This window comes from Sorex fumeus, unplaced genomic scaffold (assembly GCF_029834395.1).
Source record: "Sorex fumeus unplaced genomic scaffold, SorFum_2.1 ptg000077l, whole genome shotgun sequence".
NCBI lineage: Eukaryota > Metazoa > Chordata > Mammalia > Eulipotyphla > Soricidae > Sorex > Sorex fumeus.
In genome coordinates this window covers 3,328,481-3,400,569 of record NW_026606134.1, presented here as the reverse complement: position 1 = coordinate 3,400,569, position 72,089 = coordinate 3,328,481, and positions in this window count along the sequence as shown.

Sequence of the window (72,089 nt, the reverse complement as noted above, 5' to 3'; positions counted from 1 at the left end):
GCAAGTCAATGACCCATATTTAACCCATGTGGTCCCCTGAGCAGCCCCCAGGAGTGATCCTGAACACAGAGCCAGGAATAAGCCTGATCTCCTCTAAGTGTGGCTTAACTGCCACCGCCCTTCAGTAGAACAGGAAGACTTTAAAAATCACTCTATAGTCTCTTGGAATGACCAAGCAATGCCTAATAATACAGTAACATCTATGGTACACTGGAAGGGTCAGACTATGAAAGTTCTTTCCACTTGATACTTGAGAATGTTTATGTGCATATTAGAAGTTCTGAGTTCTGCAAGAAACTAGGCATGAGATACTTTGGGGCCAGATCAGCTGACTTTGGGGGGGGGGGAATATTTATCAGTAAAGTTCTCATTTGCAATCCTTTACAGTATGTGAAACTGTTTACGTATCCCAAGTATATTTCAACTTTTGGGAGGGTGGTAGCAGAGATCACTCTCGATAGTATTATTTTACTTGAACTGGATAGTTCAAAGTCTAGCATGTGATGCTGGTCAGGCCCAGAGTCACACACAGCAATTCTCAGGAAACAATGCATGCCTGGGACACCCAGACACGGTGCAGTGCTTGGCATCCTGGCTAGTATGGAACTTTTCCTTACACAGGCCTTGCACTGTCTCTCGATCTGAGACATAGGTTCCATCCTTAAGTAGTATCTGGTGTTATGAAAAGAATGCAGACACATCACTGGATAATATTTCCTAGCATTTCCTAATAATTGGAATAACAAGGAATTTAGGAAAAACCCTGACACTGAAAGAGAAAATGACAAATTCTTTAAAGGATGCAAATGTTTCCATTTTAGTCACCAATGTATCTGTAGAACTAAAAGAAGTTTCTGGGACTTATTAAACAGGAGTGTTTTTCTTTTGGGAATGACATCTACAAAATAGAAAGGAAGTCACTGCAAGGATTGTTACTTTTCTCACAATATTTTTAAATTTAGATTTTAGAAGTCAATACATAACTTGAAAGTGTCCTCAGCAAAAAGCAGAAAAAGCAAACAAATGGCTTAAAGTAAATTAAGAAGATTTTTTACTAAACAAAGAAATATACCTAAAATTAAAAAAAACCTAAAAACTGGGAGAAAATATTGCTCTCCATTCATCTGACAACAGAGTCATATACCATTTACATAAAGTATTTATAAAATTTAACAGAAACAACCTAAACAAAAGAAGTACCTATTTAGCTCTTCTCTCTGTCAAAAAATAAATAGATACTTAATCAAGTAGACATTTAGATGGTCACTATGTGTATGAGTACGTTTTTCTCATTACTTGTCATCAGGGATATGGAAATTAAAACAACAATGAGATCACCTTGTACCAGTGAAATTGGCACATTTCAAAAAGAGTAGAAATGTTGGTGTAGGGAACTGGGCAAATGTTGGAGGGAAGTAGGTGTTTATATGGGGGATGTGATGTTGGAACACATATCCATGATGCTGTTAGTAATAATATTATAAATCACAGCATTTCAATTGATACAACCAAAAAAGAATAGAAACTACCAGAGCTAGTTCAGACACGGAGAGATGGAAACCCTCATCTTCTCTTGGAGGGATTGACTGGTTCAGACCCCGTTGAAAGCAATATGAAGACTTCTAAAAAAATTTAGAAGGGACTGGAGAGCTAGTATAAGGGTTAAGGTGCTTTTGCTGCAGATGATTGACCTCAGTTTGATGGCTAGCAACACGGACTCCCTGCCAGAACTGATTGCTGAACACAGAACCAGAAGTAACACATGAGCATTTCCTGGTTCCTCTTCCCTACAAAAATAATGGAGCTTCCTTGTGACCCAGCAATTCCATGTCTTGGATTCTACTGCAAAGTTCACTATATATATATAGTAAAGGCCCTCCCGTTGATCGTCGATTTGCTCGAGCGGGCCCAGTAACGTCTCCATTGGAGACTTTGTTGTTACTGTGTCTGGCATATCGAATACTCTCGGTAGCTTGCCGGGCTCTCCGAGAGGGGCGGAGGAATCGAACTCAGGTCGGCCATGTTGGCTGCGTGCAAGGCAAACGCTCTACCGCTGTGCTATCGCTCCAGCCCTAAAGGTAAAGGCCCTCCCGTTGATCGTCGATTTGCTCTAGCGGGCCCAGTAATGTCTCCATTGGAGACTTTGTTGTTACTGTGTTTGGCATATCGAATACTCTCGGTAGCTTGCCGGGCTCTCTGAGAGGGGCGGAGGAATCGAACTCGGGTCGGCCATGTTGGCCGCTTGTAAGGCGAACGCCCTACCACTATATATATATATATATATGTATATATATATATATATTCTTAAAAAGAGCATTGTCTCCTGTGTTCATTGTAGCACTATTCAAAATAGAAGAGATCAGAAAAAATCCCATGTACAAGAATATATGAGTAAATTAAGAAACTGTGGTTTATAGAGGCTGGAGAAATAGTACAGTGGGTAGGGAAGTTGCCTTGCATACAGCTAACCTGGGTCTAATCCCTGGCACCGTATTTGGTCCCCCAGATCTTGCCAAAAATAATACCTGAGAGCAGACCCAGGAATAATTTCTGAATGCTTCCAGATGTGGCCAAAAACAAACAAAACAATCGTGGCATATATACACTATATAAATACTCAGCCATAAGAAACAATGAAGCCATACAATTTATCATTACATGGATGGAAGTGGAGAGTATTACGGTAAGTGCAGTCCGTCAGAAAGAGAGGGACATACGAAATGATCTCTCTATTACATGGGATATAATAAACATAGTGAGAGTAACAAATGGCCAAAGGTAACAGAGCCTGAGAACTGAACCCCATAACTGAGCTTACAAAGGGGGAGTGTGTATTTTGTGGTGTTGTCTGAGAGGGGTTGAGAGTCAAGGGAGAAAGCTATAGAACATTGGTGGAGAGAAGTTGATACCCTGGTGGGTATGATGTCAGGACACTTTATACATGAAACTCTATCACTAGTAGTATTGAAAACATGGAACTTCAACAAAAACTTCAGGGAGGGGGGTGGATGTTTCCTTGAGAAACTGATTTTCATGTCAAAGTGCAATGAAATTAATAATGCCTTAAATTTTGTAATTTAAGGCACAGCAGGCGGAGATAATTTCTCATGCCACACACTTAGAATAATGCCACATACTATAGAATGATGCCAGATTAATATTAATGATAGAGCTCCCCAGTTCAAGCTGGATCGACCCAGGATACCTGTCCTTTCTTCTGTACAGATGTGTTCACTGAATAAGATGCATACATTTTTTTCCCTCACTCATGCACTGTACATCATTTATTCTAAGCTTGTATGCTGGTAACTTCTGGCTTAAATATCTGAAGACCCAGAGATGTTCATCGTAAGATGGATGGTTTCAATGAGAATCTCCCCAGTCCTGCAAAATTCTGACCATTTAAGACATTCAGATAGCCTGCTTATGTTTAGAACACAATTTCTTCTTACCCATTACAGATTTCTTACTCACTGAAAGATTGTTTCATTTGATTGATGATTCCTATAGGAAATCATAGTGCCTTAAAGAATTTGCTCCCTCAAATATTTGTAAAATATCCACTTGCTTTCTGACAACCATTTTTATTAAATATTTTAAGGGAGAAAACAATATATGGGGGAGTAATGGAGGGATGGTAGAGAGATAGCTTCATGACCAACAGATTGTAAATTATGTATACTAAGTCTGTTCTAGGAATTTAAAATAAACACAAATAGAGAAATCATAAAGAAGAACAGAAAATAGATTATCTGCTAATTTTATTGAAACATATTTCTTCAACTTTTCATATAGCAACAATTCCTAGAGTATCTGTTGGGAAAAAATGCTCTCAACAAATGACCCTCAAGCAGTGTTTGTTTTGAGGAATCTTTCAGATTTGAAACTATTTTTATATAAACATAACCTTGCCCATTCTATTCTCTCAGACTTTTTCCAGAGTTTATATGACATATGATGTTGTAATAGAATGTAGAGGTAGCTACGATAATCCTGCTATTCAGGATTATGCCCTGTAGCTACATATAAAAAATATTTCCACATGTGTAAAATAATGCTCCTATCACTATCATTTTGGTTTAAATAATAGAGTTGTTTTAAATAAAAATGTGCAAAATAAAATTATATTTTACTGAGTTCATCACTGAATTATTAATGTTTCAATACGTATCACTCTGTATCAGTAGTTATTTGACAAATGCAATTTTGGGGAGTCTAAAGCAATTTTTGATAGAACCCAGAAACCTGAGCCCTCCAAATTTGAGAACTGCTGTGCCAGGTTACCTTGCATTTTGAATGCTGAAAAATCATCCTGACAAAAGAAGCAGAATATTATAAAAAAATAAAAGGTCAGGATGTAGAGTATAAAGGTATAGCAGTAGCTCACTAATACAGTCACAAAAATTGAAACAAAAAGTCCAGGTTTAAGACCTACTTCTGTCTTTTATTTTGTTTATTTATGAAGATATAAATGAAGGCCTTTAGTCATTAACTTGATTTAATCTCACATGCTTTAGTTTTCTCATCTTGGGGGAAAAATATAGTAATCATAACTAAAAATAAATACTACTACTACTACTAATAATAATAAAACAAAAATCAATTTGGGGACTAGGGAAGCAAATGTAAAAGGATTCTGGCTCATAAGTATTAGCCCTTGTCTACACAGCCCTTGTGACCATTAGACTACACAGATTTAGAAAAAAAAACAATACTCATTACTCAACATCTCACTTTCCCCATTTGCAAGATACTTATAATGCTAGATCTCATTTCTCTTACAAAATTAACTGATGGTTGATTGGTTTTTTGTCATATAGAATACTCCATTTATTGATAATCAAGATAAGTTTTCTTAACAACAATAATATAATAATAATAATAATAATAAACATACCATCCTGATGGACCACAGGTGAGTAAATAAACTAGCCCCAAGCATAGAAGTTTAAAACTATGACCATCCCCTTAAGCCTCACAATCCCATCAGTCAGCAAGGACTCAGCTGAATAATTTCCCTCATGGCCTCCCTGGAATTCTCTTGGGGGTGTCAGTAAAAATGGTGGTACTCACTGAGATAGGATGTCTGGTCCCATTTATTTCTCTCTTTCCATGGTGGTCACCCTCTGTGATCTTTTCATGTAGCCATACTGCCTAACACCCTAGTCTGGGCTGTTTTATGATTGGTCAGGATTTCAAGAGGAAGAGAAAAAATAAATAAGAGTTCTGAAGTCCCAGAAAGCCACAGTCTCACATTCTGTTGGTTCAAGAAGTTATAGACCAGAGGGAGAAGACATACATTGCTCCTCTTGATGGAAACTGAACACTACCATATGATCCATTTAAATTACAAATGCTATAAAAAATTATTGTTTTCCAGTTAGAGTGCCTCATATTTCACAGAACTTTGCTATCCAGAGAACATCCTGTGACTCTGTGGCAATAGAAACTTGTTATATATGCAGAAGAGCGGAGTCATGAGCCTACAATGGAAATAAAACCTCTTGGTTAACTCAGTGTCATGAAAAGGACAGTGACTTTGATGTAAAGATATGCGGGCTTTGGCACTTCAGTAGCTATGACTGGGTAACCAATCAGCCCTGAACTGAATAAACTTAAAACTCAAATAGCATAGCTGGATTAGAGATATGCATTTTAGACAGGGCTCTGTGGAAAAGTGTTTCTATTTCTGTCTTTCTCAACATCAGCAGGGGTGGCTGAAAAGTTTAGGCTTGGAAGATTTGAAGTTTGACTCACTTCCGTCTTGTGCAGCTGTGGAAAGGAGGAGCTCAGGCTCATAGGTTAAAGAATAAGGTTGAGCTCCAGGACACAGAAGCTGTTCTACAGAGGTGGAGGGTTCCAAAGATAGTGATGGGTGGAAGAGAAAGAGAGAGAGAAAGAAAGAAAGAGAAATTTAGAAACTATAGAATTTACACTGAATTTTTATTCATTCAGAATGAGTCATTCAATGTCAATGAAATTCAAGGGTTGGGGATTAGATTTCCCTTTTTGTGGAAAGAGTGTCAAAGAATTTGCAGACATGCTTGAAATTGTAACAGCTAAGATAGGATGTTATCTACCTTAGTCAGCTGCTGACTCTAAGTCAGTAGACGCTCGCTCACCATGTACACATTCCCACTCCCCCCACACCTGACCCACATCTTCCCACTCAATCCCCACTTCAACTTCCTCAAACAATCATGTGAAAAGATTCATTTAGAAAGTTATTTCATGATCCTTCTACTGCTGATCTCTCCAGAAACTTCCAGTGTGCCAAGCAGATTCTTCTGTCCTGGTTTAGGTAGCTGCCATGTATTCACCGTCTCAGAAGGGTAAAATACTATTTCAGAAGGAAGGGTTTGAGGTAGGATAAATCAGCCACCAGCTCTCAAACTGTCCAGCCCATTTCTGCCCTGCTTCCTTGAAGGATTTCATCATGCTATGACTCCAGGTGGTACCAGTAGTGACCAGGGAAGTTCTCAAAGTCCCTGGTGAGATGCATCTTCACAAGATGAGTGAAACGCGATTTAAGACAATCTTAGCTATTCAAGGAGGCAGGGAAGTTCACAGAGGGCTTCAATTTTAATTCTGTTTCCAGTTTACTCTTCCTGTGAAAGCAGATAACCATTGTATTTCAGAATTCGGGCTGTTTTGTTCTTCCAGAAATCTACTATCTTGGATTCCTGCTTAGCAGACTGTATTTTAAGATTCAGATAAACTATTGTCACATTTATTTTCCTTTGAGTCTCTCAAGAATAATATTCTTCTCTTTGTGTGTCCACAAGATATGTATACATTTCCATTACAAAAATGACTATACTGTAACACTTCCTCTTTACTTTCTAATCTGCTTTCCCCTACTCCACTCTAAATCTCTTATATAGAAAATAAACATCATTCTATGGCCAATACTCAGCTCATACCTTCTCATGTAGTATATGCTACATAAATAGTCATTGAATGGAACGGCAAGTACAATGTAGCTGTGGTTAACACCAATTGTGTGTTCTACCCTTTATCATTCTAGTATGACCAAGTAGGAAAATGTACATCAAAATGCTTTTAAAGTAGGAATTCATCTCCCCAAGTGGTTGTAGCTTTAGTATAATTCATCTTATAAACTACATGTCAAGAAAAAATATAGTGAAATCATCAGGCAAAAATGGGAAAAAAATATAAATGATTGTGCATTTCCACTCTTCGCTTGAAATAACTATGAAGAGGATGCAGTTCCTCAGACAGCATTTAGCACACCATTGTTTCATTATTTATCGTGGATTAAAAAAGGAAAGTCAGGCCTATGTGAACATTGCAATTCTTCACATCAGGTTTTATTTTCTGGGTACTCTGGCGTCTTCACACATATCAGATATACATGTGAGGTTCATAGGTTTGTCTCATTCAATGATAGTGAATAAGTGAGTAAGTGAGTGTGTGTGTGTGTGTGTGTGTGTGTGTGTGTGTGTGTGTGTGTGTGTGCGCTCTGTTTTGAATGGGCATCCTGCTCTGTGCTGAGTCCTACTTGGTGTCCTGAGCTGCCAAAAGAGGACACAAACATAAAGGACCTTGAATGGAAATGAGTGGGTTGAAAAGTGAAAAGACAAATTTAGATGATCATTAACTATTAAAGGTGATTTGGCTTTCTCTTTTTCTTTTTTTTTCTTGTTTGGAAGATAGGGAATGTTTCATGACCATACAAAATTCCTAAGTACACCATAGGAAATTAATTCATGTTGATATCAATTAGCATGGGGTAAAATGAGCTATATTCTATACAACTTCACCTATGACCTCAGTTTCTATCAAACAAGGATATTAGTGAGAACCAGTAGAGCTGAATTTTTGAGTTCCCTATTTTTAGTGGAGCCAGACAAAAAGGTTAAGGGGTGAGTGACAGGATTTGAAATGATGCCTGATGTATAAGTACAAAGATCCTGAGGAATTTTTGCCTGTCTTTGTTTTGTCATTGTGTTTTGCTTCCCAGATAAATGAAGACTTGATATTCAAACATCCCATGATAAGTTGTTTGAGCTTTGCTGAGGATTGTCCAATGAAAGATAATTCAGGATCTTCTTTCAACCTAAAGGGAGAACTCTGGTCAATGGATAGAAGTTGAAAGGAGACATTGAAAGTATGGATTCTGGCAATGAACAGAGAAGTTAAATACTCAGCTCTGTCACTTAATAGTTTGAGATGAGTGATCTTGGTTTAATCATTCTGAACATCATTTTCCTGATTTCTGTAATTAAAATAATAATAGCATGTATATCATAAAGACAGTTGAAAAATGAAGCCAGACCTGTGTAATGTTTAACCGAGTGTCAGGATCATGGTAAAAATTTAATCAAGGAAAGGCTGAATTTGATGGCATTTCTAATTACTTCTAATTCTTATCTTTTGAATCTGAAAATGCTAAATATGTGGGGTAAAAAAATTCCAGAGTTCTCAGGTTAGCTATGCATTTTATGTAATAGAGAAGATATTTGATTACATTGGCAGAATGCAGAATCTTCTCAGAATGCAAAAGGTATAGTCCATGTAAAGTAGAAACCAGGAACCATATCTAGGAAAAGAGGAAGCCATCTTCTCAGAAATAAAACCCAAATATCAGAATCTTTACTTATGATTTTGTTATCATTTGTTGTTCCGGGATCCCTGTAATTGATGATATAATTTTTTTAAAGTTCAATGTAAGTGTGACTGGGAGTTAGTAAATAAATAGCTTTTTCATAGATATGAATACCTTCTAGAAAAGAAATTTATTTTTTTTATAATTTATACAGTTCCCAAATTCGTAAAATAATTTTGTGGTGACCAATGACAGCTATGTAACTCTAACAGCTATTTTCTTCTCAGACACAGAGGATCTGTAGCCAAAATCAAGCCAAAAGCAAGCCACAGAATCACAGAATATTCCTGAAAACAGGGTAAGACTAGCAGAAAGAGAATGCCACAGGTTCTGTGAAATAATTTTATGATAGAATATCAGTATTGTTCAAGGACTCCTGAAAAGACACCGAGGTAAAGGAAAATTCTTTATCTGCTGGCAGTTTTAAAATAATATAGTAGCTGCTATGTAATATATTCAAATAAGTAAACTTGGTACTTCCCCCTGCCCCATCTCTAAAATGAAAAACTGAGAAAATGTTGAATATACTTTTCATCTGGAAAATGGTGCTATGTTTTTTACTGAAATAGCATAATTCAAGCCAATGTATGGGAATTGAGTCATGCATTTTTTTTTCCTACAAATGTGGGTGCTTAAGAACCTCAGACAATGAAAATATCAACAACAAACAGAAACATTTGAAATTCTCATGTGGATCCAGTTAAAACTCTTCCAGTACATTACCTTTGGTGATAGTTTAAACTAATTATTACATTTTTATCAGGGCTGATTATTTTGATAAGAATTGTAAAATCAAATATAATAATTTGGATTATTTTAGAATTTGAAGCAAGTGGTACTATATTTCTATATGTCAAAAATAAATATACTTACTTTGGCACCATTTGTTTAAGAAATTAACTTTAACCTAAGAATGTTATTCAACTGCTACCAGCAAATATGTTCAACTGCACCAGCAAAGTTTCCCATTGGGGTTATGTAAAATAAATTCAGGCTTAACAATATTCAAAATGAAAATTATTTTAAAGTATGCTTCTTTTAAATGCAAATGGAATACAAAGTTGTACACTGGCACTTTCTATCCCAGTGGAATTTTCTAACCACATATTTCATCATTTCTCTTCTACACCAGGTAAACAGAACACCCAGGCAGCCAAGGGACTTGCTTTGTTCCTCTTTATTTTTCAAAGTCTAAGGCATGGCAGTCTTTTTGTAGAAGATAAGGCAAAGCACTGTAGAAATGCAGTTTTGAAAGTCATTCTGGGTTCTTGATGTTTACAGGTGAAAAGATTTTGACAATGAAGTGCTTGATTGTCTATTAAAGTGCTCCCTCATTGCCGTCATGAACATTTCATCAGAAAAAAGTTTAGGTGGAATTTCAGAAAGCTTGTAGGTCTTTTCATTTTTATATCACTCCAGTTGTAACTCATTTGCAATAAGACTTTAGAAATTTCTTCTAAGTCACGTAACAGTTGGCTAATTTAAGAAAGCTACCTGACAGAACATTCTGAACAATCAAACAATCTCGGTTTCCTAATTTGTAATAAGTGACATATTAGAACTGTGGGCATGAGTCAATATTTTATAACTTATAAAACTAATTCTAGATTTAAGTATGTTGTTATATCATGTTGGACTGATAAGGGCAGGGATTTGCATCTAAATTCATACAGTGGTTATTCAATAATTGTGACTTAAGCAAAAGAATAAAATAGATGAGACAGAGTTCGGGAAAAAAAATGAGCACTAGTACCTGCTCTATAATAGAGCCATGAGAATGAAGAAAAGAAACATGACAGTCTTTTAAGGAAGAGTTGGCTGTAGATCAGTAAAAGAGAGGTGGACAGACTTTGATGAAAACAGTCCGGGATAGGAGTATCAAAACCAGAGATTTGTAAGGAATGATAATAGTTTAACCTGATGCCAAATCATTTAAGTCAAATATTTTCAAAATCCTGTTTGGCTCAGACACAGCATAATGGTCTCATTGTTCTGGTTTCCCCTCTATCATTCCAAAAGCTTCTTCTATGACTGAACCAAAAATAAAATTCCAGTGCATTTAATATAATATTCCTAATAAACACACACACTCATACATACATATATAAACACATTTTCTCTCACACATGTTTAGCACCTTCACAAACTATGCTGGTATCCAGTATTCCCTTGATTTATTTTCTGTTAATTTTTTAAGCTTTGTCTTTTATGCCAGCATTAACTTTTATGATGAGGAAATATTTTCAGCCTTACACAGTTGTTGCATTTCAAAAAATCTTACATGAAGTATATATTTTGCATGCAGGATACCCTAGTGCTATCTCCATAACCACTAGGAGTCAACCCCATGCTTCCAGCCAGAGTATTCCCAGAGTGACCAACCCCCAAATCAAAACATATAGAATACAGGGACGCAAAATAGTAAATAAACTACAACATTTTTGAGGGTCAAATGGAATAATGTCCATAGCGAATGTTGTGTAAATTTTAAGCCAGTAATAAAGACAACAAACTGAAATTGTGTCCAAGTGAACTCATAGGCACATCTGAATTAATACACAACAAAATGGAGCAACTATAAGGTAACTAACTACCTTAAGTCTAATTATTGACATCTTGACTCTGAAGAATCAAGTAAGTTCTATGCAAGCAAAATAAAAGAGATAAAATTATCGAGAAAGAGAGAGAATAGAAATTACACAAGATATGTCTATAAAAACACATGTAAAGTGATTATTCCCACAAGCACTCTAAACAGTATTGTCCTGACTTAAAATTCACATCTTCTGTAACTCATTACTGAAAGTTGGTTAAACATTTTCCAATCCTACCCTGTATGGTACATGATCAGAGGCAAGACTTATCATCAGTTGGGGCTATATTGACCTGCTTAAATGACTAAATATTAATTAGAGTGAATCTTTATCAAAAGCAAGTTATGAGAATGAAAAATGCTATTTTTCATTTAAAATAACCAAAGAGATGCAAATGACTATGTATATGGTTCAGAAAATAGCTCCAAATGAATTTTAAATGATGTTAAGGAACAAATAGAACTGAATAAGCTACATTACCTTTACTGTTACGAATATAGAACATATCTGGATCCATAAAGAATGTCAGATTGTTTTTTTTTTAAATATGGGTCACACATTTTCATTTCACACAAAGACCCCAACTAGGAAAAACTATCTGCCAAGTCTCCCAGATAAGATACACAAAATACTTACATACACATTCTCAGGATCATACTTTCTTTAATGTTTCTAAAATGTACTTTTTGTTCTTCTTTTTATTACCAAATAATGCATTTTTACTACAACTGGGGAGATGATGTTAAAGAAGGTAAGAGAAAAAAAGCAGTCAACATTCACTGTTGGTCTTATACTACGATACAAATCAGTTTGAACAATCTTTCATTTTAATAAATCTTTAAAATGGTGTTTCTGGTTCCAGGTACTGTTGTACAGACATTCAGTCTGCAGGGCACAGACCTGCCTGCAAATTGTCACCTTGGATTATGCAACTGGATTTTCCTGTCTCCTTGGTAAGACTTGTCTAGCTGGTTATCACTCCCAAGATCCATACATTGCTATCTGTTTATTGCACATGAGCTGAGGCTTTTCCAGGCTCTGCAATGCCTGAATCTGGTAGATTTCCAGATAGTCTCCTAAGAAAATCTACTCACTCTCTGAGATGTTCTCAATGTTTGAGTCTACGTATTTACAATCTGGATATAATTTTTACCTTTATCTTCAGTCTCCTGTCTTTCAGGATTAATATCTGATCCCAACATAGATTACATCTCTCTAAATTCAGTACCATCCATGTCCTCTGTTCCTATATGTAATTGAACCCCAAGAGGTATTTTTTTACCATGCCAAAAGCCCCAAATTCTTATGCTTTATGATGTATAAGTATAAATTCCTAAAGATATTTATAAAGTAAATGAAAATAAAGTAAGTATCTTATAATGAAGGATATCTGTGATGAAGCACATTAACAGTTATAGCTATGAATACTTTTATAGAGGTTAAATTTATCTATGAGTCTAGATTATGTTTATGCGCTATAGGTGTACAATGTAACTACATCATACCCAAATCAGTATGACAATATGTTCAGACACTTAATCCTCAAAATTACCCTCCCAAATTTACAGATCCAATGAGTATTTCTTAAATGAATGAATGAATGTTGGTTTGTAGCATTTGTATTATTTTTATTAGCCAATTCTGGAGTCTATAGCAGATATTTTTTAATTTTAGAGAAAACACAATCTTTCAGGAAATGGAAGGAGTTTGGCATACCCATAAATATGGGATAGATGTTTATTCAGGCCACAACATTCAATGACACGCAAAAAAATATGGGATGGCAAAACCTTTTCTGGTCTATCTCAATACTTCAAAAGAGAAGATGGAGTTGGATAAAAATGTCACCCATCAGTCAAACTCCACTCAAGCTGCATCCTAAGCTCATTTGCAACAGTGGCAGGCTAATATGTACAAAATATGGTTAATTTTGTACTCTTTAATTGTAGGTTCCATTTCTGGATAGCGCTTACAGAAGATAGAATCTGAGTTCATCTTCTTGGAGGGGAATGTGGAAAGGGGATTCCCAGTGATGCTCAGCCCATACTTCTGGCTCTGCTCTTGGATCCCTCCTGGCAGTGCTTGCAGGACTATATACGGCACCAGGGTCCGAACTCTGTTCTGCTATGTGCAGAGCCAGCAGTATCTTAACTGCACTATTGCTGCGACCAAAAAGACTCTCTTAAAATCTGTTAAATGCATAGAGACTAGAATGTGTGTTCTAGTGTTTCTGAAAATTAGCTATTTTGATCACTCCTTTTGATAAAGGAGTTTTGTCTGACATCAAGTTTGATGATTCTGAGGTTCTACTCCAAGCATAAAATTTTGTAGTTCTAAATCACTTAAATTTGCTGTTAATTTATTCTTGCCACAATATCAAGATATCCCCTCTAGTTCTAGTAATTTGTTTCCAGCTATAACTGAGACAGTCTCTAGAAATCCAGTCAACAAAATCAGGTGAAATTTTATATTTGAGGATTTTACTCTGGAAGGATTAAGATTCTGTGGGGCCTCTGGGTTTTATTTTTCATCTCTTAGGTGAAACTTAAGTAGTTTTCACTGCTCTGTAGTTACTTTTGACACTAACATTTCATATTTCTTTCTCCACTGATGTGTACAGTAAGGAAGCATCTTTCTCTGGAATCTAGAATTAAAGGGCTCATCATAAATTGACCATAAGTTGAACAGAAGCCAAACAGCTATTGGTGATCATTATATGACAACGTAAGATCCCAAACTGACATGGTTTATGTCACTGCAGGGGATTACTCAGCAGTTCAAAGCCTGCAGCTTTAAGGAATGTTGTCTGTGGAGTGCTCTTGGTAAAGGTAAAGGTAAAGGCCCTCCCATTGTGCGTCGATTTGCTCCAGCGGGCCCAGTAAAGTCTCCATTGGAGACTTTGTTGTTACTGTGTTTGGCATATGGAATACTTCACGGGAGCTTGCCAGGCTCTGCCGTGCGGGCGACATACACTCGGTAGCTTGCCGGGCTCTCCGAGAGGGGCGGAGGAATTGAACTCGGGGTGGCCATGTTGGCTGCATGCAAGGCAAACACCCTAGCCGTGAGGATAGGGACCGTTGTTCCCCGGGTGCGTGTGGGATGATCGGGGCCTGTCTTGAGGACTTCCTCCCTGGCTTCCCACCACTTGAGCCGCCAGCCTGGCCCCTGTGCGCCGGCTCTCCCGTGCACCTGGGGGCAGTGTCCCAGTCTTGGCTGTCACCCTCCGGCCTAAGGCGCCGGAGTCCAGCCCGGCGTCTGTGGCCCCGATGTGAATGGACCCCCCACTCCCGCGGGCCCCCATGCCCGCTGCATGTCAGGCAGTCTCACTCTCGTTGGGGAGGGTGTCCGGTCGGGGTCCGGAATCACCCCGAGGTCAGAAGGGTGGGCAAAGACTGAAACGGGCCTCTCCCCTCTCTGGAGGGTTGCTGTCCTTTGCCCGCTCTCCTTCGGGGTCCGGTCCCCTCCTCGTCAGGGGGGACCGGTGGCCGCTCGCTTCTTGCGTCCTTTCCTTGCTGATCAATGTAGTGTGGTGGAGTGCTCTTTAAAAAAAAAAATTCTATCAGGAGAGGAAAGCCTGACCTTTCAAACCACGCATGCCCAAGAACTGAGAAAGGGGGCAACAAAATAGAAGTGGAATCTATGTAGCTCTTTTAATTAGGAAGCTTCATTTCTGTAATATTTAGTCTGCAACGGTTCTGCAAGGTGCTATTATCCCCATCTGACAGAGGAGAACCTTAAAACTTAAAGAATGGCACAAATGGTGGGAGATTGGCTAGATCTCTTGGGAAGGAAAACCTCAGTTTCTTCCCATGCATGTCCTTTTCCTCAGTACTGAGGGAAGTCATATTGGTTCAGGGGATTCCTTTGGACCATGGAGGTAATGCTGAGCTGAATTTGTTTGTTTGTTTTCTATTTCTTTTATTGGGAGTGCAGAGGCACACCTGGCAGTGCTCAGGACATTAGGCACAGCCTCAAACACATTCCCCATGTAACTATTCAACATTCTATTTTTGCCCTATTGTTAGAATGATTAAAATCAATATGGTCAAATCTGCTACAGTCATCTACACATAGTTTATGCATGTGTATGCCTTATTGTTATGTGTAAGGTAACCAAAATTTCAGCACCATTTCTTTAGCATCACTAATATTCTCTTAGAGTAGCAGACACTATAGAAAGAAACCCCTAAACCTAACTCCCTCCCTCCACTCCTATATTTCATAATTTATAAGGAGCAGAGACAGCCTTGGAACTGTTCAGAATAGTCTGAGTCCAGATCTATCACGCATCCATGGTTTGTCATTCTTCTATATGAGACACATTGGTTAGACAGACAGCGACCATTTGGCAGACTTAGCTAAGCCACTTTTAAAATTTGTGTGAAATAAGTTCACTTGAAGATACCAAGTGTAGTTATTTTAACATACTATTACATCTTGATCTCCAGAACAGTCTCTCAGTGTTTTTGGTTTCTCAACCATTGAATCTTTACCTTTAAACCTTTACTTAGGTTATATGCCATTTCCTTGATCCATCCAAGTTGCTATTGACAATAAATATTGAGCTCCCTGACTCCCTTTTGCTTTATTTCAGGTCAAATCACCTCCCATCACTGCAGTGCCCCAGAAAGCAGAGTCTGCCCCACAGCAGGGCAGAAAACATGTTTCCTGACAATCAGGGGGCCTGGATTCTGTTAATGGATCTTCTGTGAAACATCAAAATGAGCTTGAAAGGCATTTGCCATTGCTAAAACTCAGATACCTTGTCTGCAGAGTGAGTGTTTTGAAACAGACACTCTTTAAATGCCCTTGTTCATCTGTGGGTCAATAAACACTCTACCCGCCAGCCCCTCCCAGAGGGCTAGTGGACATATTTTGCAGGCATGATGTCCATGTTCAGTCTCCAGTAGTGTATGGTCCTCTGAGCATCTCCAAGGGTGAACCCCAAATATACAAAGCTAAGAGTAATCCTGGAGTAATCTCTGAGTAATCTCTGAGTAATCCCTGAGCACTTTTGAACGTGGCTCCAAAACAAATGGACAAAAAATGATTGTGAGATATTAGGAAGAAAAATGGTCCTGTATCATTCATCTCTATTTACAAAGATCATACATAAATAGCTCTGGACCTACAAGAGATGCTTACTAAACATTTCTAAATGCGTAAAGACTTCAATTTGCATAAATACATGCAAACGTGTACAAAGCTCCGATGCCTTTCATTGACACTAAATAGGATCCAAATGTCTTCCTAGCAATGACAGGCTTTCCTTGATCATGCCCCTCCTTTCCTACTTCCTCCCACTGGTGACCAACCAGTCACCCTGGCTTTCTTTTTGTTCTTTAAACATTTCAGTCAAAAAGCCTAGGACCTCTGCATGAGGTGGTTTTCCCTGAAGTGCATTTGCGCAGGAGCAGGCCATGGAGAATTCCTCCCTGCAACTCTCAACTCACACTCTCAAGAGCTCAGTAGCCACCCACTCTGAGGCTTGTTCTGGCCACACTAAGTAATTTTCCTCTGATGAATTTTGCTCCAAAATTTTTTATTATGGAAAATAATCTAGCTGTGTCTAATTTAATATTCCATGACCTCTCTAGCCTTTTAGCTTAAATGACAAATCTAAAAAGTTATACACGATGATTTTTCTCTCTTCCTGAGAATTCTGAAATCCTATCACCTTTGGTTAAAGCATCCAGGAGCGAAAATAAACAGGACTGGGGACCCGAGATGTGCCTCTACAGTACAGCACCTGTCCTGTATTAAAGGGTGGGTCCCTATCCCCCCGCCCCAACAACACTACAATCAAGCATGTGTGAGTCCTGGGCATCATAATAACAACAAAAGCGAAGAGGAGAGGGGAAAAAAGAACACTATCATGCTCAAATTTGATTGATTATTTTTTGTAAATAGCATATTTTGTATACTGATTACCTGAAAGTCTGTGATGATTATTATGGTGGTATATTCAAGAAGAATCAGTCACTATGTTTATAGTAAAAGTCATTATTTACTTAGTTATTATTTACAATAAATAACACTAAAGTGTTAGTCAGTAATCTTGTTCCTCATTGTTTTCATGTGGATATAGCACTCACCTTTCTGTGTTTACATAGTAATTTCTTCTAACTAGTCTGCTTTTCCCCCCCTTTTATTAACGTTTCATTACATTTTTGACGTGCATATAATGCATGCAGTGAAAGAGGTATAATACATTTTTCTAAAATAAAAAAAAATGTAAAAATACTGTCTACTAGAAATATCCATGACCACAAGATAGAGATAGAGAACAACACTTTTAGTGCTTAAGTTATGACAACATCTTAACAACTGTAGCTTTTTCTCTTTTTTAGTGAGGTGTAGGCATATCCACTGATGCTTGGAGTGTGTCTCTTTTCAAAAAGTGCTTGAGGGACTATGTAGTACCAGGGATAGTACCCATCCCCTCACATTCACCAGTCCTTTGAATTATCTCCCCAATAAAAATAGTTTCCTTATTCTCTTAAAGTAAGAGAGTTCTTGCTTTATGTAAAATTTGAGACATCTAACTTGGTTATGCATTTGAAGCAGGTGATAAAAATGATTTCTTTCAGTGCCCAAGTCAAGAAAAAAAATGTCTTCCTTTTACAGTGAAGAAAGGAAAATATAACAGTAACAAAAAATGTAAATCATGTCAATTTTTAAAATGGATAATTTAAAATGGCTAGAACACCTAAGTGTGGACCAGTTAGATGAGTGTAGTCTCCTTACTCCTCCATATTGAGCACTTAAAAAGGAACAGGAAGTAGAGGAAGAACATGAGAAACAGGTTATATTTGGAATCTCACTTGACAACAGGGGTAGTATTTGAGATGGTGTAATGCCTTAAACTTTGGAGATAACCTAATGATTTAAGATGGTTTCATGAGTTGAGATGAACTTTGCAGTTAATGATGATTTAAGATTGAACACACTTAGGAGTCAGAGAGATAGCACGGGGGCTCCTACTCCTTGAACAGCAAGTGCTCCCACACAGTGCTGAGAATGACCCTACAGGTGCCAAAATCAAGATGCCTGGATAGCAAGCATCATCAGAAACCCACCTTGAGTCACCATGTATGGAGTCAAGAAGTGATCTCTGCCCCGAGTTCACAAATCCCATTTGAGAGACACCCCAAGATAAGAAGATACACTAATACTAATAGTATTCTCCTTGTATACTCCAGGAAATATTTTGAGAGATTTTTAAATTATGGATCATATATCTGAAAAAAAAATTTATTTGCCCCACAGCAACCACCCAAACCAATTAATATAATTGACACATGTAGCTTTTATTTAGATAATGTCAATTAGTTAGGAGAAAATAGTGAATGCTGGACAGTGAGAATCACAATCACGATCATGACCATCCTGTTATTCATCGATTGCCTCGAGCAGGCCCCTTCGTCCTAGCCCTGAGATTTTTAAAAAAGTGCCCTATTCAAGGCTCTTTCAGAGTCAGGAGAATGAGACCCTTCATTGTTACTGGTATTTGGTATATTGGGTATGCCATGGGGAGTTTGCCAGACTCTGTCGTGTGGGCAGGTTACATTCTGTAGCTTGCCAGTTTGTCCAAAGTAGGAATGAGATGATAAGATGTCGCACGGCTGTAAATGTGGCTGCGTGCTTCCGGAAGCTAGGTTTTATAGACTCTGAGTCTTGGTCGTTGATGGGATTACACAGTGCCAGGGGGCCAGTTGGTGGGTGTGACCCCCTGGACAGTGAGAATAGTAGCATAAAAATATGGTAACAATATTTTTATTTTTCTTATACTTGCTAAAATATAAATTCTGTAAACAATGTTTGGATGACTTGCAATATATAAAAGAAGAAAAATATGCCCCACTTAGGCAGAGATTGCTCCGTTTGGTGTCAAATCAAAGCTAGTAGCCTTAATGCTTTGAATAGTATTGCCACCTAGTTTTATAGATTTAATTGTCATCTTTTTGTTCATAAAACACAGATATACTGTATAATCCTTGAGACAGCAAAATAAATTCATCTAAAATCCATGATAATCTCCTCGTCTTTTTCTGTTGAAGCAAGAGCAGTTGTAAGGGATCTTTGGAACATTTCAATTCAAATCAAATCAAACCTCTATAGAGTTTTGCTTTCTACAGCCAGTATCCCAGCACTAGTTATCCAATTCCAAAAATGATATAAAACCATGATTGTGGAAAAGTTCAGATACTTCTTATTTTATATTTCCTTTTTAGAAGGGAAATTCCGAGTCATACAGATTTAAAAACTTACTTTTAATTACCAGCTGCTCAAACCCAAAGTGAAAGATCTCTTAACTATTTTCTTATGTATTTTTACACATTTTAAATAGAAGTAGATGGGATCTGAGAGCTAATACAGTGGGGAAGGCATTTTGCCTTGAACATAGCATACCTGGGTTTGATCCCCAGCATCCCATATGCTACCCTGAGCACCACCAAGTAATTACTTGGTGCAGAGTCAGAAGTAATCCCTGAGCACTGCCCTTGTAGTCCAAGAACCAAAAATAAAAAGGTGTAAACTAAAAGAAGTTCCCATGAATACCATAAAATGCTTTCATATATGCACATGCACAGATGCATATGTATAACAATAGAACATGATTCTTATAATTGAGCATGCCTATATCTTGGTTATATAAAAATGAATAGTAGCCAATATTAGGCAATTATAAAAGTATATAACCAGATGAAGATGAAACTTGGAAGTTTTTCTTTTATGCTCTTGCTTTCTGCCACATCAATGGGAAATAGTGTTTAAAATTTGCAAATATATGCTCACACACACACACATATATGTCAGTATGCATATGTAGATGTTTGTTGATATATGTGTACATATATAGTGATATACATATAACTATATGTCTCCCATATAAAACATGCTTTTCTAAAACAACAGTCATGCCATAAGAAAAGACTGTATCTATGGTGAATTATATTACGAAATAATTTTTGACAGAGATGCATCAACCCAAAAAACTCAAAAGTATCTGAATTAAATGGTTAGGGGCTTTGAAGAAAGCAGAAGACTAGATAAGTACTAAAATCACCAAGGTTAACTGAATAAACATTACTAAAACAAAATTTAGCCCAGGGAATAGAAGGGAAGTAGCAAAAATACTTCAAAGTAGGCCTTATTTTCTTGAAAAACAATGATATGATTAGCATCAGTTTTCTACCCTAGAGGTACTATTTTTTTTTTAGAATTCTTTTGTACTCTATTCATATTCTAAACAAAAAGAGCTTAGCTGCTACAAGCTGATTGGTAGTTGTGAGGCAACCATGTTGTTTAGATGCTGTTTTTATGTTCCTTTCAATACAGTTGCCTTAAAAGGAACATGAATAGCCAATGTAAAAAAGAAACAGAAATAAAAATACTGAGATGAACACTGTTCATCCTCAACAGCAATCAGATGTGGGAATTAAAACAGTATAATGCTATTATTTTAAACATAAAGAAAAGATTTTAAAAATAAAAATGTTAAAAATTGTCAAGTGTATTTGTCTAAGGAAGGTGGATAGACTATCGATAGAAGTAAAAATAGACCCAGATTTTCTGAAAAGTTTTTATATGTATATGTATATATATATGTATATATATAATCCTAAAACAGTTCTCAGTTTGTGATTCAACATTTTTGTAGGGATCTAATCAAAAGAAATAATCAAAAAAAGTTTATACACATGCATGATTTGTGCTACAATTATTTAATATATGATATACCTGGAAACAACCTAAGAAATATTCAGACTGGGACTGTTTCAATAAAGTTTACCATGAGAACCCAGAGGCACATTATGATGTTTCTATGAGAGTATAGCCAATGAAACACCCCACAAAATAATGTTAACTCAAAAAAGTGGACAGAATCAAAATCCTCCTGTGCAGTGATATTCCAGTTTTAAGACATGCTGGTGTGCATGAGAGGAGTGGGGTTGTGCTTTTGAACCTACCCATCAGTTTTCCACATTAATAATTGGCATTTCAAGAAATTCTGCATAAAATATACTAAATACCACAATGCTTTTGTGATCTTGCAACTAGAAAACAAAATTATATTTTTATAAAAATTATCTATTTTTCAAAATTTTCTATGTTGAGACTATAGCCATCACAATGAAATGTATTTTAAATAGGTCTCATTACCAGAATGATACTCTACTTTTATGGTAGAAACACCTATCTATATCTGCTCAATGAAAACAAAATCTTTCATTTTTATCTTTTTTTTTAATTAGTGAAACACCATGAGGTACAGTTATAGACTTACAAATTTTTGTGCTTGGGTTTCAGTTATACAATGATCAAGTACCCATCCCTCCACCAGTGCCCATCCTCCACCACCACGGGTCCCAGCATCCCTCCCCTTCCCCCCATCCCAACCTGCCTCTGTGGCAGGGCATTCCCTTTTGTTCTCTCTCTCTCCTTTTGGGTCCTGTGGTTTGCAAGAGAGTCATTGAGTGGCAATAATATTTGGTCTATAGTCTACTTTCAGCATGCTTCTCCCATCCTGGGAGGATCCTCCCAACACCCTTTATTTGGTGCTCTCTTCTCTATCTGAGCTTCCTTTTCCCCTAGCACATGTGGCTGGCCTTCAAGTCATGGAGCAAAATTCCTGGTACTAATCTCCACCACTCCTGGGTGTTAGTCTCCCATTTTGTTACTTTATGTTCCCCAGATGAATGCAATCTTTCTGTGTCTATCCTGTTCTTTCTGACTCATTTTGCTTAACATGATACTTTCCATATAGTACCACTTGTATATAAATTTCATGACTTCATCTTTTCTAACAGCTACATAGTACTTCATTGTGTAAATGTACCAGAGTTTCTTTAACCAGTCATCTGTTCTCGGGCACTCAAGTTTCTTCCACTTTCTGGCTATTGTAAAGAGTGCTGCAATGAACAAACAAGTGCAGATGTCACTTCGACTATACTTTTTTGCCTCTCTGGGATATATTCCCAGGAGTGGTATTGCTGGGTCAAATGGGAGATCTAATTCTAATTTTTTGAGAATCGTCCATACTGTTTTCCAAAAGGGCTGGACCAGTCGGCATTCCCACCAGCAGTGAAGGAGGGTCCCTTTCTCGCCACATCCGCGCCAGCAGCAGTTGCTTTTGTTCTTTTGGATGTGGGTCAGTCTCTGTGGTGTGAAATGATATCTCATTGTTGTTTTGATCTGCATCTCTCTGATGATTAGTGATGTAGAGCATTTTCTCATGTGCCTTTTTGCCATTCGGATTTCTTCTTTGCGAAAGTTTTTGTTCATTTCCTCGCCCCATTTTTTGATGGGGTTGGGTGTTTTCTTCTTGTGGAGTTCAACTAGTACCTTGTATATCCTTGTTATCAATCCCTTGTCGGATGTGTATTTGGCGAATATCCTTTCCCATTCTGTAGACTGTCTTTGTGTTTTGGTCACTGTTTCTTTGTAGGTGCAGAAGCTTCTTAGTTTAAGATAATGCTGAAAACAAAATCTTATTATATGTAAATGATAACTCACCTGGGACATGAAAAATTTCGGACAATTGAGTAGGATTGCTCTCTTCCTCATTCTATCTTCTACTACCAAAAAATAAATAAATAAAAGCCCACATTAGCAATTTTTTTCATAATTTTATGGGGATTTCATTTGTATAATAGTCTCCTAATTTAAATATAAGTATGAATACATAATTAAAGTTCTGAAATAGTAATGTTTTTTAAAATGAGTTTCTCATCTTCTTCTAGAAATTAAGGTTCAAAATGTACAAAATGTACATTTTGTACAAAATGTACATTTTGTACAAAATGTACATTTTGTAAAAACTCGAGCAATTTCTTATCATGTGGTTCAAGAATCACAGGTACAAGAGCTATATTTTTTACAAGTTGCATTGAATTTAAAACTTATTTTTTTATGTTTTCAGAAAACAAATTTATTCCTGTTTTTATTTTTTGGGAAATTCTTTCAATTACTTGTCTCTAAAAATAATGAAAATTAAATCTTTTTTAGTATGTCTGAGTTTTATTTGCAAAAAATCAAGGTCAAGCCAATCTAAAACAGTAATTAAAACAACCATAAAATAAACTGAGTAATATTAATTGACTTTTCTAAACTAACAAAGTCAAAAATATCAAGAATTTTCTTTGAATATTAGACCTTAACATTTTGTAAATAATTTGGTTCCCATCTGCAAGTCAAACCATTTTCATCATGTGCAATTAACTCGATGCTATTGTTTAAATCTCAAAATTGTGCACTTCACAATGAAGTAGTTTGTAATAAACATCTGTACAGTAAAATAGCTAAAATCTCATTCAACTCAAACTAACATAAAATTGAAATTAAAAATCCAATTCTCTTATTTATATCTTTAAAGAACCCTAATTCTATGTTTGTTTGTTTAATTTCTTCAGCTTCTTAAAACTTACTTTTTTCATCAATAAATCGAGACCAAAAATGTAATTACCTTACTAAGTTGTAGAAAACTATAATGACAGACTCGATATCAAGATTTTAGTGTACTATAACACTGTACACTGTGCTGTGAACTTTAATAAGCACTCAATAACATCAAATATGCACATATGTATTCCTATTTAAATATATATATATATATATATATATATATATATATATATAACGGCCATCGCTAGAAAAAATAGTACTTAGTATGCAGGTGGAAGAAATTGTGACTGAGTTTCTTTCCAAGATCCCTACCTGCTCATTGGTCCTCGTGTTCTATGGCAACCTTCACCCTCCTAAGTCAATATTTGCCAACTGAGAAACATATCCGAGTGGCCAATGAATCCCAGCTGTAAAACAAGAGGAAAACATTGACTCATCTTCCTGTCTCTCTCTCTTTTGGCCCTCATGTTTTTTTAAACTTTATCTCTGAAATAATGAAAACAAGCAAACCAAAGAAAAATGAACAGCCTGCGTAAAAAAGCCAAGTCATTGTTGTGAAAGAGGTTTATGATTCTTAGTCACAGAAACTCTCCAGGTTAATTTTTCATAAATGGCGCCATCTAGTGTTTTCGACTCTAACTTTTCTCCCCTTGGCCTTCAAAGTGTCAAGGTGGAAGGGTGTTCTCTGGTTTCAGAGTTAAGCAACATCAAGGAAATGTATTTCATGTCTCCAGGTGGTATAACATTTCTGATGTATGAACGGACAAAGTAATGCTGAAGTATGAACAATCAGAGTACCGAAATCCAGCACTACAGATAAAAACATGATATACTGGTACATAACTGGGAAATACATGTTTTTACATGTATTTGCTATTATACTTTGGTTCTCCCTATCCCTATAAATAAACAAATTTCTTTCTTTTCCCCTGGATTTTTATTGAGGCCGAGTGTTTCATAGTACTGTTAATGGTAGAATTTCATGGCTACAATATTTTGACACCACACTCACCACCCGGATCAGCTTCCCTCCCTCCCACAGTACACAGTGGTCCCACACGTTGATAAGTTCAATTGAATTGTGTAGACCAATTCTCAGGTTCCATTACTTTGTCCATTATTTCATTTTTTGCTCCCAATTTATCCTTTGACTCCTTCCATAGCTCTTAGCACAGGGTTAGAACTTAGTAAAATGTCTTATGCCTATAATATATAATGCCCTAATGTATATAATGGGGACTATCTTTATTAAGCAATTGTCATATATCATCTCATTTAATTCTATATCATATCATTTAATTCCTACAACCTTTGAGAAGATTATAGTATTATTCTATTTTTTTCGTGTGTGTGTGTGTGTGTGTGTGTGTGTGTTGGGAGGGGGAGTGTTGGGCCATACTGGGTGGTACTCAGAGTTTAGTCCTGGCTCTACACTCAGGGATCCCACTTAGAGGGATCAAGAGCCATATAGGATGCTAGAGACTGAACCCAGGGCAGCCACGTAAAGGCAATCACCCTACCTACTGCATTCTGCTGTACTCTGCTGTACCAATGCTCTGGCCTCTATTATTATTCCATGTAAAGATAATTCAGTTGAAGACTTAGAGGAGTTGAAAAAACTTCTCAGGATTGTATTATTGCTATGTTTCCAGGCTAGTTTTTGAAAGCTGGTGTGCTGATCTAGGATTTTCACTTTCAACCATTAATGACTAAATGATTAACTCACAAAATGCTTTGGAACTTAGGATATCTACAAGTGTGTACATGTGGCTTTTCAAATGAGACTTGAGGGTTATGCTAGAATCTTCTGTCATTTGCAGAAGACATTACCACTGGTAAAATGTGTTATAAAGAAGAAGTAAAACCATTGAGGATAATTGAAACATGATCCACAAAATACAAACACCTTGTATGTCTGAAAATGTGCACCCTGATATTTTGTTTAGGTAAAGGTAAAGGTAAAGGCCCTCCCGTTGATCGTCGATTTGCTCGAGCGGGCCCAGTAACGTCTCCATTGGAGACTTTGTTGTTACTGTGTCTGGCATATCGAATACTCTCGGTAGCTTGCCAGGCTCTCCGAGAGGGGCGGAGGAATCGAACTCAGGTCGGCCATGTTGGCCGCGTGTAAGGCGAACGCCCTACCCGCTGTGTGGAGCGATAGCACAGCGGTAGGGCGTTTGTCTTGCACGCAGCCAACATGGCCGACCCGAGTTCGATTCCTCCGCCCCTCTCGGAGAGCCCGGCAAGCTACCGAGAGTATTCGATATGCCAGACACAGTAACAACAAAGTCTCCAATGGAGACGTTACTGGGCCCGCTCGAGCAAATCGACGATCAACGGGAGGGCCTTTACCTTTATTTTGTTTAGATATTTAAATATATGGAGCTATTGCCTCTCCAATATTTGCAAGCAGCAATGTGATAACTACTACAGAGGTGTTTTTCTTACTTAGATGAGTATCTTATTACTGTGACTTTCTACTTATAGTATACTGCTTGTTCTACTGCAGAAGTGTGCTTTGTTGCAAATATTTCTGCATTTTTTTGTTTTGATTCCCACTTTTATCCTGTTTGCTCTAGGCTTCTAGGCATAAGTAAATCATCAAGTCAGTAACTTGCAAACTCATATGAGGTCATTACTATACACTGAGAGGTTATCTGTTTCATCTTTTCCACCATGAACATTTTAAAAAATGACAAAGTGTTGTATAGATTTTGTCCCACAGTTCAAACAAATTACATTATTAGATCCCTCATTTAATTTCTGAACAGAGGACCTAAAGGCTTTTTCCTGGTTCAGGGATTACTCCTGGCAGACTCAAGGGACCATATCTGGTGTAAGGGAATGAGCTTAGGTTGTTTGTTTGTAAGGCATGTGCCCTACCTGCTGTACTATCTCTCTGGCCCAAATTTATCAGGATATTGTAAACAATCAATTCTCTATGGGAAAAGTATTCACAATGTCACTCTCTAACTGAATTTAAAGAGAGGCAGCTTGGTTTTAATATTTTAATTAAAAATTTAATTTCTCTTATAACTTATTTGTAAAAAGTATTTGGGATATAAGAAAAACAAAGTTAAATACCAAAACAAATATTACATCAATAATTAAGAACATCGCAAAATACTCTAAGGTTAATATTACTTTTTTTTATTTGTTAGCTATTTTTTATTTTGTTTGGGGACGGCACCCAGTTCTGCTCAGGACTTACTTCCAGCACTGAGCTTATCAATCACTTCGTGGTGCTCAGGGATTTTACCTAGTTTGACCACAGGCAAGGTAAGCACTCTAACTATGGTATGATCTCTCGGCTCCAAATATTGGATGCATTTTTGCTCAAATTACAAAATCTCTGGCTGCCAAAGTTTCACGAGTAATATCTATAAAATTTTCATTCATTCATTTTAAAAAAGGAGCTGTAAAATGTTAGATTGGCCAAGTGTAAGTGTAGTTTATAAATCCAAGATTAGAAACTAGAAATCCATTTCTCAATAAATCGCATTTGTCACAGTGTGAAAGGAGCATTTTTTTTTTTACAGGTCTTCACAGAGAAATTTGTCTAAAATGATAAAGGAAGAGGAGTGATGATCGAGTCAAAGTACTTGTACCCACAATTGTGGGGGCAATAAATAAGTAGATAAGTAATCATCCTGGCATCTATTTATTCACCCAACAACACCCACTGAGTGTGACTTCACAATCTTACAAAAACGGGCTTAAATATAAACACTGATTCCATTTGTACTTCTTCAAACACCTCCCAAAATGCCCTTTTGTGACTGACAATGTCCTGTAACCAAACACGTCACATCAGATGTTAATAGTATCAAGTAGCTAGGATTTTATTTGAAAAAAAAATAAAAAAAAAACCCTTGGAATTTATTTCTAGAGACTTTAAAGCCATTCATTACTTTCTTATTGTTTATATGCAAATGTATCTCGTACTGTAGTACAGTATGTCCATGGCAAAACAACCTCAATCAATATTTATGAAACACTGAGAATAAAGTAGAAATGAAACAGGGGCGAGGGAGCGTACTTGGCGTGCTTGACTCCAGTTGGCTTCTGCGTAGTTACGCAAGATATCACCGCGTGTAACTGCTCTCATGGTCTGAGCACTGCAGGCTCTGGCCATGTGCTCATCCCCTGCCCAATCCCCAGACCTGCACAGTACTGCAACTGAGTCACAACCTCCGACCTGATCTGCTGGCCAAGTAGACTGAGAATCACGAGAAGAGACTCTGACCCTCCCCCCATTGGTGCTCACTTGGGAGATCGCACCCCCACAAAAAATGAGGTCTTCATTTTTCTGAGGAATGAATGCCCGTCTATTTCTCACTACTATTTCTTCTCTTGTCTCTCCATCCCAATGGAAAAACATCTATTGGTTTTGATTTGTCCTATATTGTTTACAGCAGAGGAAACAAGTGTGAAGAAAAATGCGTATGAACAAATCAATGTAGTTGATTCTATTTAAAAAGAAATCAACTGACAGTATAGGAGGTGGCTCAGCGATCCAACCCCATATATACCCCAGCCCAGGCCCTCTGTGAATGGCGGCGGGGGCGGAGGAGGGGGGTTGGCATGAAAATGTAAAAAAAAGGAAACATTTCTTGGCATAAATGCAGTCTAGTCATGGTTTAAGGAAAGTCTATTCAGCTGCTACTGCTTGGATATTGTGCTTCAGAAAAACCTACTTCTATTTCACTAACACAGGGTTTTGTTTTGAATTACCTAAATCAATCATCTATATTCTTTAAATTGCCCATATAACAGATATTTTGCATTTTTGTTGACCATGTATAAAACGATAAAATCAAAGCTTGCCATTCTATATGCTGTGTATAATTTGTAGTGGAGCAGATTGGGAGGCCTCACTTTGCAGTGTTACTAATCAAATATTAAAAAATATGAATGGAAATTATAATTAAATATTTCTTGGAGGCAAATTCCAGGACCAAAGTAAAGACTATGTAGAGTAGTATTCTCAGACAATTTACTAATTAAAATGTGTTATAAAAACTGGCATTTTTTCCATGTCTATGGTTCTAATCTTTCACTCTATAGTATGTAAAGAATAAAACTAAGAGAGTCTCTGAGTAGATTTTAACACTCTTTTTAGTTGTAGAGAGATGTAGAGATACTTAAAATTATACATTAATATTTTATATTGTTCTGTACATATTCAGAAAGAAAGGTATTTTTCAATGTCTTATGTAAAATTAATGTGGTATGATTTATACTCATATCAGGTCAATTAATTGCAGAGGTATAACTCTAACAACATAATCTATATGAACAAAGAGATAAATAGAGGTAAGATGACCTGTAGAGCTTAGGTATAAATATTGGGTTGATATAGTCAGCTTGAAATTTTTCAAGTTTCCGTTACTGCACAAAATACCTGTCTGCTAATGTTCCATAATTTAAAGCATTGTATGCATATATTTTGTTCACAAATTTATATATATAAACACATGATATATAGATACATATATATCTTTATGTGAATGCATATTGTGGTTTATTCTTCCATTTATTCACATAACCATTGAGTTTTCTAGAACAACACCTCACAGCATTCAGATAACATTGAAAAGACACACTGAGAGTCAAGAGGAAGTGAGCCCTGTCTGGTTTTATTGAAGCTGAGAAATAAAGGGTAATGTTTCAGAGGATAGGGCATAGCCCCCAGCCTTACTACATACATACTGTCTTTCAGTAAATTAATTTGTGATTAGAGCTAGTTTCTAAAATGCAAGTTGAAGATGATGAATTCATGGTAAAGTATTTTAGCTTTTACTCTGAGTGACATGACATGCCTTTGGAGGATTTTAAGCAAGAGATTGACAAGATTTGATTTGTATTTTGAAAGGGTCACTGACTGATGTGTGGAAAATTGAATGCAGGTTCACATAAAAATGCTGGTTCAGAGACGAAGGAAGTAATACTAGTAAAGTTTGATGGTTTCCTGGAATAAATGTCCATGACTAACATTGATTAAATATATGTAATATAACTATTTAAAGAAGGGAAACATTTTTATTATTTTTATTTGATTTAGAAATTTAGAAATTTCCAAATCAAAGAAGTAGTCCAATCGTTCCTTCAATCCTGAAGTCAGAACATGCAAAGAGATCTCACTGAAAGGAATCATCACTCATGATTAGAGATGCAAATAATTGTCCTTCATTTACTTGGGAAAATAAGAAATCTTGAAAATGTAGGAAATTATTCACATATGCAAACATTTGTGATATTAGGAAATGAACTCTGTGATTAATGTCTGCCATAATTAAAACATTATGCCATTAAAATACATAAAATATTTCATCAAATAGATATATCATCTACACATAAACAAAATAAAATTCAGTAAAATTAGAATAGAATATGTCCTCTTAAGGAAATAAGATAATTTATTTATATCTCAGATCCTAAAATCTCACAAAATCTCATTTTGAATAATGCTATAAAAGCTTTCACTTAGAGTCAAACATGAGCAAATACTCTGATATCCAGGGCTAGTACTTGTGTTCATGTATACATTATAGGTGAAACATTATGGCCAAATTGTAAGAATTAGAACACAATGAGGAAAATCTATGGACTATATTACAAAGTTACTGTTAGCAAATATAAAAAATACAATTGAAAGAAATTTCATAAAATATAGTGTAACATTTGTCATTCACTGTCACTATCCTCCCATTGTTCATCGATTTGCTGCCCCAGTAACATGGTGAGACTTGTTGTTACTATGTTTGGCATATAGAATGCGTCACGGGTAGCTTGCCAGGCTTTGCTGTGCAGGCGAGATACTGTCGGTAGCTTGCCGAGCTCTCCAAGAGGGGCAGAGGAATCCAAGCGGTAGGAATCGAACTCCAGTCAACTGGGTCAGCCGCCTGCAAGGCAAAAACGCCCTACCCGCTGTGCTATAGCTCCAGCCCAATATCGGTCATTAAAAATGAAAATTTAAGTATTATATGCTTATTTCCTTAAATTGGCAGATTTGAAACTTAATAATGTTTTTTAAGGAATATCGTGTTAATACTGATGACTTTATAAGTTACTTGACATTTTCAGAGAATAATTTAGAAATGCATATTAAAAGTTTAAACTCTGCCACAACCTTTACTTATCAGCTTCATTTCTATATAAACTTCATTCAAATAATTTTTTGGTTAATTAATGAACAAGGCACTATGACAATGATAGTTAGAAATGATCACTCTGGACAAGATCTGAGTGTTGAAAGTAAAGGGCAAAGGGATACACATGGTAGCTCGTCAATACCTGTATTGCAAACCATAATGCCCAGAATGGAAAAGAGGGAGAGAGAGAGAGAGAGGTGCCTATTATAGAGGCAGGCTGGAGAGAGAGAGAGAGGTGCCTATTATAGAGGCAGGCTGGCAGGGAGGGGTGGGGAGTTGGCGATGACAGAAAGGAAACTGGAAACATTGGTTGTGAAAAGTGTACCCATTCATTCATGTACTGGTGAAGGAGGGTTGGATACTGTAACATTGTATGACTGAAACCCAATCATTAACAACTTTGTAATTGTGTATCACATGGTGATTCAATTAAAAAAATAATTGGCTAAAACCAATGGTAGAGATAAAAGCATTTTTCAGATCAAAATGAATGATCTGACAATGAGCTCTTTAGGAGGAAAATGAAACATCCACATATGTCTAGCAAAGAACTAGTGGTAAATAAATGAACCTCTTTAAAGAATCATACTATCCTTTAAAACTGTATGAAAAATGATCTTAATATGCCTGATACTGTCATGGTGTAAGATTCGTTTGCCTTGCACGCAGCCAACATGGCCAACCCGAGTTCGATTCCTCCGCCCCTCTTGGAGAGCCCGGCAAGCTACCGAGAGTATCTCGCCCGCATGGCAGAGCCTGGCAAGCTCCCTGTGATGAATTCGATATGCCAAACACAGTAACAACAAAGTCTCCAATGGAGACGTTACTGGGCCCGCTCCAGCAAATCGACGAACAATGGGAGGGCCTTTACCTTTACCTTGTACCATGAAAGCACAAATACATATATAAATGTACTAACATATAATGTATGTAGTATATAGGCACATCACATAATAAAAGATGAAGAAGTTTTAAACACTTAAAAGATCTGACTAGGTGTGTCTAAACGTTCATGCTATTCACAATAGCCAATAAGAGTGATCAAGAAATTTGACACATTCTACAACATGGATAAACCTTGAGAACATTGTGCTAAGTTAAGTAAGTCCGGCAAAAATAATTCACAGAGATGAAAGGCAGAAATGTGATTTTCTGGGGCTTGGTTGAGAAAGGAATGAAAAACTATCATTTAGTTGATACAAAGTTTTACTTTTAGTGAATGAAGATAGGTCTTTTGGCAGTGATGGTTATATAACATGGTGACCATGCATCATTCCAAAGACGTGTACACTTGTAGATAAAGAAGATTTTATATTGTGCAAGTTTACAATTAATAAATAATAAGATGAAAAGTTATAAGCACATATTCTAAAACGGTACTATTATCAACACAGTGTAAGATTCTAGCACACTTTTGCTCACTTTAATGCTGACCATCCACATGCTATTTAATAACCACCTGGAAAGAAAGCATACATTTTTCTTTAAATAATCCAATTTAAGGAGCTCTGATGCCCCAAAATGGGGAGGTAAAACAATATTGATTAGAGGTGAATCTTTCTTTAGAAAGGCTTATGGCTCCTTAATTCTATCAGCAAGCATTGATTGATGTGCTGTTTCATTTTCTTTTCTAGGCTACAGGCAAGAATTTATGGATAAGTTAGTCACAATCACTTTCTCTTGAGGCTCATGATGACAGAGGAAACCCGACAGATGCCAAGTAAGAGGGGCTACAATAGATTGGATACCAATATAGTATTTAAAGCTACATAGGAGGCATGTGGCTGCCTAGGAGAATATGAAGAGGCAACTTTCTAGAATATTGATCTTGAACAACCTTTAAAGATGAGCAAGAATTTACCATATAAAATAGTGGACAGCCATTCTAGGAAAAGGTCATAGTAGGAGATAAATATAGACAAGTATGATAAGAATTCAATCATGTTTATCATCTTCACTTATTTATATTTGTTTATAATAACCAGATCACTGCCCAAACCCAGAATATGAAGCTGTTTTAGCACTTTCTGGAGTAGCTTACAAAAGGGCCTTTGATGATTGGGCCCTTTCTCAACCCTGTCGTCATCGTTGGTGACTTTGATGGTTCTGCCACCTTCCACACTGCTACTCCATAGCTCTAAACAAGTCACGGATGTTCGTGCTCATCCTTTCTCGTGCTCCACCTTCCTCATCCATTATATTCAAAATATATATAATATCATCTTTTCCCTAAGATACATTGTTTTACACTTTCTTAGCATCATGCGATACACAACTCAAAGAATTCAGCCCTAGACTAATCATGAATGACTCTCTTATTCAGCTATCCCAGTATCTAGCTGTGCACAAACAACGTGAGGCATGGTAAGCCTTGCATTAATTAATAATTAATGAAATGAGTATTGAATAAATCAGTGACTATATTGATAGTGAATAATATCCAACAATCTTACAGTATGAAAAACAGAAAAGTTTTCAGTCATTATCATAGCATTTATCTCAAAATCACATCAGGATAAAATAATCTTCAGGTTATCCTGAAGAAATCAAGTAACATGAAGAAATCAAGCACCAGAAATCAAAATATAGCAAATAACCCTGGGATCTTTATGAAAGCAGAAACACCATCACTTCCCTCTCCTCATCTTCCCTTCCCTCCCCATCCCTTCCCTCCTCTGCTTCCCTTCCCTCTCCTTGCTTCTCCTCACTCCCCTTCCCTTCCCTCTCCTTGCTCCCATCCATTCTCTTCTCCCTTCTTCCCTCCCTTTCCCTCCCCTCCTCTCTCCTTCCTTCCCTTTCCCTCCCCCTCATATCTTCTTCCCTCCCCTCCCCTCCTCTCCCCTCCTCTCCCCTCCCCTCCCCTCCCCTCCCCTTCCCTTCCCTTCCCTTCCCTTCCCTTCCCTTCCCTTCCCTTCCCTTCCCTTCCCTTCCCTTCCCTTCCCTTCCCTTCCCTTCCCTTCCCTTCCCTTTCCTTCTCTCCCCTCCCCTCCCCTCCCCTCCCCTCCCCTCCCCTCCCCTCCCCTCCCCTCCCCTCCCCTCCCCTCCTCTCCCCTCCCCTTCCCTTCCCTTCCCTTCCCTTCCCTTCCCTTCCCTTCCCTTCCCTTCCCTTCCCTTCCCTTCCCTTCCCTTCACTTTCCCTATTTCTTCCCCTGTCCCTTCCCTTCCTTGCCCCCTTTCCCTTTCACTCCCTTACCCTCTTCCCTTTCCTTGCTCTTGCCCTATCCTTTGCTCTGCCCTGCCCTCCGTTCCTCTCCCCTCCCCTGACCCTTCCCTTCTTCCTGGGACACAGCAGCCTCCATACTGACCTCTGTCATCTCTGCAGACCCACATCCACACTCCACACACGTCCTTAGACTTTCCTAAACCATAGACTGAGAGGTAGCACTACATGTCACCGACGACCTCACACTATTAATAAATTAATCCTATCCCAGCCCTCACAAAGACAGTGATAGGGATAAGAAGTTATAGAATCTTAAAATGTAACCAGAATAGAAGCAGGGTCAAGGTGGCATTGAAAGTGGTTCTATAAGCCACAGGTCTTGAAATCACAAATAAAAAATAGCAAAAAGTCACAGGGATAGGACCAACAGGGATAGAAAGGGGCAAAACTGAGCCTAATCCCTCAGACAACTTTAAGGAAGGTAAACTACAGATATTCACCCTCAAAGCACAAAAGAAACAACAGAGAAGCTCAGTGAGCAAAGATAAGAGCAACGAAACCTCTGCCAGTACCAACCAATTATATAAACCTCTCCTACAATGACTTTAGAGACACCATGAAAAGGATGTTTAATTAGTTCAAAGAAGCAATGCGACCGGTAGTCAATAAAGTATGAGAAAGCATGAAAGCAGAAATGATAAAACCACAATCAGAACTGGTATAAGTAAGATGCAGAAAACCTCTAGAATACGACAGAATATGGAAAAAGCCTGAAAAGAAATGAACAGAACATCAGATAACTATGAGATCGAGAGGAATAATATAAGAATCACTGGAGTCACTGAAGAATAGAAAGGGAAAATCAATGAAGTCAAAGATACCATAGGTAAGAATCTCTCAGAGTTGAACAATACAGGACCTAGCTTTGAGAGGTCCAAAGAGGCAGAGAAAAATAGAGTCAAAGAGAAAAGTGCCAAGACAGATTGTAATCAGAGTGACAAAAGCCAAAGACAGAGTGAATATTGAAAACAGCAAAATCAAAGAAAAAAATTATCCAAAGAAACTCCCCTAAGATTCACAGATCTATCAAAATGACACTCTTCAGGCCAGAAGAGGATAGTGGAATATGGTAAAAGAAACACAGTGAAAGACCTCACCAATGTGCTATCCAGCTAGATTATCATTCAGATTCAAAGAAATGGTACAAAGCTTCAAGAAGAAACACCAGGGTAGGAATAGCTTGAATCTGTTTTATCAAGACACATTAGAAAAGTTTCTTAAAAAAAAAAAGAAAGACAAACTTCACATAGATACACAACTTATACAAAATGCACTGTAGCACTGTCCTCCCGTTGTTCATCGATTTGCTCAAGTGGGCCCAGTAATGTCTCCATTGGGAGACTTGTTGTTACTGTGTTTGGCATGTTGAATACGTCATGGGTAGCTTGCCAGGCTCTCTGAGAGGCGCAGAGGAATGGAACCCGGCTGAGACGGACCGGTTGCACGCAAGGCAAATGCCCTACCACTGTGCTATTGCTCTAGCCAAACAAAATAATGTCAATAAATTCCTGCATCATAATAAAGTAAAAAAGTAAAGTAAAGGCCCTCCCGTTGATCATCGATTTGCTCAAGCAGGCCCAGTAACGTCTCCATTGGAGACTTTGTTGTTACTGTGTCTGGCATATCGAATACTCTCAGTAGCTTGCCGGGCTCTCCGAGAGGGGCGGAGGAATTGAACTCGGGTCGGCCATGTTGGCTGCGTGCAAGGCAGACGCCCTACCCGCTGTGCTATCGCTCCTGCATCATAATAAGTCCACTTAATGTTAATGGCCTAAACTTACCAATCAAGAGACATGAAAAGGCAGAACAAATCAGAAAACTGAACCTAGCTGTAGGATAACATTGGTTTGTCCTTTCTGCTTTGCTACAGAGAGCTCAGGTTTATTGGGTTACTTGCGTCACAGTGCTCCGTTCCTCTGTGTTTATTTGTAACTTCTTTCTTTGTGCTCTATTAACTTGTAAATATTGTTTTTCTCTTTCCCATAAGTCCTTTGTATAGTTAATTCAGAGCAATGTCCTTTTTGTATGGACACAAGAAGACAGTTAATGCTATGCTTTAGTAACTTGGGAGTAAATTGACTCTAAATGATATTTTCTTTCTGGGGACCAACACACCAAGAAGACCTCCTGGATATCTATTGTCTCGACCTAAGCCTCAGTTGCCATTACTTTCAAGCACCCCCCAAAGCAGGGTCCCGACGAGGGACTAGATGGACCTAGGGCAATTAGTGAGCTATGTGCTACCCTGGCATTGAGATGGGCCTGGCCAAGGTGTCTAATGCTTAACTATAAGTTAAGAGCATGGTCATGGGCAGATTCTGTTATGACCCAAAAGCAATAACTAGATTTGAACCCTGCTAAGGTTAGGAATGATTAATCTGGCCTGAGCACTATAGTCTGAGTCTGTGGCAAGATGTTCCCAGGAGAGCTGCTCTATAAGCCTCAATGTACCGCTTACTATGTCCATACAAAAATAACTAATATTAAGATGTTGTTTAGTTATTGGACTGAAGAAAGGAGAAAAACACCTTAGGAGCTATTTTGCCCATGGGCAGTCAGGAAGGACTTTGGAATATCCCAAGATGGTGTTTCTACCTTTGAGCCTGATGGGGCAGTCAGGAATGGCTTTCTTATGTTGATTTTGCTACCAGACTGGGTTTACGGTGGGCCCAGAGGGCAGAGTGGAGAGAAACAAGTTGGGGTGGAGAGATAAGTGGGGGATAGGCAGAATCCGGAGAGCTGGGATCTGAGGAATAAGGGGCTAGAAAGGAAGAGTGTGTGAAATGGGAGAGATGACAGATTGAATGAATGGCAACTAATCAACAACCAGCTTGGTCCTCATTCTTCCTTCGCCTGCCCAACGCCAACAGCCGTCTTGATCCAGTACATACACAGAGGCTCGAGAGCACCGAATATGGGTGTTGAGAGAGAGCTGCCTGGAGATCACGCAAATATACATCCTTCCATGTGTGTATTTTTTACACCTAGCTTTCTACTACATGCAAGAGACATATCTGAGCAGTTAGAATAAATATAGGCTCAAAGTCAAAGACTGAAAACCAATCATGCAGGCTAAGAATTTTTATAGAAAGACTGGGATGACCATACTACTCTCAGACATCATAGACTTCAAATGAATAAAGATTCATTTTTCAAAATGAAAAAGGGACTGGGGTGCTCATTTCTTAAAGCAAGGTACCAATACATGAAGAAGACTTCAACTCACAAATATATGCAAAATTAATTATGGACCAGAAGATAATGACAGCGGAAATAATAGGATACTTTAGCACACTCCTCTACCAATATTGGATAAGTAAGTAGTAAAAACCAATGAGGAAATAGTAGTCTTGGAGGAAGTCTTGAAACAGACACATCCTTCTCTCCTCATGAAGGGTATTTGCTATTAAATGACTCAAGAACTTCACCTGCTGCATTCTCTGTTACAATTTAAGTGCTCAACTAAAGGACCTGTGAAAGAAGGAGCTGGTTCTAAGTCATTTCTTGTTTCATTATTTAAGGAGTTTTCTTTGAAGAATTTAAGAAAGGGCTGGAGTGATAGTACAGTAGGTACTATCAGTAGGGGGCTTGCCTATATGTGTAGAACTCAGGTTCGATCCAATATGGATCCCAATGGGATTTGAGGGACCATTCCATACCTCAGGGTGTTCCCCTGAGGCACACCCAATTCCATCAAACACTAATAATGCTTTATTGGTTTTCTCTTTCCTTTGTGTCACATATGCATGGTTTGCAATGTACTTTTTGTATAGACATAGGAAGACAGTTCATTCTATGCTTTGTAACATGGGAGTTCATTAACTCTAAATAATATTTACTCCTAGGCATCCATATTTACCTAACTTAAACCTCAGTTTCCCTTACTTCTTTTTTTTTTGTGAAATATCCTTTATTTTCTTTATTTTCTTTTTTTATTAGTGAAACACCATGAGGTACAGTTGCAGATTTACAATTTTTTGTGCTTGGGTTTCAGTTATACAATGATCAGATACCCATCCCTCCACCAGTGCCCATTTTCCACCACCATGGATAATATCACCCCCACCCCCACCTCCCATCCCCCCCTGCCACTGTGGCAGGGCAATCCCCTGTGTTCTCTCTCTCCTTTTGGGTGTTGTGGTCTGAAAAAGAGGCATTGAGTGGCAAATATGTTCAGTTCATAGTCTACTTTCAACATGCATCTCCCCTCCTGGGAGGATCCTCCAAACACCCTTTATTTGGTGCTCCCTTCTCTATCTGAGCTGCCCTTTCCTCTAGAATGCCCAGCTGGCCACTAAGCTATGGAGTAATCCTCCTGGTGCTGATCTCAGCTATTCTTGGGTATTAATCTCATATTTTGTTGCTTTATATCCCCCAGATGAATGCAATCTTTCTATGTCTATCCCTCTCTTTCTGATTGATTTCGCTTAGCATGATACTTTCCATGTTGTACCACTTGTATTCCCTTACTTCTTAACACCTTCAAATGGAGGGACTCTACAAAGGGATTGGATAAATCCAGGGCAAGCTGTAAGCTACCCTGGTATTGAAAGGGGACAACCTAAGTGCCATAAGAAGTATAATGAATTAAGAGCACGGTCACGGGACAAACTCTGTCATGACCCAAAAAGAAGTAACTGAATAAGGACCCTGCTGGAGTTAGGAAAGAGTAACCTAGCCTCAGGACTCTAGTCTGGGATATATAGCAAGATGTTCCCTAGAAAAGCCAACCTTTAAGCTTAAGGAAGTGTGGATGTGCATGGGACTCCAGTGTTCTGTGGCCTCACTTCCTTTTACTGTGTTCATTAAAAATGACTAGAAATATTATAAGTAAATTTACTCTGATTATTAAAATGAATTTACTCAAGTGGGAACAATGGGAGGACAGCGCTAGAGTGCTATTAAAATGGATTGCTAGCTGAGGAAATGATAAAGCAAAACATCCTGGATGGAATCCTGTCCTTCAGTAGATCTGCTAGCAATCTGGAGAGCTGAACCTGCAGATAGCATTTTGTCTTTGAGTTAATCCCCTAGAACTTCTTGTCAAGGAGTGGCTTTATCTCTGTTTGTTGTTATGACAACGTTCAACCCCACCTATGTGTACCCCCACCCTTAATAATTTCTATGTAACTATGCTGTAAGAGTTAAGATGGGGGGAGGACTTTGGGGTCTAAGAAGAGACTAGGATGATGGAACTATGATGAATGGGACTATGACCAAAACTATGACTACGATTGTGCTGTAAAGGGAGAGATCAGACTATAGTGGAGAGGAGATAGAAATAAACCGATTACCAACCAACCTGGGGACCTGTTTCTCCATTCCCCCGGTCCTTTCATCCATCTATCACTGTGGGCCAGGCAGGAGAAAGGCTCTTGGCCAACGAACTCTGGAATCCCATGCACCCACACACACTTCCTGAAACATTCCTGGTATGAGAGACTCCCTCACCTAGTATAAGGGGTCAGTCATAAACCTTGTTAATACATGAGTTATATAAATTCTAGAGCCACTATTTGAATGCTCTGGAGTCAGAGACAAAAATGCTTTTTCACCTTCTTAAAAAACTATTTGAGGACCTGGAGTATGTACTTGCATATGCATATTTCCTGGGATGATGACTATGGGGTTTTAGATAGAACAGGGAGTCAATAAGTGTTGAATGAATAAACAAATGAACTCATGGATGCATTATCGTTAATGAAACATGATTTGATGTAAGGCTGAAAGTGAACTATTTCTAATTAGAAAAAACAATGTACAAACAACATGGCTGAAATTCGCTGTACTAGTCAAAAGTTGTATATGGACTTCAACTATATATCTTAACTATGAATATATATGTGCAGTTTGTATACATATTTATGCATACGTGAGGTATATTCTGCTTAACTAAAGATATGCAAAAAGATAAAATGGATATATTAAACTAATGGATATCTTATCTAACCTTTTTTCCTGAGTATATGCTATTTTTAATTTCTTAATTGTGGGGTCCATTATACAAACGGTTTTGAGATATGTTATTTCTATAGCATAAAAGTATTTTACTGAGAGAAGTTGTTCATAGAAGTATAGAGAGAAGAGAAACTAGAACACCTCATTTCCCCCAGAATGATTCTTAGGAAGTACAATAGACAACTGAAAATCCATGTTTCCCTTCAAGAAAAGAAAGGACTTGCAATGAACTCAATGAAATCTTTGGCAGGAACATTAAGAAAGACCTTGGTTTTCCTGACCGCCAGATTAAACAAAGTAAAGGATATCGTTTATTTTACTTAAGTCAGCTGAGTTGATTCATAATGCTAGTGGTAAAAGCATCTTAGAGGAATAGGTCAGGGATCACTAATCCTTGCTTAGTGGCTTTATCATCTTATTAGATTTAAGGGAAAAGAAAAAACAATCTAATAAACAGTCACAGTGCTTACAAAGAATTCAAATGCTTTCTAAGATTATTTGGGACTGAACACAGTTTCAATCTTAGTTTAAAATAAACAACTTTCTTTCTGTGAAGTTGAATAGAGAACATGCATGGATATTGAAATGTGAGCTATTAGGAATTCACAGCCAACTACCCTTGTCAGAAAACAGTATTTTAATTGGTTTACCAATCACCCAATACTTATTTACAAGCATCTGTCACTGTAGTCCCTGGCCTCTCCTGGCCACAAACTTCTTACAGACTAGAGGAAGCTCAACTTCAGAACGCCCCAATGTAGAAGAGATCATTCCTGGGAGAGCTCCCAAACCCTCTTGAAGCACTGCAGATGTTTAGATCTACTGACTGGACACTACTATATAAATCTTAGCTTATTGTTTAAAATTGCTTAAATTATGAATTGTTTAAAAAGTACTTGAAAATTTCTTAGAAATGTTTGCATTGTTGTGGCAATATTAATATCTCTTTGGGGCTGAGCTATGTTCTCAAATTTCAAATATTGAAATTTGAGTTCCTATGGCAATAGAATATGACTCTAATTGGAGACTGGAACTTTAAAAAGGTAGCATTTAGAGAGTATTGATGTCCTTCAAACTTGTCCTAAACATGGTTTCCATTTTCAGAGCTCTTTGTATAGCATATCACCCTGTGCATATTAAGGAACCAGGTTCTTCCTGGCTTCCTAATCTCACAAGACCTTCTCTGGCCTATGAGTTTCTTCTTGTTAAATTTTCAGTTTATTATGTTGAGTTTCTTTCTACCCCATAAATTACATTCATCACTTTCATAGTTAATCCACACCAGAGTTTCTTATTGCCTAGTACCTCAGTTTTTTTCAGAATTATAAAGAAAATATTTTTAACCACTGGGACACAAAACATAGAATCGCTTTAAAGTAAATTGTTGATGGATAGGAGTATAAGGCCATATTTGAAAGTATACAATTTGAACAATCTCTTTGTAAAGATTTTATTCTTTGAAGATCCTTACAGTTAATTGGCGATTATTATCATTGTAGTCCTTTTTTTAACCTTATGTATTCCTATAAAGCCACGCTATAAACAAAAAAAGTTCAAAATTATGGACTTTGGGGTTAAACAGTTGTGGACTGATTAGTAAAGTTACTGCCCAATACCTACATAATTTTAAATAAGTAACATTTTTCACCTCCTTTTTCTTTTCACTAAAATGTTCATAATAACTGAGTTTTTATGAGCATTGATTTAAAATAACAGTTGTAATTTTCAATTTGAAAGTGTCATGTAATTTTTCATATTATAAGGGAATTTTCTCTTTTAAGTTGATAGTAAATGTTCAATTTTGTAAACTACGTAAATGATTTCATTTTAAAATACTTCAAATATTTTTAGAAGTGTCTGCATTGTTGTGGCAATATCTCTTTGGGGTTGAGTTATGTCCTTAAATTTCAAATGTAAGAATCAGAGTTCTTATGGCATCAGAATATGAATCTATTTAGAAATTGGAACTTTAAAAAGGAAATTACATTAAATCAGATCATTTAGATTTTCTGTGTCTAGTATAACTAATAGCCTTCTAAAATGAGTTGATTAGGACTGAGATGTGTGCAGGGGAGACCTTATAAACACAAGGAAACAATAAGCCCAGGAAAGATATCTGGAAAGAAACCAACTCCCTGACACAATAACACCAGCCAGATAAATAAGCCTCCAGAATGGTGAGAGTCATTGCTGGAAGTTTGGGTCACCTAGTTTCAGAACTGAGTTATGAAAGTCCCAGGAAAGTAATACACCATCTCTAACCTGGAGTTCCTGTTGTTAGTACACTTGAAATAGATTAATTGGGTTGTGTTATGGGTATCTCACTAATGTATTTGGTATAAACAAAAGACAGCATTACAAAATTAGTTTTTCCATAAAAATAGGATGGCAGCATATTTTTTTAAGCAAAAGTAAAAATAAATAAAGCTGAGCCCTGTACACAGTAGGCCTCTAAAGAATGACTGTATCATGTAGCTGTGCACTGAGATTGAAAAATAAGCTGTATTGAGTGTACCGGATGTTTTTTCAGACATTTGTTAGCAGTAAAGCTTGAGCAGAGTGAATCACAAATGAACCTCACAATAGTCAGGACAGATGAGCAGTTCTTGCTTTAATTTAAAGGTGCCACATGTCCAGCCATATTTCCTAGCAGGGCCTGCTGGATTTCAAATGAATGGAGATTACTTCTAGTGTTCCCCTGCTAGTATAACCCAATCTGTTACGTTTGTTGAACGCATTAGAGATTTGAGTGTATTTTCCAATTTGGTCTTTATTGTGATTAAGCATAATAATGATTATAAACTCAGTATGGCTACTACACAAAGGCTTACAAGTATGAATCTTGCTCAAGATCCATTATCTGAGAATTAATGATAAATTTTGTGACTGCCAGCCAGCACCCATTGTTTGGGGACCAAAAAGAACAGATTTACAGGAAGTAGCCCATCAATTTAAAGCTGTTTGGGAGGGCAGCTGTTGGTAAGTGAGACCATTAAAATCAAAGATGAGATGTCACACTCTCTGGCAGACAATTACGATTTTGCAAAAATTCTCTATGACATGATCTTTAAGATGAGCTTAAACCAATCCTATTTCAAAGGTAGAGGGACAAAAATTCACCATCATTGAAGCTCACTGTCTACACTGGAGTTTGAAAGTAGACTTGTTGAACTTCTATATTTGCACAGTTCTTCTGGTGACAACTCGTTCCCACTTTTTTTTTTTTAATTTCCAGGTTCTTATCTTCTCCTGTTTCATGGAGGAAGACAAAAACTTCCATGTTAAATGACTTTCAGCATTTGAAATAAAACTCAGAATAAACGTGACAAAGTGTTGATCATTCCTTGTAAACCTTTTTTTTTTCATTAATTCTACTGTATCAATGGGATCAGAGTGTAGGACAAAAAGTTTGGTCTTTAATAAATAGTAAGATCCAAAATGTATGTCATTCCTAGGCATTATGCTAGAAACTATTGTTTCTTCATGAAATTTCTTAACAATATTAATTTAAGTTGAAGATTGGGCATTTTGAGATTAAATATTTGTTTATGGGCATAAATCTATAACATAATAATGCTGGTCTTGGAACATATATTTTATTGTTGTTTCCTCTTTGGCTGTTTTATTTTTTGCCTATTTGTTTGTTTTGGATGGGGTGGACTCGCTCCAGGCAGTCTCTGGATATCATATACTATAGTAGAAATTTAACTGGGTTGGCTACATGATGAGAAAACTTCCGTAATCCCTGTAATATCTCTACACCACTAAAATTATATTCTCAATTAATATATTTAACTTTTATTTATTTATTTATTTTGTTTTTGGGGGTCACACCCGACCATGCACAGGAGTTACTCCTGGCTCTGCACTCAGGAGTTACTCCTGGCGATGCTCAGGACCATATGGGATGCTGGGAATTGAACCTGGTCGGCCACATGCAAGGCAAACACCCTACCCACTATGCTATCTCCCCAGCCTCTTAACTTTTATTCTTAATTAAAACATTTCACTTTAGCCACCTGTTAGATCAATTATGAATGAGGTTTCTAAATATACTCCTTTACTGTGGGGTTCTTGTTGTTTGGGGGCCACAACTGGCGATACTCAAGGATTACTCTGGCAGTGGTCAGGGGACCATATTGGATAATGCAAGGGACTGAGGTCAGATAAGCTGCATGCAAGGTATGAGCCTTACACACTGTACTAGCTCTCTGGCCCTATCTACTTGCTGTTTCATTGTAAAAGTTACTTACCAAACACCTACTTTGTGCTTAGGATCTGGGGTTCATTACAATTTACTTTTTCTTCTGGAAAATGTGTATTGATTTTAAACAAACACTATAAAATGAATGTCTGTCGATTTAATTTATAAATATTATAAGCTATATGTTAGAAGTGTACAGGATGCTATGAAATAACAAGGAGGCTAAACATGTAGTTTGCTAACAAAACTTCCATTCTTAGTGACTACACATATTATCATAAAATTATTACTTGCCCAACATATGTGTGATTCATTATTTTTGTTGTCCCATTTTGCACTCATCCTGTATCATGTTCCATCATGAACTATTTAAATGACTGCAGGAATTCTAATTTTGTTAACTTGGTAATAATGCCCATATTCATCTTTATAACAGTGCTTTGGGCAGAACTTTGTTAAGAGTCATAAATTACATCAAAGATTTTGTTTTAAGCAGGTCAGTCCAACGTTCATTTTGTTAATAAGAGGAAGACGGAATGTTTTGTGCTTTCCCTGCTCTTTTATAACAAACAAACATCAGGAGAAAATTATCTTTGGGTCTTCTAGGCTATGCCTGGCATATTTTAATTACATGACAAGAATTTACCAAGTTTGAGGAGTGGGACCAAAGTTGTTTCATGTGTATGTGTATAATTGTCTGAGTTATGATAAAATTTATTATATACATCAACTGAACAACTAGCTTCCTCTTGTAAGTGCAAAATAACAGAGGGCCATGTGCTCAAGTGAAAAAGATTAGGGCTATGAGATATTTCAAAGCAGAATTGAAAGCCAGTTTCTGGTGCTTATTAAAATTTTAATAGATAGGCAATTTTTTTTAGTTTTCATATCTATTCATCTAAATATCTACCTGCTAAGATCTATCTTATACATGGTGATGATAATGTTAGCTATTCTTAGCATCAACTTTGAATTTAATAAAATATCTTCTCTAAAGTCTATACAATTCCAGACACAGTATAAATCCAACCTAACAAAACTAATATAGTAATGTAACATGATGCAAATACATTTAGAATGCGGACAATCAATGAGATCAGATAACATGGAGAGGCAACCAGGCTGAAGAATTTTCTGATTCTTCAGGAATTAAATTTTGTATGTAAAGATGGAGAGAATAGCAGATGCTCCTCCCTGAAATTTGTTAGTCTGAAATCATTGACAAAAGTGTATCATTGAGGACTAAAAATATTGAAGCTAATCAAGATTCTAAAGCCAGTCTATCACAGTTAAATTAGTATCAAAATTATTCAAGGCTTTGCAAAGACATCCAACTGTGCTCTCCAAATGTGGACCGAGAATATATTATTTAGAGTGTATAGCCAAGAACAGAAATGTTCACAGATTCTCTTGAAATCCTTAATATTTACCTGAGATGTCAAAAATGACAGACTGGAGAGAACTATTTTGAATAAAATGACAGGATTTAACAAACTGAAATTACATAGAGATGGGCAATTGATAAGCTCTCTTAAAATTACATAAAGGAATAATTTAGGAAGGGTTTCTATGGTACATCACAGCCTTTTAGACATGCTTTTGTCTTTTTTTATGTCTCTTGTTTTGTAAAAAGTTAAAAATCATTCTTGTTAATTTGTGCATGGTTATATTGTATTCATTCATTTACTAAATATATACTGAAGATAATCGTATCATTAGCATTGTGGAGAAGAAAAATGATCCCAAATATCCATTCTGCTTACTTTTAGACTCATAATCATAGTAAAAATAATAGCATAAGAATCATAAAGGTAAAATCACTAGTGGGACATCAATGAATCTCAGGGTCTTTCCAGAAGATGCACTCTATATTAATCTTGGCAGGGGGGCTTAGGGGCCCTCCAAGTGGTGCTGGGTAGACCAGGGATCCTACCAAAGAGGCTACCAGTTCAGTGCAAAGGCTAGAGGAGGTAAAACTGCTCAATCCTGCAGTACTATTGATTACCTGGGCACCCAAGTTGTTCGTGGTCCTCCAACAGTGCTCAGCAGCTTCCAGGGAACCTGGTTGTGACAGGGATCAAAACTGGGTTGGACTCCTGCTAGGCATGTGCTTGTACCTCTGTGCTATGATTTTTGCTTCATGAATTGAATCTTAAAGAGGAGAACTTTGTTAACAGTGTAAGAAGAGAACAAGGTATGGATGAAAGCAAAAACCATGTGGAAATATTAGATAGCATCACATGTAGGAAGATGGGGATATGTGCTTGGGAGTGGAGATTTCTCCAGAATTATTTGTTTCGGATCATGGTGCTCCTGGTATATTAAACAACACCATCCTCTGAAAATTTACTTTGTGCCAACTATTGTGCTAACATTTCCTGACTTAGATAACAGGCAGAAAACTGTAGAGGCTGGTACTAATATTAACCCATGCAAAAATAGACACTGAAGCTTAAAAAGATGAAGCAACCGTATTTGGATTCAATTTAATTACAGAACCGACATTCATAATCAATACCCTATTTATGTTTTCAATATGATTATTGAGATCAGGAGAAAGCATGTAGAAACAGAAGAAATTACAAATTTAATGGCGTCCATGACATTTGCACTTGATTAGACACTTGAGAATGGCTGAGACACATGAATAATTTAAGCTATAAAGACATTACAGATCAGAAAGGGAACAGAGTGTGTGCCCAACATGTGGGAGCTGACTAAAATTCACCAGAGTAAAATGAAGAAAGTTTCATGAATAACTAATGTGTTAAATTAATTATAAAAACATTGTCAAGTTCTGAATCAGTGTCTATGACAGTAATTATACCAGTATAAGCCAGAATTCGGGTCTCATTTGGCAAATTTTAACAGCTAATTTCCCCAATCCTTTCAAGAATAATAATAATCCCAATATGCAGCCAGTTATTTTTCTTGAAAGGACTTATTTTGTATTTGTGTTTGCAAAATGCCTCCCCTTCAGCTCTCCATAGGTGACAATTCTCTGTTTACATAGTTTTTTTGGGGGGGTCACACTCAGTGATGCACAGGGGTTACTCCTGGTTCTGCACCCAGGAATTACCCCTGGCAGTGCTCAAGGGACCATATGGGATACTGGGAATTGAACCTGGGTCAGTTGCGTGCAGGGCAAATGCCCTACCCGCTGTTCTATTGCTCCAGCCCCGTGTCTACATAGTTTTGCTGTTAAACAATTTCAAATATTTATAGACTCCTATGGGTTCATTGAAACTCTCATATGATTTGCCTTCAACTGTCTTTGCTTCTGCATTGGTTCAAATATTTTGAATTTATTTTTTATGTTTTATTTAAGTCAAAAGTTACCCATGTCATATTTTTATTCCAGATCCTGGGAGTATAAACAGACAAGGTAAACTGTACCCAGTTGTTTAAGCCAATGTAATGTTTAGTAAGATAACATTAAGCAAAAATGTCACATAGCCAAAGACAATATCATTGCACAGGAAAACATATTCCACATATTGAAATATAATAGAATTCCTGAAACATTACCTAGAAATTGTTAGTAATAGAGATGTAAGTAATCTCTATCATGTCATAGAATTTCAACAAATTGAAAAACTTGTTCTTTTTTTTTCTTTTTGGATCACAGGGGTTACTCCTGGCTCATGCACTCAGGAATTACTCCTGGTGGTGCTTGGGGGACCATATGGGATACTGGGAATTGAACCCAGGTCAGCTACATGAAAGGCAAATGCTCTACCCACTGCTATCATTCCAGCTCAGAACTTGTTCTATTTTAAGTGAGAATAAAACAAAACCTCTATAATTTATCTTGAAGTTTGAGCAATTTTATAGGCTGTTTATCATGAGATGATCAAGAAAGTTTTTAGCTCTAAATAACATTTTTCTAGTCATTTCCTAGGTAATGGCAAATTGGATTACTAAAAGTAACAGTAATAGGAAACTGAGTACACTGATCATGGAAAATGTGTACTGGTGAAGGGAGAGATGTTGGAACATTATAGGACTAAAACCCAATCATAAACCACTGTGTAACCGAAAAGAATGCAGATGATTATTTTTTTTAAAGGAATAGTAGTTATAATATGTTTTCTATAAACTTATTTAATTGCAACACATTTCAGTGTGTTCAATGCAAATTTTTAAAAAAAGAGATGATAGCAACTCTTCAAGGATCTGAATGGGAGTACCATCCAATTGTGTATGGTCTGAAGGTTTGTCTACCCTCCAAAATCACAGATAAAAATCATTATCTTCGACAACATACAGCCCAAGAGAAGGACCACATGGCAGACGGGAACCACAGATCCCGGAGGGACAAAAAAAAAACCAGGTTCCAAAAAGAGCCGAGATCACCGGGAAGTCCCAGATGGGGTAGGTACCGCATCCCGTCTCCCCCAGATGGAACCCCGGTGACCAGAAGCCTCTACAAGCACAGCTCGAGTATGCGGGAACTAGGACTTTTTCTCAAAACCAAGCAGCCGCTTACGCGGCCTCCCGACATCTCTCTGTATACAAAGTGATCAATGGGAAGTAAACCACCCAACCTTTCTCCCTGAAAATCAGAGTTAAGTTGGGAGCACGGCCACAGCCCCAGAAACACAAGGACTTAATGCAGAAACCAGCAGCTTGGAGCAGAAAAGTGAAAGGACTATGCGTTAATCCAGCCCATCAAGTCTGCCGGAGGGGAAAGGGTGTTGCCCCATTCGCCCTCTCCTCTCTGGAAAGAAAGATGGCGGCCGCATGGGAACCTTGTGGACAGCAAGTATGAGCCGGGTGTGTGGGGGCGACTAAAACCTCATGGGAAGGGGGGCGTTTCGGTCCGCCCTTCACGCCCTACCGAGGCCACCAGTTTCCCCCCACGAGCGGCTCTCAAGCACGGCCACGACTCCAGAACACAGAAACCAATTTCTTAACTATCTGACTTTCAGTAGAAATACTTCCAGGGTCAATAGGTAAAATAGCAGAAATCCAAAACCAACATTTAATTCTTGAACCCAGCTGTAGAAAGCAAATCACGTCACAATACTTTTTCAGCATGTCTGATTTGGGGGGGTAAACTCTAAATAATAGTGGTGAATCTTTTATTGAAACAGTGAATCTAATCAAAACAGATAGAGTATTAACTAGAATTCATCTGCCTCACAGGGACTGGGAGGGGTGAGGGGTGGGGTTTTATTGGGGTTCTTCATGGTAAAAAATAAGTATTGGTAAAGGGAAATGTGTTTGATATTTGCATGACTGAGACCTAAACCTGAAAGCTTTGTAAACTTTCCCACAGTGATTCAATAAATAAATAAAATAAAAATTTAAAAAAAAATCATTATCTTCACAGATGATGTAAATGGGGGTGGGGCCTCAAGAGGAACCAAGACCACCGGGATCAATTCTCATAGAACAAAAACTAAGAGATTGTTTGCCCCTTTCATTGAATGAGAAGAGGGAGAACGACTACTGCAGAATTAGCAAAGGGTCTTCACCAGAACATGGAAACATTGGTGTCTGATCAGGGACTTTTAAATTCTGGAATGGTAAGAAATAAATATTTGTTTTTTAGAAGTCACTAAGTCTGAAATATTTTATTATTGTCCTGAAGGGACTAAGACACAAACTTGACCTCAGGAATTCTCAACAAATCACAAGAAATGTTGTTTTCTGACATATAAACCAGATCTAAGAGTTTGGGTCATAAATCAATATTCACAGAAGCTATAGTGGATGTAGTAATTTTCTTATGAATAATTTGTAATACTATTGTGGGGACCCACTTTACAGAGTAATAAACTATGTTGGTCACTTATTTAAAATCCTTGAGCTTCATTTTATCCTATAAAGAAATATAAAAATGTTACATAACTCATGATTGCTATACAAACTAAGTAAACTAATCCATATAATAAATAACTATAGTTTCTAGAATATAAATAAACATAAAATATAATAGCTATTTATGTTATAAAGAAACATAAAATTAATTACAATAATTATTTTTCTGAGCATCAATTTCCTCATCTGTATAATAAATACCTAGAGCTTATTTATGAGTTTGCCAAGAACTAAATATAAACATGTTGGTCTACCTAGGAGCTAGTAACTTGGAATTTCTGATTTGTTTTAACCAAATAATTTGAAAGAAAAACCAGTAATATCTAATTGGAACAGAGAGAATTTTAAACTATAGTGTCCAGAAGGTAGAATTGAAAACAAAAAATAAACCTCAGAACATTCAGGCAGGAAATTATATCTTATGAGATAAAAGAACCAGGTTTTAGAGGAAATGAGATCAGGTATTAGAATAGGCAATGACGTGAGAATATGGAGGGTCCGAAAGAAAAAGATGCTAAGCAGTTGAAAATGGGAATCTTCAGCTAAATTCCTTTGAAAAGTCTGGTAGGAATCATTTGGAAAGACTGTGCAGCTATACTTTTTAAATAGTTGGGGGGAAAGATTGAGATATGGCTTTCAAATAAAGCTATAAATATTTTACTAAAAATCTCACCTTCCAATTTTCATCTCTGAAAGAGAAATAGAAATAACACTACAACTCCTCTCATGAATCTTGTCTTTAAAAATGTTTCTAATGTTATATTTCAAACTTATTTTGGAATCACTACAAAAAGCTATCAGATGTGCTATAGTTTCTTCTGCCAGTGAACTACCTCAAACTGGACACTTAACTTTTAATGACATTTCTAGAATTGACAAATAAATTGAATTTCCCAGGTCAGAGTATGCTTTATCACGGCCACTTTTGAATTTGAAAAAGACACTAGCCTTACCAAGTTCAAATTCTATTTAAGAATAGTAAAACATTTTTTTCTATTACCTAAGAAAAAATTGTATTTCTATGCTTGTTTTTAGTCTTTTATGTTTAAATATAGAATTCATTTATATTTGGAACATGAAAAACCTCATAAAGACCATTTAATAGATGACTCAAAAATCATAGCATTTGGATCCCTTTGAAAAATACAAATTATAAAATAAAAAACTATGAGAAATAAAAATCCAACCTCCCACATAATTATTTAGATGAGACATGGGAAAGGAAAATTGTATTGTTATTAATGTGGCAGTAAGTGACAAGCATAAAATTAAATTTATTTTTTTTTATTAACTTCTGGGGAGAGCCACAGTCGCGGTGCTCAGGAGTCACCCAACTCTGTGCTCCAGGGTCACAGTGCTCAGGAAATCATCATCTGCAGTGCTGGGGGCCAGCCACATGCAAAGCTTCGTCTTTACCTCTCCAGCCCCAATGACTTTTTAAATATTGCGAGGTAATTTAGTCTTTTAAAATATATTACAGTATTACATAACTATGTTTTTCTGTATAGTATATAAATACAGTGGTTTCTTATTACCACAATACACTTTGATTAATATGAATTCTTAGAAATATAAGTTCACAGAACTCAGAGCATATAAGGTTCAACTGCTAATTAAAATAGTCAATCTTGCTGTAAATATGCTTTTTTTGTTTTATTTTAAAAAGTATTTCAAGCGTAACCTTGTCTGGGGAATGTTCTATTAATTACAAATTCAAGCTTAACACTGTCTTAAATATTTGAGTGACTAACAAGTATTCCAGTCCTTCTAATCTAAACACATTGCACTTCTCCACATTCTCTGAAGGCAACTATGGTGACATGGTTTGTTTGAACCAATAAAACATGAAGGGGAGAGTAGTATCTCATGCCAAGCTGGCAATTCAAGATTCAGTGTGTGGTGACCTTTGTAAACTCAATCCTGGGTTGTTTCTGAAATCTAGTACAACCTGTCTGCCTAAATTGTATGTAGGAGAAGCAAACAGCTATCGTGTGAAGTTTCATAGGTTTTAGGGATTATACAATTGTTCTTAGTTTAGGGACATAGATATAAGGGTAGAATAAAGACATTTGAATGTTATATAGACATATTTAAGTGACAGTACTTTATATTTAATCTAGTATTAAATCTGCTTCTTCATTCAACTGTGAACCTTTTAATATTTAGTTTTTATGTTTTCTTTTTAGCACAGCGGGTAGGGCGTTTGCCTTACAAGCGGCCAACATGGCCGACCCGAGTTCGATTCCTCCGCCCCTCTCGGAGAGCCCGGCAAGCTACCGAGAGTATTCGATATGCCAGACACAGTAACAACAAAGTCTCCAATGGAGACGTTACTGGGCCCGCTCGAGCAAATCGACGATCAACGGGAGGGCAAATTTTTTTTTTTTTTTATGTTTTCTTTTTAATATGATTTGGTATTTGGTAGTAACTAATATATGTTTTCTGAATAAGAACTATTTTAAAAGTTGATAAATGATTACTGATGCACTTAAAATTATAGAATTGCATTTTTATGAGAATTTTGTGGTATTCAGCAAACAAATATATAATTTCTATCAAAAATAGCAGTTGATTGGAAAATGAATGTAAATTACTTGTTTTGTAACTTTTATGCAATCTTAGAATTTTATCTGTCTCAATTTAATAGGGAGGCATAGATATATTGAACAGAATAGAGTTTTAAGTTTTATATTGTGAAAATAAAAGCATATATAGTGGCTGGTAATAGAAATAAGAATGAGTATATATAGCAATAAATAAATTTATTTTGGTTAATTATATTATTATCAATCTCTCAAGCATGAAATTGGAAACTCATTCTACTAAGCAATATTTCTCCATATCACTTCAAAAGAATAATCTATTAGGTTTAAGATGCTGTTAAAATATAATAACATTTTAAGCTAAAATGCATATTTTCCAATGAACAAAAATCATAGTTGTCATTTCCTTAAATTAAGATTTTTTTCTTCAAATTTTTGAAACACTTTGGGTCAGAAACATGGCTTAGAGAATGCTGTGTATGTATGAAATCTGGGTTTGGTCCCTGGTACTGCAAAACAAATAAACAAGCAAAACTTTTTACCCATTTCTAACCAAAATGCTCTTATTTGTTTTTCAAATGAGCAATTCTACAAATTCATGAGGCACTGTCATTTGGATGCTTCAATTTGTATTTGTAACAACCTGGAAGTACCCAGGGAAAACAGATGAGGAAAAAAGGAAAACAAACTGAAAGTGTGCTGCACATTTCATGCATTTGAATATTTAGGTTGCAATCTACATCTCTATGTTTATTTATTGAGTTTACTCTAGAGTTGGCTAGAGTGAAGCAAAGGACCTTTATGAAACGTACCTTTTAGTTGTTCTCAACCCTGGTATTTGTACTTGTTACATCTTACCATACCTAGATCCTTGCAAATGCAGTGAAATATATAATCAAACGAGGGTAGTTTGGTGCTGAAAAAATGAAATATATTCATTGGGGTCAGATAGAAGACGTCACAAATCAAGGCCTCAATTTTCCTGTAGCTTTCAATGATGAAGATTCAGTGTTTTATATAATATTTTCATGTTTGTTTGTTTTTCAATCTCCTTTTTAATCTCAGAGAAGTGTTTTCTAAAAATATTTTTCAAGGGTAATTTGTGAGAATTTTCATGACTTTGTGAGAAAGAAAAAAATTACTTAGCTAGATATTTGGAGAGAGTTTAATGGAGGATAATATTCCAAACTAAAGTTGGAATTAGGGAATTGAAGATGAATCTGTGCAGAAAATAGCAGGGATGAAAATTCTTTCATCTCAACAGGTGGGATGAAAAAATAAATGCAGAGAGGTAAATTGGTTAGAGAACCCAAAGAGAGAAAGTCATGAAGACCAAGAGTTGACAGGAATTATAAAGTACCTATCCATCGGTCTTAGCAGGTAGAAAGCTAGGTGCATAGATATTCTAACTTCATCTCTCCTCTCTCCCTTCTGATATTGGCGGTGTGTTCACTGAAGGAGGAAATGCACTCTGGTAGAGGGATGGATGTTGGAATATTGTATGACTGTAACCGACCATGAACAGCTTTATAAATGAATTTCATGGTGATTCAATTAAAAGGAAGGAAAAAAGAAGTCAATGTAGAATTCATTAACAATACAGAAGTTAGATTTTCCCACTATGAAATGAAACGCCACAACTCCTTCCTGACCTGCTTGCTGCTCCAACATCCCAGGTAAGGGCTAATATCACTAAGCCCATGTGAATGGGAGTCAGAGCTCAGAGGCAGAACACTCCACACCACAGCTCCTGAAGGATGTGAACTCATAAGTGGCCGCAGAACAAATCTACTCAATCAATTACATGCTACTCACGGTTATCTTCCTGTCATTCTGTGAGGATGGGCAGAGAAGACAGAGAGCAACCTCTAAGAGCAAACACTAGCTTAATCCCTCAGCACATCTTCCAGGAGTAAGCATACTAGAAAACCAATGAAGTAATCATGTAGAAACCCACCAAGCTCAATGAGTTAAAACAATATAACCAAAGACAAAAGTACCAGTAAGTCTTCACACAGTGACTTTAGTTGCTGAAACTATTCAACAAGTTCAAAGGAACAACATAGAAAAGTTAGTCAGCAAAGCACAGGTATGAGAATCGAAATTAAAAAAAAAAACTCTATCAGAAATAACAGAAATGAAGAACATGGAAGGTGACGCAAAAAAAGTCAACAGAAGATCTGTAGAAGTACAGAATCTGAGCAAAAGATTGAGGAGCTCCATGATGAGGAGGAAACTTCTAGAGAACACTGACAAGTAAATATAGTGAGTAAAGAAATGAACAGCATATCAGAGAACTATGGGATGAGCTCAAGAAGAACAACATCAAGAAGAACAACATAAGAATCATCAGATTCCCTAAGAATAGGAAGGCAAATGTGAAAAAACAATAGCTAGAGAAGTCATTGATAAGAACTTTCCAGAACTGAGGATTACATAAATCAACATCAAAAGGCCTAAAGGTCCCAGTGAAAAGAGACCCGATTAGGAAAGCTCCAAGATACATTATACTCAAAATGACAAAATACAAAGATTTAGACAATATTCAAAGCATCAAGATCAAAAAAGAAACATATATGTGTATAGAATATATATAGAAAAAATATAGAGAATATATATACACATATATATGGAAAAGACCATAAGATGTATTGCATATATATCAAATGAAACTTTACAAGCCAGAATAGCACTGTAGCACTGTTCTCCTGTTGTTCATCAATTTGCTCGAGTGGGCACCAGTAATGTCTCCATTGCGAGACTTGTTGTTACTATTTTTAGCATATAGAATACACCATGGGGAGCTTGTCAGGCTCTGCCGTGGGGTTGGGATACTTTCAGTACCTTTCTGGGCTCTCCAAGAGAGTTGGAGGAATTGAAACCGGGTCGGCCATGTGCAAGGCAAAAGCCCTACCTGCTGTGCTATCACTCACAAGTCAGAATATGGAAGGATATAGTTGAAAAAAATCAACAAAATGAACACCTTGCCAAGGATACTCTATTCAGCTAGATTATCATTCAGATTTGAAGGAACTATACAGAGTTTTATGACTGATAACAACTTAGAGAATTCACAGTGTTGAAACCAATTTGGAAAAAGCATTAAAAGAGCTCCTTTAGAGAACAGGAAAAACTTCCCATGATATGGCAGTGAGTATGACTCTCACTAATCGTGCATAAGGTTATCTTCTCGAGGGTAAGAAAGTTTAAGAATATAGCAATTAACACCACAAATGAACTTTAATTTATTTATTATCGGATAATTCTATTTGCCATTCTTTTCAGTATTTTTCGACCAAGTAAAATAAAATAAATTTTTTATATGCATGCCAAAGGGGAAAAAACCCAAAAAACTTCATTCAAGGCATGAGAGATATAATGATTACTTCTATAAGATCCAAGTAGGAAAACTTTAATGCAATGTATTTTATATGTCAGAGTTGAAAACTCAGTCATGTAAATGATAATAGGCAGTATACTATGTTGCTTTAAATTATTTTTTATTTAAATAGATTAAAAGCATACAGCAGTCAATCACTACAAATTGACTTTTGTTGATTTATACTCTGATGTTCCACTTGCCACTACTTTAAGTTTTGTTGGAGCAAATAATATAAAGTAAATTTGTTCTATGTCTGCCTAGGGTTGAGTGGGAGGGAACCTGGGAACATCAGTGGAGGGAAGGGGACATTGGTGGTGGGGTTGGTGTTGGATTATTCTATGCCTGAAACAACTCTATCATGAACAGCTTTGCAAATCATGGTGTCTGAATAAAGAATTAAAAAAAAGTTTTAAAAATATACATACTAATCCTAGGGGTGGGGTGAAATGGGTGTTAAATTTCAACTTCATGCAAGTCAACTATGTGATAGGAAAAAGAAATTCAACAAAGGCTAAAATAAAGCAAAACAGGCCTCATTAACCATATATCAAATGTCTCAATGCCATGACCATATGTTAACCTGGGAATCTGGCTTTTAGTAGATTTTCCTGCTAAAAAGAAAAGCTTGCTTACTTACAAGCTACCCTAATTCCTTCTCTCCCCTTCATTTTTACACTGGCATTTCTCCAAGCAGTTTTAACTTCCTTTCTAGAGTAATTCAGTGAGGTTCCTCAGATTGGTGATCAGAAAGTCTACGCTAAGAGTAAAATGTTAAAACTCAAGGACCTTATTAAATACCTCTGCCCACATGACCCTTTAATACAGCCTTATTTCAATGAACAGTAAAATAAAGAATGCTTTCATTTATGTGTCCTCAATGGAAAAAGTTGTTGCTCGTTGCATTTTCCACTCATTTTTGGTCACCTCTGGCCTACATCTATGCTGGGGACCTAAAATAAATCTTAGTTCGCCAGTGAATCATTTCAGGTTATAACTATATGAAAATCAGTTTTACCTAACATTTTCCTCAGAAATATCCTCTTTGATGTTTGGTACTTCTTTAATATGGGTGGTTCATTGGGGGATCTGGCTGTATTGAAAGATGGAAGTGTTCTGAGCTGGGCGTATTAGTATTTAAAGCATTTCATCAACTTATTAGATATCTAAATCTAGGACAAATCCCCAAATTATGTGAATCTAACTTCGTTGCTTAAGTTTCTCTGTAGGATATAATTTCTTTAAAGGCTATTCACAGACACAGGAATAAACAAAGATGCTCCCAAATCTCATACAGCCTTCAACTAACACTAGGGCACACTATTTCAGATTCACCATGAAGATAATTGTGGGTATTGCTATAGAGAGATTCAGCTTCAGAAATGCTATTGAAGTTTCTGTCTTTACGAACTAGGTATATAACCTGGGAAAGTGTACGCTTCATAGAGAAAAAGAAAACAGAGGTGTCCGTGGAAGTATATTGTTATCAACTTTGAATGAGTTGATGCAGTTTAAATGACTTAAATAGTATCAGGGCAATCATAGGCGTTCAACATGATCACCTCTACATAAAAGTCTTGGTGAATGTCTGTTTCCACAAACCCTCCCCTTGCCCCTTAATAGTCTTACAAAAGCATGCTAAATTGGGGCCCTTGAAGAATAAATAAGGAAGTTGTTGCCCAGTCTTCTTCCTGTTCCTCCCCTCTGATTCTTTTGTGCTCCTCCACACCCTCTCCCCCTCCTTGCCTGTTACCTCCCTCCACCCCACCCCTGTTTTAAGGGGTTTTTGTCTAGCAAAGGACTATAAAGGATGTTTAGTAGAGGAAGACTTGAAAGTGCCTTTTGGTGACAGTATGCATGCCAGGGGGGAGGCAAGCTGCCACAGAGATCTCAGCCAGCTGCCATGGGAAACTCATACCTGCATAATCAGGCTAGATGCAAGTCAAGAGCTTCCTTCCTGATGCAATGCGGGACTGGGGCTGAAGATGGGGAAGCCAGTGTTCAATCACAGCAGGAGAAGAGATGCACAGGGGGGAAGCCCTGGGGTTATTAACCCTAATTGTGATTGAAAGCCATGAAGGATTCAGTGGGGTTTAAGGGGCATGTGAAATTCCCCGACCTACAGCCTGCAAAGGAGAGCTGAGAGCAAGCTTAAGCTAGCCCATATTTATTTATTGGGGAGCTAGTTTAAAGGGGAACTAAACTGGTAATTAGACAAATAGTCAAAATGCCAGGTAAAAATTGTGCAGCTCCTCGGTAGGTCGCAGAAAGCTGTCTCAGCAACATTTCTTATGGGGTCATATGTGATCAGTCTGTGTGTTTGCACACCGTGCTCCCAAGCCAGCATGCTATCCATGTGCTTATTTTTAAATCTTTATGTATTAGGTCAACGTGTGCCTATTTAAGATTCCATCCCTCCCTCAAGAGAATACATAGGAAAGATGGAAGAAAAGTCTATGAAACCATTTAAAAGGGGAAAGGCCGAAAGATCAAAAGTGTGAATTAAAAGCGAAGAACATAACAAAGGAACATTTTAAAAAGTATACCCCCCTCCATTGCCACATAGGGAAGGACAAAAGAGTTTTAATTTATTTTCATGAATAAGAACTTAAATGCATAGGTTGAAAAGTTTAAATAGGAAGAAAATATGCTGATAACCATTTCCTTCCCAAGAATAAATATAGTTCATCTATTTTTTTCATCTGATAAAGGAACTTTGATGACCATCTGTTCATTGGATTAAACTAGAAAAGGGTATTACCTCAATAGTAGTAAAAGCAGCTCTATTGAAGGGCACTTGGAAAAGGACACAGGATGGGGAAGTTTCCAAGGGAAGCAAGATCCAGAAGGAGAAGGGAGCAATGGAATGAATACACAGGCTCCTTGGAGAAAAAGGTGAATGAGGAGTTGGATTTGAAATTCAAGAACACATGGGTCCTTGAACTCATTCTTTTTAACCATAGTTCCCAATAGCTGATAGAGAACGAGAATGAGAATGTGTTTGGGTAAAATACAAACAAATGTGAACAGGCTAAGGATACGGAGCTCCTTTAGCCCTTTCTTAATTAGAATGGTTCCAAGAACTCAATGGGAAACTTGATGTTCCATTTTAATTCAGCAGAAATGAAAGTTTGGATATCTGGGGTCTGTTTCCCTAAAATGCCATCAAATAAGTTTTCCTCAGAAGAGCCACAGGAGGGGACGGAGCGATAGTACAGTGGGTAGGGCATTTGCTTTGAATGCAGCCATATGGTTACCAAAGCACCATTAGGAGTAATTCCTGAAAGCAGAGCCAGGAGTAAGCCCTGAACATCACATATCCACACGAAAGAAAGAAAGAAAGAAGGAAAGAAAGAAAGAAAGAAAGAAAGAAAGAAAGAAAGAAAGAAGAAAGAGAGAAGAAAGAAAGAAAGAAAGAAAGAAAGAAAGAAAGAAAGAAAAAGAAAGAAAGAAAGAAAGAAAGAAAGAAAGAAAGAAAGAAAGAAAGAAAGAAAGAAAGAGTCACAGAAGGTTTTTTATCCTGCCATCACCTTAGTTTGGTGACTAAAGACCACAATTAATCTTGGGAAGAGCTGTCACCTTTTTACACAGAAATGTAGATTATTGATCATTAAAAGAAATCAGTGAAGGTTTCAGTGTCTGGGAAGAATCTCTTGTCCTTTACTAAGTCCTTTGCTTGTTTTATCAATGAGAGGTACCATGGATCTCTAGTGCCCAAATGACCTAGAAGAACGAGGTTTGGGAGTATCATCAAGTGTAATTTTAACTGAAAACACACATCATTAACTCACCTTTGACTCTCAGGGCAAAGGAGAACTAATCCTCTTTCTTAAAACGTGAAATCTCTCTCCTGCTTGATAATCCAGATCTCATAACACAAAATAAATATCCAAGCTCTTATAATTCTTTAGAATTTGCTGCCATGCAAAATCTTTATACATATGCTATTAAATTGATTTTTTTCTAACAATTGTGTTTGTTGTTGGTTTAACTTCTTTTGTCTAGCCCTAGAACATCTCAGAGGGGTGTTAGACTTTCCCCCCCGTGTTCCCCAGCAGATAAGGTGTAAATTGTAGTTTAAGCACTCTAATTGGCATCAAAGACAAATAAAGTTACACCTCTCAAAAGTCTTGTAAGAGAATGTTGGAAAATTGCACACATGGTTATAGTAAATCAGAAGATAACTTATGAAATGGAAGTGAAGTTCAGGGAGTGTCACTGGGTTCAAACAAGATTGTCTGTTCAACACAAACTTCCTAGATCAGAAAACACTGGAAAGATGATTCTCAGAATGGATAAACTGTTTGAAGGTCAATACAGGTGAGAACAAGGGATTCCTGGTAGGAGTGACTGCATCAGAAGACATTCAGAGCCAGGAAATCAACCTCAGGAACAGATGATAAAATCTAACTGAATTTTCAGACAGTGTCAATATAGCACAGCGGGTAGGGCGTTCGCCTTACAAGCGGCCAACATGGCCGACCCGAGTTCGATTCCTCCGCCCCTCTCGGAGATCCCGGCAATCTACCGAGAGTATTTGATATGCCAGACACAGTAACAACAAAGTCTCCAATGGAGACGTTACTGGGCCCGCTCGAGCAAATCGATGATCAACGGGAGGGCCTTTACTTTACTTTACTTTACTTCAATTATAAAGGAAGAACACTCGGGCCAGAGAGATCATACAATGGGTAAAACACTTGACTTCTGTGCTTTTGGTTTGGGTTCTATCCCTGGCACCCTTGAGTATAGGGCAAGGAGTAAGTTCAGAGCACTACTGATGTGGTCCCAAAACAACACAAAACAAAACCAAAAAAAGGAACTGTTAAAAATTGCTTCTAAAGAGTCAGAGTCCAATTATGTTTTGCCAGCTTCATAGTCTGTTATTCTATTCTATTATTATTATATATTATTATAAAACGTGCCTATATATAGATATTAATAATTCATATCCAAGGCATGATATTCTCTTTATCAGCAATGTGTGATATTTTATTTTTATACCATTAAGTAGTATCTTAATTACATACTTTAACACATCATTTTAGACCTCCTCAAGATCATGCTGAGTACTGTCTTTAGTGTTATAGTTAGTTCATGGTTTTAATAAAGTATTGAACAAGTTCAGACTTTCCTCTGTGCTATGGTTACTGTCAGTTTAAATGAGAACCATTTATTTAACTATTAGCAGACTTGCACTGTACCAAAAAAGAAAGGATTCCTGGAAAATCCTCCCTAACCCTGGTTCAGAGTTAAGCATGGTAGAAACAAAAAGTGTATTGGATAAAGGTCATCTTAGAAAACTTCTGTGTTGCACTATGAAACAAGCATGGCAGTATTTTATTAATTCATTCATATGTTGGCAAATACAATATGAGCATATATCTAAGCAGGTACTGTTACAGTTTCTGGTCCATTGGGTAGTGATCCATACTTTAAAGAAAACCAAATAAAGGGACGTAGATATCTCAGGAATTATTTTAGTTAAGGTCCTGGGAGTAGACAAAGTAAAGAATGTAGGATTTATAGCAACAAGTACTCAGTTAATTAAAAAAAAGGAGAGAAGATAAATCAAAGAATGCAATGACTGAGAGATATTGCTGACTATACTAGGATGAGAATTCATGTGTCTTCCAAATCTTAGTCAATGGTTGCTAAATACTCATTGAATAATCATGCAAAGAGAGGATCCAGAGGAAAGTGGCTACTTGGCAAGCTCAAAATGTTCAGGAAGTTTGAATGATGCATAAGGTTTCTATGTGAGATCAGTGGGGTAGAGTAGGGTGGAAATAAGGAGTAATAAGACACTGTGGAGAACAGTAATGCTGGGCTAAGCAGTTTTTCTTCAATTTCCTAGACAACAGGAAAACTGTGCTTGAATATGTATTTTATTCTCAGTACAAAATAAGACTATTGAAAATCTCTTTATTTTTCCTCATTCATAATTTAATTCATTTAACCTTTTATGAACCATCTGAGACATGACAGGTACTTCCATAAGAGTTGTCTACCAGCTCTTATGGATAGTGATTTGTACTTTAAAGGAAAGTTAGTGGAACAAAACAAATGTCTATAATTTTTATTGAAAAAGAGAAGTACTTCCCCTCCTTTCCCTACAGTTCCTTCTCCTCCCTTCCTCCTGATTTTGAGGTCTGTACACAGCAGTAATCAATATTCTGAACACAGGGTAGGTATGGTCTAACCAGTTGTAGTTAATGCAAGCTAATCTTTAAAGGCCTACCTGCCCTTCGCCACTACAAGATCAAGATGACTACCCTTCAACATCCTGATGGATCGATCACATATTTCAGAAGGGCACTGGAAAAGATTATCCATGACTTCTCAAATTTCTTCGATAGCCACGTCCACCTGCACACATACCAAATTCTGCACAATGGATATGTCGTTCCCAACGTTCTCCCTTCTGAAATTCAACATTCCATTTCATCGGTAAAGAAGCGAACAGCACCCAGCCTAGACAAGGTCAGACCTGAACACCTGAAGAATCTGCCATTAGTACTCATAAATACAGTTACCCAGCTCTTCACATGCTACCTGTATGAACGCAAGGCTCCGTTCCAATGGAGAACCAGCAGGACTGTTCTACTGTACAAGAAGAGAGACATCCACGACATTGGCAACGCTTGCCCGAACTGCCCGTTGTCTGTTGTCTACAGGCTGTTCACTCGAGTCATCCTGAACAGGATTGGCAGAACACTAGATGAAGGACAACCATGCGAGCAAGCTGGTTTCTGAAAAAGATTCAATATGATAGACCATATCCACACAGGAACCAAGCTCATTGAGGTTTCTTGGGAGTTCAAGATGCCACTCTGACTAACGTTCATTGATTTAAAGAAGGTCTTTGATTCTATTGAGACTAAAGCAGTCATCAAAGTCCTAGCCAAACAGGATTCTCCATGAGCTGTATTACAGATTCACTACTAGGATCTCACTATTCTACGAGAAAGTGATCATCGATGTAAAGAGAGGGGTTTGGCAGGATAATACCATTTCACTGAAACTTTTCAGTGCCATCCTCGAGAACATTATGTGATGACTGGAATGAGAAGGATTGGGAGTGAAGACAGACAGTTGGCAACTGTACCACCTCTGCTTCGCTGATGACATTATTCTAATAACACCAAACATTAGCCAAGCGGCACAAATGCTGGCCAACTTCAGCCATGAGTGTGGAAAGGTCAGACTGCGGCTGAATCTTACCATGACAATGTTCATGAAAAGCAAACTAGTCCCTGATGTTCCATTCGGTCTCAATGGAACAAACGTCTCTGAATGCAGCAGCTATGTGTTCCTGGTCGAGAACTCAACATGACAAACGACCTGGCACCTGAGTTGTGCAGGAGGAAGAGAGCAGCATGGAACACTTTCAAGAGCATTGAAGAAATAGCTAAAGAGGATGAAGAACCTCTGGCTCTGGGCACATCTCTTTGACTTCACCGTTCTCCCTGCACTAACATACCTCAGAGTTGGGCCCTACTAAAACAGAATAAGAACTCTATTCAGGTCTCCCAAAGAAGAACTGAAAGAGCTATGTTTGGAGTATCACATTTCACTCAAGTGAGAGAAGGAATCTGGAGTTCCTATCTCCATCGACAATAGAGAATTAGGGATGCTGTCTCATTTGCCAAGGCATTGAAAATCAGATGGACTGGACACATAATAGATTTGAAGATGACCATTGGACTAGAGCTGTTATGGACTGGATTCCATGGGATGTCAAAAGATTGCATGGTCACCCACTTACAAGATGGTCAGACTTCTTTGTCAAGACCCTGAATAAATGGTTTGAGCGTCTTTGTTTTCCAGGAGTGAGCAGCTGCCATTGGGCTACACTAGCACATGACAGGGATGAATGCAAAGGTTGCTGGCATCCACTCGAGCAAATCAATGAGTAACGGGATGTCAAGTGATCAGTTGATCAAGTGAATCTTTAAAGGATAGATAATACGTGCCCACTTCAAAAGCATTCAAAGGCTGGTAACTGACACTTATCTCCAGAACAAAGATCATGGTCTAGGATAGTAAGTTGAGGAATTTGAGGAGTATGAGGACTCTCAGAAGTGCACAGGGATGCTGGGGAATCACCAGTGATTCTTGACCCAACTTCCAGAAGTTTTAATGGAAGGCCCAAGATCAGTGCTGTGAGGCCCTGTGTTGCCAGGGATCAGTGGCCACCCTAGAGGTACCTATGGGCCACTAGGACCCCAGCTATGAATTTTCAGAAGTTCCTGTGGTTTCAGGACTGTCTAATATCTGATAGATGCAATTTTATTCTATCATTTCTGTGATTCTGAATGGTGGCCCTGATATATTTTCAATATATTTTGTGTTGCCTAAAGTAATACCTCCTTATTCCCTTACAAAATCTACTCTTATTTATCCCTCAAGACCTAACTCAAAGATCATCTCTGCTTGAAAACTCATCTCAGCAATAGTAATTATTTTTTCTTCTTAGACCCAAATATTTCACTGAATGTTTTTATTGTAGATAGCTACCAAACTATCAGTTCTGTCACATTTCTCTATTTGTTTTTAATATTTATTTATTGGATCACTGTGGGAAAAGTTACAAAGCTTTCAGGTTTAATTCTCAGTCATACAATGATCAAACACCTTTCCCTTCACCAGTACTTATTTTTCACCACCAAGAACCCCAATATACTCCCTCCCATCCCTCCCAATGGCTGTGAGGCAGATGATTTCTACTTAACTCTCTATCTACTTTGATAACATTCACCATTTTGACAAAATGCACCACTATTGTTTAGAATTTCCACCCAACAATCAGAACTGCTGAAAAGGAATTGTGAAATAATTTGTTGTCTGTAGCTGGTTATGAGAACCATATGATGCGCAGCCGTGATAGTGGCCACGCAATTTTGGATTTCTGATATTTTACTTATTAAGTCTGGAGGGATTTCTGCCAAGAGCCAGGTAATTACAAAATTGGTTTCTGTGGCTCTGGAGCCATGGCCGTGCCAGAGAGCCGCTCGTGGGGGGCAACTTGTGACCTTGGTAGGGCGTGAAGCACATTTTTCTATTTCTGTCCTCTAAATTTGGCCACCCTAAAATATAAACTGAAAACTTTGTTAAACAAAGTGCACCTACCCTATTAGAGAGTATATTGAGTAAATTAATGGCTGAATAATTTTCAATGTCCCCTCAAAAGTCATGAAATAATTTCTGCATTTTTAATATTAAAATTCAGGGATTTTTAAACAAATCACAGACATGGCTAATACTTTGCTATTAGTCTTGAATTATTTTTCTTTTTGGGTCACACCTGGCGATGCTCAGGGATTACTTCTGGCTCTGCACTCAAGAATTACTCCTGGTGATGCTTGGGGTACCATATGGGATGCCAGGGATCGAACCCGGGTCAGCCACGTGCAAGGCAAATGCCCTACCCACTGTACCATCACTCCGGTCCCTAGTCTTGATTATTAATAATGTTCATTTATTAACACTGTGCCTGGCCCAAGAAACTCACAACAAATATTTCCTTAATAAATATTGACTTATAGAAAAGATTCTTTATTTTGCCAATTACTTTGTAAAAGCTTGTTTTTGTTCTCTAGTAAATCATTAACTATTAGAAATATACAATGTTTAGAAATAACTGGTTTCAAAATCCTATCACTTTAGCTTAAATACCCATGTCATTCATTTTCTTTTCCCCAGTAACATTGACTTTATTTCTTCATGTTATCCTTTTGTAATTTTATTGATTTGTCTCATCCTACACCGATGCTTCCACATCCTCCATCTGCTACTCAGGTTTCTTTGTTTTTCTCATGTTTCTAATCTAATCATAAATCCATTAATCAAAGAAAGGTCTCAGCTGATATTGTTCTCAGGATTCTTTGGGATACATGAAATTGATAATAGTTTAAAGATAATATGACAAAAAGAAGCACTTTACAACTGCAATTTCAGATGCAATAATTTAAACTCAACTATATGTAACAGGGATAACAGAAATATTTCTAAATATAGCTACCTTGTTAATAAAGCAAGTAAAGAAATTTCAGTACAGACTTGTTATCTAGGCTCATTTCAGGAGCAGGACACATAACTAAGGAGAATTTGAAACTACTGTGATAAAGTAGTTATCACTAAAATTGGATATTGTGAAACTGAAGAGTACTGCCCTCGTACTAAACTTAAGAAACTGAAATTCACAGAAGTTGTCAATTGTATGGATTACAAGTAAGACAATCTGAAATTGCACTTAAGCTTATTATCAAATACATCAACATACTGCAGAGTAAACTATTGAATTCACATAAGACCTCAGATTTGCCATCTAGGCAACTATGCAGTTATGCCCAAATAATAATGTCAATTTAAAATGTCGATAGTAGTGGAATACATATGACAGGATACATGAGAATCCTGTCACTTCTCACACCCAGCAGTTCTTGAGCATTGTGAATCTTTCCCACTGGAATCAAGATTATTTTTGTCATGGAGAGACAGAGGAGAGAAAAAGTCACTTGCCTAAACATGGCCAACTCTAGTTTAATTTCTGGCACCCATAAGGTCCCATGGCAGTGCCAGGAGTGATCCCTGAACATAGAGCCAAAAATTATCCCTGAGCTCAGTTGGTGAGGCCCCAGCAACCCCCAAACACAAACAAACAGGATTATTATTACATATTTTGTCAAATAAGATGATTTTTGTCAAATTGCAGTCATTTCTTTCTACCATGGCTGTTCAACACATTGGTGTATCCCATCTCCTGATATCTAAGTTGTTTATGACATTACAAACACACCCAAGCAAAGCAACAATGAGCTCACATTATGGTAAATGGGAACGTGAAGGAAATCTGCTTTTCTAAAAGGGAAAATTCATTTAAATTTTTTTCTAATTTAATCTAGAATAACAGAGAGAGAATAAGAGAGAATAGGAGAGAAAGAATCCGGAGCTCTGACCTCTGTTGATGGTCAAGAATCAGGGATGCTGTCTCATTTGCCAAGGTGTCAAAAATCAGATGGGCTGGACACGATATGAGATTTGGAGACAACCGCTGGACTAGAGCTGTTACTGACTGGATTCCACAGGACGTCAAAAGACTGCATGGCCGCCCACCTACAAGATGGTCAGACTTCTTTGTCAAGACCCTGAATGATTGGTTTGAGGCTCTTCGTGTTCCTAGAATGAACAGATGCCATTGAGTTACACTAGCATGTGACAGGGACAAATGGAGACATTACTGGCGTCCGCTCGAGCAAATTGATGAATAATGTGAAGTCAAGTGATCAAGGGATCAACAGAAAGAAAAGACAAATTCACTGCATACCCTTTATTTTATAAAATAACTTATGAATTTATGCTCCTAGAAAGATTTCTGTAGTAGCCATATCTCAGATTGAATTGACTTTCAAATTTTTCATTTCTAGATTAGACAACCTGTTTTATTAGTTATTTATGACTGCTAACTTAAAATTATTAACCAAAAATTACAGAAATGAAAATTACTGAAAACAAATTTATACTGAAAAAAATCCCCTGATGGCAACTGGGCATGGCTCTAAAACAAAAAAAAATCTATATTTCCCTAAATTTTGTTTAAACAAATTGAATCAAAATGGCAAACCATTAAAGACATATGAACAGATACTGTTTTCATTGTGACCATAGAAAAATGAAATAAGGAGGCTCTTCTGATACATTTAAATGTTCCATTGATGATCAAAACGTAGTGAATATTTTCTAAAGTATGTGTACTTAGCTATAAATGCTCTATATTTCTCCTTTGACCAATCATATAGTTGCCATGGAGATGCAACTGTTTCTTTTTGTAACATTAGTTAGAAAAATAACCCTGTTCCTTTTCCCTAGATGTTAATCAGATATATAATAATAAAAATACTGCACATTTCATTTATCAAAATATAAAAGTACATTAAGTTGAAGAAGAAACATGTTTTAAAGGAAATCAGAACAAACTGATTTCCTTTATTCAACTCAATCCAAACTCACAGTTCCAGAAGGCAGAATCTAAATGATGGACATGGGAGTCTCCCAGTGGACGATTCCACAACGAAATAGACCACATCATATTCAATTGATGGTTTTGCCTGACTGATGTCGCTGTTGTCCCAAAATTTCGAACGGGATCGGACCACCATCTCCTTCATGCAAAATTCTACTTCACAGAGCCGGGAGAAAGTGTTGCAAAGTTCAAAAAGAGAACTCCCAGAATGACCACCAACTGGGAACTCTTTGGTACTATTGCGTCAACATGGGAAGATGCCATTGTTGACAACATTGACGAGGAATACGATTGACTGGTTCAGCACCTCCATGAATGCGCGAGGAACACCAAGAGAGAGATAGCCACAAAAAATCGCCTATCTTCGAAAACTCTTGAGCTAATTCGCCAGCGTGGTTTGGCGCATGCCTCAGGCAACCGCAAGCTAAAGTCTGAGCTCGCAAAGCAGTGCAGAGATGCGATCAAGGAAGACCTCAAAGAGAGAAGAGCAGAAGTACTTGTAGATGCGGCAGAAGCCGGGAAAAGTATTCGTAACGCCCGCCTGTCCTTCACCAACTACAAGACCAAGATGACTGCCCTCCGACTTCCTGATGGATCCATCACATCTTCCAGAACGGCAATGGAGAAGATTATCCATGACTACTACTCAAATCTCTTCGATAGCCATGTCCACTTGCCGACATACCAAATTCCACAGGATGGATATGTCGTTCCCAATATTCTCCCTTCCAAAATCCGACACGCCATTTCGTCGGTAAAGAAACAAACAGCACTCGGCCCAGACAAGGTCAGACCTGAACACCTGAAGAACCTGCCGTCAGTACTCATCAATACACTGGCTTGGCTCTTCACTCGCTACCTGTCTGAATGCAAGGTTCCGTCCCAATGGAAAACCAGCAGGACCGTACTACTGTTCAAGAAGGGAGACATTCATGACATTGGCAACTATCGCCCGATCTGCCTATTGTCTGTCATCTACAAGTTGTTCACTCGAGTCATCCTAAATAGGATTGGCAGAACACTAGAAGAAGGACAACCATGCGAGCAAGCCGGGTTCCGCAAAGGATTCAGCACCATCGACCACATCCACACGATAACCAAGCTCATTGAGGTTTCTCGGGAGTTCAAGATGCCGCTCTGCTTAACGTTCATTGATTTAAAGAAGGCCTTTGATTCTGTTGAGACGGAAGCGGTCATTGAAGCCCTAGCCAATCAGGGCATTCAAGCCCAATACATCAGGATCCTCTGTGAGCTGTATTGTGGATTCACTACCAGGATCTCACCATTCTACAAAGAAGTGATCGTTGATGTCAAGAGAGGGGTGCGGCAGGGTGATACCATTTCACCGAAACTCTTCAGTGCCACCCTCGAGAACGTCATGCGACGACTGGAATGGGAAGGAATGGAAGTGAAGATAGATGGTCAGCAACTGCACCACCTCCGCTTTGCTGATGACATTGTTTTAATAACACCAAACATCAGCCAAGCGGCACAAATGCTGGCCGACTTTGACCGTGAGTGTGGAAAGGTAGGACTACAGCTGAATCTTACGAAGACAATGTTTATGAGAAACAGCCTCGTTCCTGACGCCCCATTCACTCTCAACGGAACGACCATCTCCGAATGCAACAGCTATGTGTACCTAGGTCGAGAGGTCAACATGACAAATGACCTGGCACCCGAGCTGCGCAGGAGGAAGAGAGCGGCTTGGAACGCCTTCAAGAACGTTGAAGAAATAGCTAAGAGGATGAAGAACCTCTGGCTCCGGGCACATCTCTTTGATTCCACTGTTCTTCCTGCATTAACTTATGCCTCAGAGACCTGGGCCCTATGCAAACAAGATGAGAATGCTATTCGGGTCTCCCAAAGAAGAATAGAAAGAGCTATGCTTGGAATATCACGTTTCACTCAAATGAGAGAAAGAATCCGGAGTTCTGACATCCGTCGATGATCAAGAATCAGGGATGCTGTCTCATTTGCCAAGGTGTCGAAAATCAGATGGGCTGGTCACGTAATGAGATTTAAAGACGACCGCTGGACTAGAGCTGTTACCGACTGGATTCCAGGGGATGTCAAAAGACCGCGTGGTCGCCCACCTACCAGATGGTCAGACTTCTTCGTCAAGATCATGAACGATCAGTTTGAGGCCCTTCATGTTCCCGGAGCGAAGAGATGCCATTTGGCTACACTAGCACGCGACAGGGACAAATGGAGACATTACTGGCGCCCACTCGAGCAAATCGATGACTAACGGGAAGTTATGTGACTAAGTGATTAAGTGAATCCAAATTATGTTGACCGGGAATTAAAAGAGGTAATTGTGGTTTTCAGTGTTTCAAAGAAGTAAAAATTGCCTGATAGGGAATGATGATGATCTTCTACTTCACTGTGTATTTCCTTTCATCTTTTAGGTTCTGTGAAGCAATACTTAATTTAAAGTTTAATATCTTTCTTCTGTTCCCATACATAGCAGATGGCCCAGGCAACTACCTCCTACTATATAATTCCTTAGTGACATTTATTATTCATCAGAAAGGAAGTTAGAAAACATTATCTTTCCAATTCCTAGCCTGCTTAGTCAAATTGATTAAGGAAAATATATTGTAGAGAGTAAAGGAATTAAACTTAAACCCATAAATGCATAATAAAGTTGAACCTAGTACCACCCATTGAAGCCACCCCTCCTGAATGCTCTTCAGCCACACATGAAATTTAGTGTCAAAATGTAACTCACAAGAAACAAATAGGCTGTGTATAACAGGGTTTTTCCCAGAGATAGTTTGCTTTGCACCATAGACATCTGTCTAGGCAAAGAAAATTAGGCTCTTCAAGCCACCAATCCGTGTCTCTAACTACAGGCCTAACTTACAAGGCAGAAAAAATTACTTGAAAGTTATGTTTATTTGCATTTGGAAACTCATTGTACTATTATACATAACATAAAAATTACAACTAACTCGCAAGAGTGGATGCCAGGCGAAAGGCTATTTCTGTATCAGAAGAAGGAAAGGATACACAGAAGTCATAACCTGATGACAATAATGAAAAAGCAAAAACAAACAAATGGAAGAACAAAAAAAATTCCCCCAAAATCCTTTATTCTTAATGGCTAACATTATAGGAACTTTGGTTGACTGCCAAGATTGAAAGAAATTCTGGTTTCAGACTAAGCTATATTTAATATTAACATAATATCATCAGTGCTCACGTGTTTTCCCTCAACCTTCATTTCCTGATTGTTTCTATTTTCAGACAGTGTTCTTGTCAAGATAACTTTAGGATAGCAACAACATGGAACCTGGGTCTTATTTACTTGGCAACTGCAAAGGAATATTTGTAGGTCCTCTACTTGCTCCAGCAAAAACAGTTGTGATTGCCTTTGACTGGATAAACTTTTTTCCTGTCTATTTTTCTGAATCAATGACCAAAACTAGGAGGACTGTTTAATCTGATTAGAGTAAGGTTGAGTCACATGCCTAGCTTTGAAACTCAAGGGAGAGTTACCATGTTTCCAACTTAATTTGCTTCAGATTGCTTTTCTTCTGACTCACAGGCAAGTTAACAGTCTGTTGTTAAATTCCAAACATTGGGAAATTTTCCAATGCTTTATTTTTTTGCTCTTCATTTATAATTATTCAATTGTGGGCAGAGAACATATTTTACATAATTAATCATTTTAAGTATATCTATTCTGGCTTATTTTTTAGCATGAAATATGATCTATCTCATTGAATGCTTCATATGTCTTCTACAAAAATATGTATTCTGCTATTACTGAGTGAGTGTCATAAATGCTAGTCTAAATTTTAATAGTTTAATAAATCTACAATATATTTACTTATTTTTACGTTTGCGGGCAATAACTATATCTGGATTTTGTTCAATTTTTTCATTTTCCTAATCTAGCTCTGTGCTTCATTTGATACATATTTAGAGGTATTGAGTACCTTTTAAAGTCATTGTCCTCCTGTTGTTCATCGATTTCCTCGAGCAGGCCCAGTAATGTCTCCATTTTGAGACTTTGTTGTTACTGTGTTTGGCATATCGAATACATCACGGGTAGCTTGCCAGGCTTTGCCGTGCGGGCGAGATACTCTCAGTAGCTTGCCGGGCTAAAGAAATGACTCATTTTTCATTATGTCTTTG